This window comes from Linepithema humile, chromosome 8, assembly GCF_040581485.1.
Source record: "Linepithema humile isolate Giens D197 chromosome 8, Lhum_UNIL_v1.0, whole genome shotgun sequence".
Classification (NCBI taxonomy): domain Eukaryota; kingdom Metazoa; phylum Arthropoda; class Insecta; order Hymenoptera; family Formicidae; genus Linepithema; species Linepithema humile.
In genome coordinates, this window is record NC_090135.1 from 853204 (window position 1) to 925292 (window position 72089).

Genomic DNA, 72089 nt, shown 5'->3' on the forward strand with positions numbered 1-72089 from the left:
AAGCAGCACGCTCTCCTGTCCTTGGGTTCCGTGCATCTCTGAAAAGTATGGCCGACCGCAAGGCATCTAAAACACTGCAAGGGCCTAAGGTCGACCGGCTCCACTCTGACTGTAGTCCATCCGATGTGAATCTTCGCTGCCTCCAAGATACGTACCGAGGAGGAAATTGGGCACCTCGCATACGCCACACCCAACCCCCCACGAACAAATCGTATCGGACTGCAGGAGATATTGCTCGGTGAGCAGGCGCCTATTTCCGCAAGAATAGTACTTATTTCTAATAATGTAATAGAGTCGTCAAGACCCACTAGTTTAATCTGCGAGGTTTTAATTGGTTTACGAATTTTAACTTCACTCTTATCTTTAAATACATTTTGCAAACTATTGAGTAGAAGATTAGCCTTTAGATCTGAATCTTCTCCAGGAATTTCGATAATCAAACCGCCTGTAATAGATCTTTTAATTTTAGTCTCACTGATGTCTAAGTCGGCCAATGAGATCTTTTCTCGAGCGAATCTAATTATTTCCGCGTATGTAATATCTGAATCCTCAATTAGAATAGTAATTGCAGAAGTGCGCGGCACTTTTTTCTTCAAATTAGAAATCTTGTCTTTAAAATTAAGATTTTTACTGTAATTAACTTTAGAATTATTTCTTCTAGTGGGATTAATGTTACCAGAATCTTCATGAATTTGTTTATCATTAAAATAATAATCATTTTCGTTATTAGTATCAGACTGAGTGTAATCCCCAATAGGAGTAGATTTCAAGCTCGCTCTTTTTCTCTTACGAAGACTCTTTTTGCTGCGCGAGACAGACCAATCAGTTCCTTTATTGTTATTATCCACTATATTGTCAATTAAATCATCCTCACTTATACTGGTAGCATCGATTCCACTTATATTATTATTTTTATTCTTTGTATTATTAAATGTTTTGTTTTTTGTTACAGGTCTAGATCCGGTATCAGCCGGGCCCGTTACTGCACGAAAACTAATCTCCGGAGCAACCGGAGCTTTTTTAATTACCGATTTAGTTTTATTAAGATTTTTTGGCAATGGTTTAGATCCCAAAGCTTTAGCATAACTTTTCTCCTCGCCGGAGAAGTCAGCATTCCTGCTCTTACCTTTTTTATTTCCAGGTATCCGTGAGGAAGGACCCAGATCGGGATGCCGGAGCTCTTCAGCCCTAACTCCACCGGAATTCAAATCCTCTCTCAGGAATCTCGTCTCTCGAATGAGCTGTGACATCCCGTCTCCAAGTCTGTCCAGAGATCGGATAATCGCTAAATCGAGTTCAACTCGACTCTCAGGATCACCACCACATGTATCACTTTCATCGTAGAGAGATCTTCTTTTAGCCAAACTCACTTTCCTAACCGTATTTATTTTATCAGAACTACACAGCTTTCGGGCAGCAGAAGGAGACGCAGCCGTCTTATTGAATTCAGACCCACCGTCTATCTCCGCAGGTAAATCACCTTTATCCATATCCATATCAAAATTATATGCATCCTTAATAAGTTCTCTTTGTTTAAGATCTTTCAATTCTAATTCAAGTGAATCAAGTTTGCGTTTGTTATCGTTTGCAGTTTTCTCCAAAGCATAATAATGAGCCATCCAATACTCAGGGTCCTCTTGTGAAGTGGCCTTTTGTGATAACAAATCGCTTGTTTTGCGAATAACCTCGAGAAAGACCTTGATCTGGCCACTGAAGGAGCCCTTAATGCCCGAAGATCTTATTCTAATAGAATCTATCTGATGAGTCATTTCATGTATCTTTAGGTTTAGATTTGGAGCATGTTCCAGGACCAGACCGGCCATCTCCTCGTCGATCTTCCGTCTATTATCTACAGAAAAATGGACTGCATATCGATCTTCTTCTGACTCCTTATCATCCTTGGATGGAGAACCTCTCTTTTTTCTCTTCCTACCAATGGAGGTGGTTATAGATTTACCCTCCCTCCTCCGTTTTTGTTTTAGGGAGCTTGAAGATCCTCCCGAGACCATCATCTCATCATCAGACTGTTCTGTCCTGCACACGGAGGGCGGATTAAAATCCCCCTCATCATCTGACACCACAATAGGTTCCAGTAATCCAGAAGGTCCGGCTTCGTTGTCATCCCTAACATCAATGGATCTACGTTTCATCGGAAGAACAGTAATAGATGAGCCTAATTGTTCATTACTAGCGATAACCGGTCGACTCCCTGCGCTCGCCGTAGACACAGAGGTCAGCCCTTTGCTGGATGACGACCCGGAGGGGGCAGGGACGATACCCCCCTCGTGCCGGTTCTCGGTATCCGACGCCGAGACGTTTTTATCCGTTATTTTGTCCATTGTCATAAAGTAAGCCTGGTTTTTTGACAAGAGTAACCTTCTCTTGACGGGAGGTAATTTATTATTATATATATTACAATCGGAATGTCCCGTTCTATTTATGGAAATAGAGCCGAATTGTAATATAAGAAATCAGCTATCATTGTCTCAGTAAAACACAAAGTATCGTTTTATCAAACACAAAATGAACACAACTTTCAATGACTTAGCATTATAATATAATATAATGTTAAGTTCTAAGTTATTCTTTACTATAAGGTAAACTGTTATTTCTGTTTCAGGTTCCTGACAACAACTGGATTCTAATCCACTATCAAGAGTCAATTAAAGTATCTTTCATAAGTGTATAACACTCAATTATAACTATAATTTGCAATAGTGATACAGTAGAATTGCTCATATTACATTTGTATTACTTAATCACTTTAATAATTAGTCTTCTGGTCAAAAAGAAACCAGCACCAACAACCGAGAATCAGATCCACTTATTTATTATAGATAAAAACCTTTTCTCCATCAATACAGAAGTCTTTTGGTTCCACAATATAGTATATTACATAAGTCAAACAATATAAGGGATATAGGTCTTAATATTCAGACATTGTGATGTGATGTTTGCTAATACAAAACTTATTAACTACTAATCACTCTTACAAGCAGACAGTGTAAAACAAAACGTACATGTAAGGAATTCCTTCAGAGACAGTTTATCGAATTAAAGCGATAAAAGTACATAACAGGTAAGTACCATCTTTCTATTATTAACTTATCTTATCGTGTAAGATCTAAGTTTATGTCTCAAAATAGAGTATCCAATCCTTCACTTTAACTATAATAATCACTAAAGAATCTTATATACATATTACAGATCTTAAGTAATCAGCATATACTATACCGCAAGTTAAAGCGGAAAAAATCCAATATATAGTTCATATCTATTTATATTTATCGATAGATCAATAATTTCCATCGATTCATTACGCGACATACTAAAGCAAAAGTCCTTTCAATAGCTTATCTTTATCGATATAAGTTCTCAGATCTCATCTTTTATTTATATAAAATCAATCCTTAAATTATAACTCGATAACTCATTACACTACACTCCTAATAGAAACAGTGAGCGTCAATATTAGATTTACAATATTTCCACAGATTAACATGTAAACAATGTATGTTTATCCTAACATAATTTATTTCCTAGTTTCAATTCTTAAATATATATTCTACAGAGATATAATATAAATGCAGAATATTAAATTCATATTAAATTCTTTCAGTCCAAATTCATAATTTATTCTAGAAGAAAGTCCATAAAAGAAGGTCACTAGATCGTATGTCTTAATTATAATAATCTATAACCAAGTAATGTTTATAAAGATAACCTTATTCCATTATCTATTGTCTAAATGCAACTAAATATAACAGTAACTTCCCGTGAGAACACTAAATGTTAATTCTTATTAATTATTCTTCAAGATTAAAACTAAGATCTAAATTCCTATTTCATTAATACTTAATTTAATAATTAATTTAATGTATCTCGATCAACTTAACATAAATCAATATGTGTAGGATCACACATCCTTTTAGAGATACACATTTATACATCTATAAACTGCCACAGTTTCCCTTCCATTAAATCCATGGTATTGTCAAGCTATACAATCGATGAGGGTCCATATAGTTCTTCAAATCAAGAACAGTCCGTATTTACAGGAATTATCCCATCACCAGACATATCAGAGACCTGGAATGTATGAAATATCAGTATCTTATAAAGACAGATTCACTTATCATGAGTAAATATAATCGTTCCACAAAGCTGTCAATGTACATATAGACAGAATATAGCACTAGTCAGTACTATTAACCTCGGGAATCAGTACATTCATGATGCAAATAATAATAACGAATGTTCGCAAGACACATAGGAAGGAGCAATTTCATGATTCATATGTCTCGGGCACATATAACCATAGACGAGCCCCGACACTGCATCCCCCACGTCAAAGTGCACGAACATCGATCAATCGCATCAATAACCGCCGATATACCGATCAATCAAATCCACAATCAATATATTTTTGTTTATTTCACTGAATTGCATACTGCAATGACAGATCGCCCTGCCATAAACCTCTCGTAGATGCACCGCACGATGCACCCATGGAAACCATAAAGTGCATCACACTAGATGCGCGACCGAGAGGGTTCCTATAACAATGTCACTAGATTGCAAAGCAATAATAAACAGCAGAAATTATTATTAAAATCTTTCAGTTTCGTATTCTAAACACATGTGCAACCATAACCTAAAAGTTCTTACGTGCAGAATATAGATTTTTAGTCATTTTTATACCAGTTATGAAATAAATTCACTTGTAGTATATAGAAATTCTTTCTTCTTTAACAATCCCTTCGATATTGTTTAATAATATATTTAATATAATAACCACAAAGTCAATTGCAGTTATAGAGAGGCATTATTCACTCAGTGTAGTATATAGCAACCCTATTTAACAACAAATGCACAATTCGATACAATCTAAATAATCAGTTTATAAGACGATTATTATTATCTATCCCTGCAAAATAAAATTATAATCTTGCCACAATGAAAGGGTTAAATAAGTACATAGACTGCATGCTCTCATACGGTCATATAATGAGAACAGCATAGATAGGCTTATGCACTCATACCACATATGTCTCACGCTATATTTTATACATCGACTCTTGCACCAATAATTTATTTATTAAATGCAATGCAATCAGGCAAGCAATATTCCAACGATCTCCAAGGGCACTTATACGCATGCGCTGGGGATATACTTATCCAGAGCAATTATTGCATTTTATCTAATAATGTAACTGTGTGTGACTATAGATAATGTCATTGCCCACTAAATTTCACTATATCCAAACACTTTTCCAATAATTTAAAAGTCAAAATTAAAGTTTATTAAGTCACAGAGTCAAGAAGTATTGTAACCTCACTTTCCATGATACATACCTTCTCTTTGAGACTTTTCATCACAAAAAAGGTTTAAGATATAAAATTTATCATAAACCGGTAGCGGAAAACACGCACAATCCGTTTTTTACCACAAAATCGTTCAGAGTAAGACGTATACAGTCCAGATAAGTAATATAGACAGAGCTACATCTCTACACGTCCTCTCACGACGGTGGTCACTCGACAATTTTTTTTTTTTTTTTTTTTTTTTTTTTTTTTGTTCTGGGAGGGGCAAGCCCCTCCCCGGGGGTGGGGAATCTTCTAAAAGACACCCTCTGGCGTGCAATGGGAAATCCCTGCCAGAGGGTAGTGTTGGATTCGTCCGGAGGAGTGGTCTGCGACACCACTGCTCCCCCGGACGCCTACCAACTAAACCCCACCCCCGTTGATGTGCCGTCAGCAGTCATATGGGGGGAGGCTGGGAACCGCAAACGCATACATCCAGCCATCCCCCCTGACGAGCCGGTTTCCCGGCACAAAAAAATCATGGGGAGAACATAAGTTCTCCCCCCCCCTCTGCGCTGCTCCACTCCGGGCCGGGGCCCGGCGGTCCACACTGCGGGCGGCCCGCGTCCTTATGCCGCGCCATAACCGCCCGCCGGGGACCAGAATCTTCGGGTCGGTCGCAACGGCCGACCCGTTGGTCTCACTCCCAGGCCCGTGCGATGCCCGACCTAGATCGGGCCGGGCCTGGGGGGACCTAATAGTTAGTGGCTCTCACTTCCTCCGGGCTTTGTGGTGGGAGCGCTTAAGCGCATATTCCCACCGTCCGGAGGAGGGAGCCCACGCCGAAAATCGAGCGATGATGTGGGGCAAGGGCACGCCCCTACCCCTCTCTCGCTCAGCTCCTGTGTTGGGGGGCTCATTGCCCCCCCTAAAACCTTTGGTGGCTACCTATGTGAACTTGGCACCCGACTTTTAATAAATAAAGTTTTAAATAAGTAAAATGATAGTACTTCGTTTGTAGTTGTTTGTAGTAAAAATATTTTCGTTTGTAGTTCAACCCATTATCAAAAAAAAAATGTTTAAAAAATGACTGTCACCCGACTTTAAGATTTTTCAAATCCGCTTCTTGCACGTGATTCAGAATCGTTTGTAGTTGTTTGTAGTGATTTTCCTTTCGTTTGTAGTTGAATAGTTTAAAAGTTATAACATATTTGCAATAAACAAATAATGTAACTTTGTCAATTTTGAAGATTTTTCAAATCCGCTTTTTCCACGTGATTCAGAATCGTTTGTAGTTGTTTGTAGTGATTTTCCTTTCGTTTGTAGTTGAATAGTTTAAAAGTTACAAAATATTTGCAATAAACAAATAATGTAACTTTGACAATTTTAAAGATTTTTTAAATCCGCTTTTTCCACGTGATTCAGAATCGTTTGTAGTTGTTTGTAGTGATTTTCCTTTCGTTTGTAGTTGAATAGTTTAAAAGTTACAAAATATTTGCAATAAACAAATAATGTAACTTTGACAATTTTAAAGATTTTTTAAATCCGCTTTTTCCACGTGATTCAGAATCGTTTGTAGTTGTTTGTAGTGATTTTCCTTTCGTTTGTAGTTGCACCGTTTCAAAATTATGATTGTTTAAACAATTAGCCAAGAGTGAACTTTGTTAATTATAAAGATTTTTTAAATCCGCTTTTTCCACGTGATTCAGAATCGTTTGTAGTTGTTTGTAGTGATTTTCCTTTCGTTTGTAGTTGAATAATTTAAAAGTTACAAAATATTTGCAATAAACAAATAATGTAACTTTGACAATTTTGAAGATTTTTCAAATCCGCTTTTTCCACGTGATTCGGAATCGTTTGTAGTTGTTTGTAGTGATTTTCTTTTCGTTTGTAGTTGCACCGTTTCAAAATTATGATTGTTTAAACAATTAGCCAAGAGTGAACTTTGTTAATTATAAAGATTTTTCAAATCCGCTTTTTCCACGTGATTCAGAATCGTTTGTAGTTGTTTGTAGTAATTTTCCTTTCGTTTGTAGTTGCACTGTTGAGAAGTTACAGTAGTAAAACGGATAGAGAAAATACATATCTTCGCCACTTTTCAAGATATGTTAAATATACTTAAAGACCTTGCAATGAACCGGTTAACATGTTTCTGGATATGTCGGAGTTATTCGGTTTGTAATCGTTTCAAACCACTTTTATGTATAAACTTTTTCTCTGTGCATGCGTGCGTGCGTGCGTGCGTGCGTGCGTGCATGTGTGTGTGTGTGCAGTTAACAATTTTTTATTTTAAATTTTTTGTTTTTTTTTGTATTTTAAAGTTTATTGATATATTAATAGGTTTTTTAACTATTTTCAATACGCTTAATTTTTTAAGAACTTAAAATACGCTATACTATACTATATAAAAGGTTTTAAAACCAAAAATTAAAATTTTAATTTTATTAATAAGAAATCCGAAAGAATCATTTTCGGATAAAAACAGAAAGAACTTAAACATATAAAAACATAAGATAAAATACTCGAACATAAATGAAAATAAATGTTAATAACTTATATTAATTAATAAATCACATGTGAGTGTGCGTGCACGCGCACGCGCGCGTGTGCGTGTGTGTGTGTGTGTGTGTGTGTGTGTGTGTGTGTGTATGTGTGTGTGTGTGTGCAGCTAACATTTTTTTAATATTAAATTTTTTGTTTCTTTTTTTTGTATTTTTAAATTTTTTGATATATTAGTAGGTTTTTTAACTATTTTAAATACGCTTAATTTTTTAACTACTTAAAATACGCTATACTATACTATAAAAGGTTTTAAAACCAAAAATTAAAATTTTAATTTTATTAATAAGAAATCCGAAAGAATCTTTTTCGGATAAAAACAGAAAGAACTTAAACATATAAAAACATAAGATAAAATACTCGAACATAAATGAAAATAAATGTTAATAACTTATATTAATTAATAAACCACATGTGAGTGTGCGTGCGCGCGCACGCGCACGTGCGCGTGTGTGTATGTGTGGGTGTGTGTGTATGTGCAGTTAACATTTTTTTAATATTAAATTTTTTGTTTCTTTTTTTTGTATTTTTAAATTTTTATTTTCAATTAACGTTGGCTGAACTATCAATAACAAATATGTAGAGCAATCTTGTAATTCAATTTTAATATTGATTAGAAACATAAGCATGGGAGGAATTACATAGAAAGTATATCGTGAAAGAGCTGAAATAATGAATCGTATTGTCTCTTCGAAGGACAATGTTATAGATTGTGCCATGAATGTGTCCTCTTTGATATCTAAATTAATAGATAAAAACAAAAGATACTTAAACATATAAAAAACACATAAAAACATATTAAACACATAAAATAAAATAGTTAAACATAAATTAAAAAAATCAAAGTTAAAATAAATATGTTAATAACTAATATGGATCAATAAACCATGTGGATATTTTAATCTTAAATTTGGGTCTGGTTTTGGCTTTTAACATAATATAATATATGTATGCTCTTTTTTTGGAGAAGTTCACGATTGCTTATAAGACACGGTTTTCTATTCGTTGAGAGATCATCATACTTTTGCCATCTACCAGTTATTTTACGTACATATGTAAGATAATGGCCTATAATTTCACCTGGAATATATATTATAGCTGCGACAAGTTTATATTGCATTTCAAAAAAATACAATTCGGTGGATAGTTCAGCCAACGTTAATTGTTTAGACGAGTCTGGATATCCAAGTCGTGAGGCCAATAATTCATTTTCAAGGCATTCAGTATCTATGAATATATGCTCTCCGCCAATGTTAGTCGAATTGACTTTGGAGCCTTTGCAACGATTACAAATGGGATTTTTTATTTTATAGCATTGATGTACTGCTTCTTGCAATCCTCTTATACCCTGTTTGTACAATGGAATGGTATTTACATTTAACACAGGAATTATATTTTTTTTTTGGAATTCACAATCGTTGCAATCACATGTATTTTCTAATGATGGCACATCATGCATTAACTTAGATATCAAAGAGGACACATTCATGGCACAATCTACAACATTATCCTTCGAAGAGACAATACGATTCATTATTTCAGCTCTTTCACGATATACTTTTTGTGTAATTCCTCCCATGCTTATGTTTTTAATCAATGCTAAAATTGAATTACAAGATTGCTCTACATATTTATTGTATTTGGACCATTCGCTATAGCCGCCAATAATGCATTGTGCAATCGCATCAAAGGGACATGTGTTTTTAACCATCATGCGTTTATTATTTACTCTAACTGGAGGCAAAGCATTACCATTTATTAATAAAGGTGCAACGCTATTGCATTTGGGTCGTTTATGTAAATTTTCGACCTCTGGACATACGGTTAAATATTTTCCTCGCTTTTTTATTTTATTTAAGCCTCTCCATGATTCCATTTCATTTAGGAAATTTGCATTACTTGCCGTATCCTGCAGCGTATCGTTAACGTGTAAACTGCTATTTTTATTTAGTTCTGTAATCTCCATAAAAGTTTCTTCATTTTTAAGTTGTAGGCTGCAATCATCACTCGCATCGGCGATGTCACTCTGTTCGTTGTGAATATTGGGAATACAGGGATCGTTGAAAGCATTGCAATCATGAGATATCTTTTTTTCAACAGCTGCTAGGTTGTTACAATCTAAATAAGTTTTATGCTGCGATAGAAAATTATTAGGTGCATTTAAAAGTTTCATCGTCCCGGCCAATGATCTCAAATGCAAAATGACAAATTTGTCCACTCGGTTTGATGTAGCACCTTTAAATATCAAACTTTTTATTTCTCGAAAATATTCCTCGCTACGAGCAGAAGACGCAATCAAATTTTCAGCTGTTGTGGACATAACAGCAGTCCACAATAAGAAATGTCTGCTCAATTTGAGAAGACGAACTCCAAAATCAGGACAATAATATGGATTAGGACGAGTTCCACTGTCTTCTTTCCTACTATTTTTCTCAATATTTTGTAAAAATTCATAAATTTTACTACCGGGTGTCACATCTGTATCATCCTCAGAATCCGTGAACGTAACAAATATATCAGATTCTGTATCATTGTATACGTTCGTATCTATCTTGATGATTTGAATAAGTCTACGTTGCGCACTGTAACAGTGGTTGTTAATATTTTCTACGTCTTCTGAACTAGAAAAAGATACAGACAATACATCTGTACATATACGACTAAAATCATTAATTGTGGAACATTTCGATAAGATACCAACACATCGAACAAAAAAGTCCTTAACACTGGCTGGTTTATGAATAAAACAAGGCCATCGACACACTAATTTTATTATATGTGCAATATCGATGCGTATTATGCAGGCTATTAATGTTTTATGTGTTGGTAACGAGAGCATCCTCATGCAATTGTTAACATAACTTTGCAGATCGGTATTATTAAATGCGAGAGCAACAGCATTAAGAAGCGCCAATGAATAGTCCGTCACTACTTGTTTAGGACACGGCACACCTGAACGCAGCCACTCTCGCATCCAATATGTTAACATATTTGTGTCATGTTTTTCAGACAACATTTGAAATATAGGCAATATTTTGCCATTGAATGCTGTAACTGCTTGATACAAGAATATGGAAGCTTTCGAATTGTCCGGTTTCAGAAGCGACTTTACTAAAGATCCAGTTGCATCAATACTTATACTACCGGTTTTATCGTTTTTCATAAATTCTTTAAATAAAAATATTTGTTCCGGACTCCAGTAAATAATATAAAATTTATCAATTGCTATTTGCTGGATACAGCCAGCAAACTCTAAACTATATTTCACTTCTATTAGAGAAGAGATTGGATCTTTTATTTTCAAAACTCCTAATTCTTCATCGCGATACAATTGTTTTGCTTTGCGCAGAACACTTTCCGAGTATAGGTTCGCAGGCTCCATATCACCGAAATCCATCAATTCATTGGCCTTATTTCTACGCCATGTATATGTTGATTTTTCAAGCACTTCTTTTACAACATTCTTTCTGTTATTTCCTCGTAATTGTCGTTTTTTTACATGAATAACATCTCGGGTGTCATAAGTAGAGATATATAAATGTATGCCTTCAGCAGTCGGTTCATCGGTGCTATAAATATTAATCTCAGTACTGCATTCTGAGCATCTCCCTTTAATTTTCAAAAAAATATCACCGGGAATATGACTAATTTTGGCATTTTTGAAATGGAAAGCACATGGAATTTTTAACTCTTTCCATACATGCTCATAAATAATATCGGTCCACCCAGGCTTTAATACTTCGTACGTGCGATTTTTATAGGAAATAATGCACGGATCGATCTTATCCCACTCGCATTTTGACATGTGAATTTCTGCACGCAATGGTGGTAAAATGTGATTCGATTCATTCATGGACCAATTTGAATGAATACTTTGATCCGAATTGTTCTTCGAAGTATTAGAGTCAACAATATTCTTTCCATATAATTTATCCAAAATGCCATTTCTATTTTGTGTGATATACATATATATGTAACATTTCGTCATCGACCCATCTAATATGTCTGACGCAGTTTGCCAGACGGGATCATTATATGGTTTAAACTTATCTTCGTAAAGAAAGTGTAACTCTTTTAGAGCTTCATAAATCTCAGATACGCTCTTCCTCGGTTTGCGAGGCATTTTAATTTCCGCACACACAAAAAAATGATCTTGCAATAATAGCTAAAATTTTCTAGGTGTAAAAAATTAACTAAAACAGATAAATGATTAGCAACTGTTGTGATATTGCATATGTAATTACTTAATCAGTTTAGATGACAGAAACAGAATATATATCTGTATTGTTTGTGAACTTTAAAAAGAAAGTTTCTCTAAAGCGGCTATCTATATAAGATCAATCACGTGTTAGATCATGCAATGAATAACATTTAGCAATGGTACCTAAATTTTTCAGAAGCTATTGCTAGAACATTACTGCTATAAATTCTGTATGTGACAAACAATGTTTTCACAGATACGAAAAATAGCGATATATTCTTGTTGCGATATCTAGAAATCTAACTACATCAGCGAAATATTTTTTTGAGTGCAGAGACTGTCTCACGAGATGAATGCAGAAAGAAATGCTCTCGCAGGCCGAGCTTCCTATTTATACTCCTCCGTATCAGTTGGAGGGGCACGACTCATGCGCAGTGAAGAGAAAATGCAGTATAGGCATATATATATATAACGCTCCTATATTGTTAGCCCCGCTTACTTTCCATGGACGGTGTGTGTGCCGATGAAGTGAGACAGACGATTTGGCTGTTCTGCACATGCGCGATGTCTGTATCTTGCGTACACTCAAAAAAATGATCTTGCAATAATAGCTAAAATTTTCTAGGTGTAAAAAATTAACTAAAACAGATAAATGATTAGCAACTGTTGTGATATTGCATATGTAATTACTTAATCAGTTTAGATGACAGAAACAGAATATATATCTGTATTGTTTGTGAACTTTAAAAAGAAAGTTTCTCTAAAGCGCCTATCTATATAAGATCAATCACGTGTTAGATCATGCAATGAATAACATTTAGCAATAATACCTAAATTTTTCAGAAGCTATTGCTAGAACATTACTGCTATAAATTCCGTATGTGACAAACAATGTTTTCACAGATACGAAAAATAGCGATACATTCTTGTTGCGATATCTAGAAATCTAACTACATCAGCGAAATATTTTTTTGAGTGCAGGGAATATATGTACAGGTATGTACAATACGCACAACGCAGTCTGCTCCAGAGTGAAAAACGAATATCATCCGCACCGTAATGTTTTCCTAAACTCTCGAGCTCAATCAGCAATATAAGAGTATTACATATATATGAGTATAGAGAGAAGTGACTCTCTACTCTTCACTCTCCCGCGAAATTACGTCATTTGTTAATTATAATACGTTATAACTTTTAAACTATTTAACTACAAACGAAAAGAAAATCACTACAAACAACTACAAACGATTCCGAATCACGTGGAAAAAGCGGATTTGAAAAATCTTCAAAATTGACAAAGTTACATTATTTGTTTATTGCAAATATTTTGTAACTTTTAAACTATTCAACTACAAACGAAAGGAAAATCACTACAAACAACTACAAACGATTCTGAATCACGTGGAAAAAGCGGATTTGAAAAATCTTTATAATTAACAAAGTTCACTCTTGGCTAATTGTTTAAACAATCATAATTTTGAAACGGTGCAACTACAAACGAAAAGAAAATCACTACAAACAACTACAAACGATTCCGAATCACGTGGAAGAAGCGGATTTGAAAAATCTTTAAAATTGTCAAAGTTACATTATTTGTTTATTGCAAATATTTTGTAACTTTTAAACTATTCAACTACAAACGAAAGGAAAATCACTACAAACAACTACAAACGATTCTGAATCACGTGGAAAAAGCGGATTTGAAAAATCTTCAAAATTGACAAAGTTACATTATTTGTTTATTGCAAATATTTTGTAACTTTTAAACTATTCAACTACAAACGAAAGGAAAATCACTACAAACAACTACAAACGATTCTGAATCACGTGGAAGAAGCGGATTTGAAAAATCTTTAAAATTGTCAAAGTTACATTATTTGTTTATTGCAAATATTTTGTAACTTTTAAACTATTCAACTACAAACGAAAGGAAAATTACTACAAACAACTACAAACGATTCTGAATCACGTGGAAGAAGCGGATTTGAAAAATCTTTAAAATTGACAAAGTTACATTATTTGTTTATTGCAAATATTTTGTAACTTTTAAACTATTCAACTACAAACGAAAGGAAAATCACTACAAACAACTACAAACGATTCTGAATCACGTGGAAGAAGCGGATTTGAAAAATCTTTAAAATTGTCAAAGTTACATTATTTGTTTATTGCAAATATTTTGTAACTTTTAAACTATTCAACTACAAACGAAAGGAAAATTACTACAAACAACTACAAACGATTCTGAATCACGTGGAAGAAGCGGATTTGAAAAATCTTTAAAATTGACAAAGTTACATTATTTGTTTATTGCAAATATTTTGTAACTTTTAAACTATTCAACTACAAACGAAAGGAAAATTACTACAAACAACTACAAACGATTCTGAATCACGTGGAAGAAGCGGATTTGAAAAATCTTTAAAATTGACAAAGTTACATTATTTGTTTATTGCAAATATTTTGTAACTTTTAAACTATTCAACTACAAACGAAAGGAAAATCACTACAAACAACAACAAACGATTCTGAATCACGTGGAAAAAGCGGATTTAAAAAATCTTTAAAATTGTCAAAGTTACATTATTTGTTTATTGCAAATATTTTGTAACTTTTAAACTATTTAACTACAAACGAAAGGAAAATCACTACAAACAACTACAAACGATTCTGAATCACGTGGAAAAAGCGGATTTGAAAAATCTTCAAAATTGACAAAGTTACATTATTTGTTTATTGCAAATATGTTATAACTTTTAAACTATTCAACTACAAACGAAAGGAAAATCACTACAAACAACTACAAACGATTCTGAATCACGTGGAAAAAGCGGATTTGAAAAATCTTCAAAATTGACAAAGTTACATTATTTGTTTATTGCAAATATGTTATAACTTTTAAACTATTCAACTACAAACGAAAGGAAAATCACTACAAACAACTACAAACGATTCTGAATCACGTGCAAGAAGCGGATTTGAAAAATCTTAAAGTCGGGTGACAGTCATTTTTTAAACATTTTTTTTTTGATAATGGGTTGAACTACAAACGAAAATATTTTTACTACAAACAACTACAAACGAAGTACTATCATTTTACTTATTTAAAACTTTATTTATTAAAAGTCGGGTGCCAAGTTCACATAGGTTTGGTGGCTCACACTTCCTCCGGCGGGAGGCGTAAGGCGCCTCAACCCGCCATCCGGAGGAGGGAGCCCACTCCTCAAATGGAGCGGTGGTGAGGGGCAGGGGCTAGCCCCCACCCCCCACCCCTTCGCTCTTTTCCTAAATCGGGGGGCGGATCATGCCCCCCTTTAAACTCACCAATAGGGGTGAGAAGAGGGCAGGCCCTCATCCCCCCCAACTTCCTCAAAGCGGGCGGGGTTTTGTCCCCGTCCTATCGTCCATTACGTGGCAAGGGGGGGGCCGACCGCCCGCCAGCCACCCCGCCCCCCCAGGCCGGGCCCCCCATTCTAGCTCCAGCCCCGCCTCACCCCAGGGCCGCACGTGGGGCTCCACCGGATTCCCCGGAACCGTCGCATGTCTTCTAACGACGGTCCCCCGGCGAGCACATCCCATTTCCCGGGGGGCGGGAGCCCCTGCTGCGAGGAGCCGAGGATGGGGGGCCGGGGCAGCAGCACCGCAGCAGCCCCCCCCGCCACTCTCCACGAGAGGGGGGGTCATTGGTTGCCCCCCCCTCTTTACTCCTCTAAAGCGAACGCAAGAGGGGTGAGGTACCGGGAAAAGGGCATATCCCCTAATCCCCCCACCCCTCTGCATCCTTCCTCCCCTCACCACCCTTATTTTCCCCCACTATTGGGGGGGGTGCTGCCGTCGCCGGGGACTGTCCTAGAGTCGCCGGGCATTGTTCCCGCGACTCCACCTCCGTGAGAGGAGGGTTGGTGGGCGGGAGAAGGGGGGGGACCCCCCCTCCTCCTTAACTCTTGCCCCCCCCCCTCTCGATCCTCCCTCCCCCTCCACTTTCCCCCGATCCTGGGGAAGGAGAGCCACTTGCCGCTTTTGGAGGCGGCCGCAGGGGCACCGGTTCGTATCCCGGCGGCATTAACTCCGCCGTAAGTCCCCAGTGCGGAAATGCCTGGGCCGTCTCCGCGGCTCATCTCTTTAGCACACCGGTCCCCTCCCTATTGTTGGGACCGGAATACCAAACGTCCACTATGGGGTCCCCCCATCCCGGGTTTAGACGCCCCAAGTTGATATGGTCGGAGTCGAGGCCAGCCTCGATCCCCCACATCCGCCGCAACCTCTTTCGGAACTCCCGAAAGGATGGAGGAGGGCACTCCGCCCCCCCCCGGTCCGGAACTCCCCCTCCTTTTTCCCCTCCACCGGAAGATGACTACTCTGGGGACGGTACAGTCCTCGCAGTCACACCGCTCCCCATGTGCATCCTCCGGCGGTGGGCCACCTTCATCCTGGGGGGAGGCGACCCCTACATCCTTCGCCTCCACCCCCATTTTCCCTCCTCTGTTAGAGGGTGGGCAATTACCCTCCCTCCCGGCCTCTCCCTTCGGACCCTCACTCCTCCCCGCAGTCCCCTCCCTCCGGAGGGGTTGGGTGGGGCTGTTACCCCCCTCCTTCTCTCCCTTCTTGGGAAGGGTAGGGGTGGGAGGAGCGGCCCCAATATGTATCCTCCTCACCACCGGGACCAGCTCCATCCCCCCCCTCCTCAAGTCCTCTGCCCGAATTGGGGGGGGCCTCGAGCTCCCCCCATCAGGCTGATCCTTTCCCTCCTTCCCCGGGGTGGGGATGGGACCCAGGCCTCTCTTGGCCCCCCCACCCCCAGCCCCGGCTTCCACCTTCCGTGCAGGGGTGGGGCAGAGCGGAGGGCCCCCAGTGGCCCCCTTCTCCCCAACCCCTGTCTCCTCCCTTACCACCACCCCACCACCCTCCCCCCCCTGAGAGGGTTGAGGGGGTTGGGGGGGGCCAGTACGTCCGCCCCCCCTTCCCTTCTTGGGGAGGGGAGGGGTGGGAGGAGTAATCCCGTGAACTTGCTTCACAGGGACCTCCCCCCCCGGTCCTTCTGCCTGCATTTGGGGGGGCCCAGAGCTCTCCCCCACAGGCAGATCCCTTCCCTCTTTTCCCGGGGCGGAGATGGGGCCCAGGTCTTTCCTGACCCTCCCCCCCCCAGCCCCAGCTACCTCCATCCCCCTCACAGGGGTGGGGCAGAGTGGGAGGTTCTCAGTAACCCCCCTCCCCCCATCCCCCGCCACCTCCTTTACGGGTGAGAGAATCGGCCTCTCCCCGGCCTCCTTCGCCGGAGCGCCCCAGGGGACCGTCCCCCACCCGTCATCCGCCTCCATTGCCTGGGGTGGATCGGGAGAGAGGGCGACAACGGGGATAGGACCATCCCCCCCCCCTCCCCCCGCCCCCCAGGGCTTTATCCTCCTTATCTCCCCCCATTGGGGGCACCGCGGGGGGTACGACGGTTTTCCCCCCTTGGTTTCCTCCAATCAGGGGCACAGATGAGGGGGCTGGTCTCCCCCTCGCCCCTCTTCCTCCCCTTTTCCTTCGTCCCACTCTAGGTGGGACGACCGGGCAGCTGCGGCCACCTATTCGGTGGGCCGCACTCCTGCCCTCCTCCGCACAGGCCGGGCAGCTCGCCTTACGTTGCGAGCATGCCCGGGCCATGTGCTCGGCGCCCCCGCAGTGGAGGCAGCAACCGCTGCGCTCCACCGCTGAGGGGCACCTCCACCTTTCGTGCCCCCTACGGAGGCACTTGAAACATCGAGGGGGGAGGGTGGAGTCACCCTTCCCCCCTTTTTCCTCCTGACGGGCGGGCTGCGGCCCCCCCTTCCTCCATGTCTGTGTCCAGGCATCGATTTTGCCTGGCGCGGACACCCCCACCGTTTTGGAGGAGGGGGGCTTAGCACCCCTCCCTCCGGGATTTCCATCCCCTCCTTGCAGCACATCTGTGCGCCCTCCGCGGATCTCCTCGATCACCACGAGGAGAATCCGCAATATTCTGTAGGCCTCCGCCCACAGTTCTCCATCCGCGGTAGCCATGTTGTTCAGGGCGCCCGCGTGGCACGCCCTGAACAGCCCGTCGAGTGATGACGACAGGGGGGGCACCGGGACTGGATACCCCCCTCGCCGGCCTCTGGGGGTCCGACTCCCCTGAGGCGGTAAAAAAGTCCTCTCTGTCGTCATTATTTCCTTCATAAATTGTAATTTTTTAACAGAGTTTTCTTCTCCGGGTTTTTTATCGTGGTTTTCCTTCCACTAGGACGGTTGTCGACCAGAACTATCGAGCCCGTCCTGCCCGGGTCTTTTTATAGAGGTTGTTCCACCCTCGTAGCCCGTGTATGCAACAGTGCATACACCGGCCCCCGGCCCCAAATTTGGGGTTACGGTATACTGCGGCTTATGTACTGTGGGGTTGCGCAACTCACCCACAGGGATCGTTCAGACCACACATTTTTAATGTCTCTGTGGCCATTCAGCCTTCGGCACGATACCTTCCACCCTGGCTTGAGACACCGTCCCCGTCGTCCCGGACCCATGCACACAAATCGTCGCACACCCCTCGCGGGCCCCCGAAAAGCGACTGGCCCGCTCGGCGCGAGCAGCCGACCAGCCGGAGGGAGAACTCTCCCCACCCACCCGCCCGCATGGAGCCCAACATGCGGCGGCTCACGCGCGGCGACGCGACCCGAAAGCGCGTCCCCGGAAGGAGCTCCGATCCCGCCATGGAATACGGGTTCCCCGAGGAACGCGTCCCGACCCGGCCGCCGACACCCTCACCACCCCATGCCAGCCCACAAGTGGGCCAAAGGCCCCCACCCAGGCGGGCGCGAATGAGAGTGAATGAATGTGTATGTGTGCGTAAATGATGTATGCGTGTACGTGATTGATGAATGAATGTGTATGTGTATGCAGGACGGGAAACGGCATCCCACGCATCGCTGATGCTACAATGCGTGGGCGCCCCCCGCCGAATGCATGCGTGACCCCCGACTTCCGAGCAGCTTCGCATCAGCGAAGGCGCCCAGATAGTACGGGGGCCAAGTGTGTATGTGTAATGTATGTGTGTGTGTGCATGAATGTGAGACACGGGGAGAGACGACCCCCGGCCGAGTACGCAGAGTCCGGGAACGACTGGGGGAGAGAGCTTGCGCACCACCCCCCCATCCTCCTAAGGTTTGATATCGGAGTTTTCCTTCTCCTAGGCCGACTGCCCACACAGGGCTAACGAGCTCGGCCTGCCCGGGTCTTTTTATAGAGGTTTTACCACCCTCGCGGCCCGTCCTAGCAAAGCTAGCACCGGCCCCCGGCCCCATTAACTGGGGTTACGGTATGAGTCACCACGCCCCCCCACGTGCCATGGGGGGCTCGACCGTTATGCCGGAGCACCGGCGTGCTAACGAGGCTGGTCAGGCCCCGGATTTTTTCTCGAGGTTTACTCCTCTATCCCGGTGGAGTGAATAACACTCCTAACGGATCCAGGCATCCGGGCGATTGAAGTCAGGGCCGCCAACCCCTACCAGCGATTGGGACAAGTCCCTAAGGAGTCGCTGGGCTCCTCTTGTTCCCTCCAGCGAGGGAACTGTGCGCTCTTGGCACCACAAGACGACTCCAGCGAGCCGCCCCATGGTGAGCCCCTTCACCACGACAAGGTGGCGCACGACGAAGGGGATTCACTCGACAATCCAGACCAACCTAACCTAACCTAACCTTTTTTTTTTTTTTTTGATGAGGCAGGGGAAATCCTTTATGGATACCCACGAGATCCGGGGGGAGTCCCGTGGGATTCTCCTGGGAAGATGTCCCAGGCATACCCACTAAAACCCCTGCCGATAGCCTTCCTAGACCATAAGGAGGGAGGGTGAGGCATCGCCAGCGGCATTCATCTCACCCTCCCTCGGTCTTGACCGTTTATCGGTCTCATCTCGGGGGAAGGGGGGTCTCAAGTCCCCCTTCCCTTGTAGTTGCCATCCTTTACCGGGAAAGACCGGGCTATCTCGGCCTTTCCCCGCCCTCCCGTGATTGGTGGGGGGCTGAGGTCAACCGGGAGCCCCCGCTCCCAGCTGACCCCCCGCCAGAGAGAGGATGTGTGGTGCCGACAAACTCGGCATTCTCTCTCTGGCCATTCTCTGTGGGAGAGAAAGTCCTCCCACACGCCGGAGGAGAGGTATAATTCCAACAATTGCTGGTACTTTCCTCCCCCCGGCCACTGCCCTGTGTGAGCTCCGAGGGAGAGAGATTATCCTCCCTCCCTCGGCTGTTACTGCCCATTATTAATTCGGAGGAGAGGTACAATCCCAGAAATTCCAGGTTGTATTCTTCCTCTCCTCCGCTGGTTGCCCTATGTGAAAGGGCTAATGAGGCCCTTTCTAGCAAGAGTCCTCCCCGGATCGTCCAGGGAGGCTCTGCTTCTATCTGCCCCCCTTAGGGGGACAGGGAGGTTATAATGGTGGTTGAGGAGGAGGATCATCCTCCTCCCCCCACCGCCTCCCCTCTTCTTTCTCTCTCCGCCTCCTCTTTCTGCAGCATTACGCTGTCGCAGAAGAAGGAGACGGCCATCCATTTTTCCTCTCCCTCCAGCATGGCCTTAACCACTGCTGGCAGGGAGAGGTCTCCGCCGACCACTGCGGTCAGGACCCGACGCTCCTCGTCCCATGCGCTACACTCTTGGAGAGTGTGTTGCGCCGAGTCCCGACCGGCCGCACAGTGGTGGCATCTCGTCGTACGCTCCCTACCAATCCTGCACAGGTAGTCACCGAAGCAACCGTGCCCGGTGAGTACCTGTGTCAGGTGGAACTCAAGTCCTCGTCCTCGCCTGTCTACCCACTCCGGTAGACAGGGCTGGATGGCGTGGGTGGTCCATCTGCCCGTCGCAGAATCCGCCATGGCCTCCTGCCACTGGGATATAGCACTGCGACGGGCACTCTTCCTGATTTTGTCCACGGCCCCTGGTCTTAGACGGGCGCTCCCGGTGCGGTTAGGGTCCCTCGTACGCCGATACACTTCAGCGTACGAGTTCGCCATGAACTCGACCGGGAGGAGGCCCGCCAGGGCCGTGGCCGCCACGAACGACGTCGTGCAGTAGGACCGAATGATCCTTGAGGCCAGCCGACGCTGTTGGCGATGCACGATCGCTTTAATGCGCCGACTGGCCAGGACTTTATCGGCTCATACCGGTGCCCCGTAGAGGGACACCGACTGCACGACGTTGGCGTACAGACGCCGAACCCTTACGTTCGGCCCACCCACGTTGGGCAGGAGACGACCTAACGCTGCCGCCATCCTGTCCGCTTTGGGGACGATTTGCACAAAGTGCTGTTCGAATCCCCAAAGCCCATCCAGGATGAGGCCCAGATATTTCATCTGGGTCCCCACCAGGACTCGGACTTCCCCCACCCACATTTGGATGGGGGGAGGACGCCCCTTGGCCCTGTCGTAAAAGAACAGGGCCTCCGTCTTCTGCGGGGCGACCTCCAGTCCCATGGTACGTATGGAGCATACGACTGCTCGGGTTGCGGTGTTGGCCGCGTCCCGAGCTTCCACCCAGCTTCTCCCCCGGGCTACCACCAGTGTGTCGTCTGCGTAACATAACAGACGACAGCCCAGGGGGAGCGCCGTACGGAGCATTCTGTCATACGCGAGGTTCCACAGAAGGGGGCCTAAAACTGACCCCTGTGGAACCCCGCAGTGCACAGGCCTTCTGCTTATCCGCTCCAGTTGGTCTTTGTACTGGAGCGTCCTGCCGCGGAAGTAGTCCCAGACTACGTCCCTTAAGTATTGGGGGAGGCCATGATGCTCCATGGCCACCCCCACCCAGTCCCAGGGGAGGGAGTTAAACGCGTTGACAATGTCCAAGGACACTGCCAACGCCACCTCTCCCTCCCCTACAATTTGGTCCGAGAGGGCCCTCAGGTGCATAATTACATCTGTGGTCGAGCGACCCTTCCGGAATCCAAATTGTTCCTCACTCAAGTCGGGACCGGTCCGCGACAGGTGCTGGACGATTCGGTCAGCAATTATTCTTTCGAACAACTTGCTGACCTCGTCCAGCAGGCAAATCGGCCTATAAGCAGAAGGCTGCTCCGCCGGCTTCCCCTCTTTGTGGATTAAGGCCAGATTGGCCATCTTCCACGCCGAGGGGAAGGAGCCCGTCCTGAGGCAGGTGTTGAACAACCTCCTCAGGCGAGCCCCTACTCCGCCAAAAACCAAGGCTCAGATTCTACCAGGGATCCCATCAGGACCGGGGGCCTTACCAGCTGCCCCCAGTCTCTTTGCTACCTCGGAGAGCTCTCTTCCCGTAATGTCCAGGTCCTCGGACCAGGGGGGAGGGTCCCTCTTCGGGGGGATGTTAACATCCCGTTCGGGGAAAAGGGTCTCCACCACCTGACCGAGAAACTCCGGATCTAGCGTCTCCGAGATGGGGGGCGCCGCCGGTCTTAGCCTGTTTAAGACTATCCGATACGGACGCCCCCATGGGTCCCTGTCGAGTTCCGCAATTAACTCGTCCCAGGCCTTGGCCTTGGCCCTGCTAATGGCTGACCGCAGCGCGTACCTTGCGGCAAGGTACACACCGCGCGCCACTGCAGTCTCATCGTCGTCCCCACCCGCCCTTCGTCGGGCCCTGAGGAGATCGCGTCTGGCCGAGTTGGCCGCTCTGCGGAGTTCCGCGATCTCCTCGCACCACCAATACGCCGCCCGACGAGGAGCGGGTCTCGATCGGGGCATGGCCGCGTCGCAAGCACGCGTGACCATGCCCACGATCGCGGCGGCCTCCTCCTCGGCTTCGACGTGGTCGGGGGTATCCGACCACGTCTCCACTAAGACCGCCGCCTCCAACCGGTCCTGGTCCAGTTTGGCCAGGACCCATCTGCGTGGGAGCTTATCGCCCCTCCTCCTGCGACGGAGCAGCACGCTCCTGGGGGTGGCTGTCAGGACCACCTCTATGACAAGGTGGTCCGACAGGGACTCGGTGTCTGTCACCCTCCAGGATTCCACCAATTGCGCAGCCCGCGGGGAGGCCCACGTCAGGTCGACTATGGACTCCCCACGGGGGTGCACACACGTGCTTCTGGACCCCCTGTTTAATAGCAGGAGGTCCAGCTCCGCCGCCCAGTCCTTCACGCTCTCACCCCTTCTTCCATTGCACCGGGAACCCCAATCCTTATGCCAGGCATTGAAGTCCCCGGCCACCAGAACTGGATGGGGGAGGCATCGGCGTATGCCCCCACCCATCTCCCACAGTAGGTGTAGGAAGTCGGGGTGAGACATGCTGGGAGGGGCGTATACTCCCACCACCCGAAAGGAACCCCACCGCGCGATGACATATCCCCTCCCCTTTTCCAATATGGATAAGGGGGGGGAGCACGGGGAGTTCCTTCTTACAATGGCAGCGGAGCCGTCAGCGGCCGCGACCCAATTGGGATTTGAGTCGGGCACGCTGTGCGGCTCCGCCACCACACCTAGCCCTGCGTCACGCCCGTCTAGGTCCTGAACGAAAAGATCTTGGGCCTGACGGGCGTGATTCAAATTTGCCTGCAAGAGTTTTGTGGACATTTCCGGGTCCACGAAACCCTTCACTCCTGCAGGCTGATCATCCTCGTGTCCTCAACTGCGGGACACTGCGAGGTTGTTGGTTCGCACTCCATTGCTTCAGGGGGGCAGGGCCCCTCTAGGGCAGGCAGATTCGCCGCTGCCTGCTCCTTCTTCTTCCCCTCATTTTGGGGTGGGGGCGCCTGAGTAGCCCCCCCCTTCTTCCTTTTGCCCCCGTTTTTCGGGGCCTTGCATGCCGGGCCCAGCATTCGGTGGGAGGCCTGGCGACCAGCCTCGTGGCACAGGGTGCAGCGCGCCGGTGCTGTGCACGTTCGCGCCTCGTGCCCCTCAGTGCCGCAGCGGTAGCAGCACTTGCTACGGTCCACACTGCCTGAGGGGCATTTGGCCTGCACGTGCCCCTTCTCCAGGCATTTGTAACACTGGAGGGGGCGCGCACTGAGCAGTTCCACCCTGTGTGTGAACCACCTTATTTTAAGGTGGCCCACTTGTGCCACCTTAGTGGCCGCCTCCAGGGGGCATTGGACCCAGGCGGTCCTTTGGCCCCTGCCCATTTCCCGGATGTCCCCTACCTTGATGTCAATGAGGGAACATCCACCCTGTTCCACCACAGCCCGGGCGATGTCGTCGGGTGTGATGGAAGGGTCCTTCCCGTTGATCCGGATCTCCCCCATTTTTTGGGGCCGGGCGATCCGGATCTCTGGCCTGTCAGCGAACAGGTCAGCCATTTTACTGGCCAACCTGTCCGCTTTTTCCCTCTTGTCTAGGCCTAAGAGCTCTATGAGCATGGCTCCTGTCTGGGCCGTATTGGGTTTTAGTGGCCCAGTGATCCCCAATTCCTTGAGGGGGATCTTTTCCTGCACGTGCCTCATTGTGGCGGCGTACTCGCCCCCCGGACAGGTCAGCATAATTGCCGCTGTGCGGGGGGCCCTCCTCTTCTTCTTTCCCCCTTTCTTCCCCGCCTCTTGAGAGGAGGGAGTGGGGGAGGGTTTGGAAGCTGTTTTGCTCCCTTCTCCTTTAGAAGGGGGGGGCTTCTTCTTCCCCTTCTTTACCACTGTGGTCCACGACTCCGCTTCTCGAGGCGCGACGGCGGTGCTGGCAGCAGTGGTGTTTTTCACCTCTCCAGGGGGAGTTGGGGGACCCGGCTTCTTGCTCGGGTCCCTCTTTTTCTCCTTTGGGGGTGGGGGAGGGCCGACGGTGGGCTGTTGCAGGGCAACGGACCGCTGCTTCGGCACCTTCTTCCCCTTCTTCCCTCCCTCCTTCCTTGAGTCCCCAGTGGGGGGAGCCACCGCCTTAACGAAGGGTGGACCCGAGCCACTAGGGGATTCGGAAGGGGTGGGGTTAGGCAAGGAGGGGGGAGGGAGCCTCATCTCAATGAGCTCCCTCATCTCCCGCATTTCCTTCCTCCATTCTTCCCTCATTTGCCCCATCCATATTTGCCCCAGAGTGGTAACAGCTTCATCACCTTGCAAGATCTTATTGCTCGTGATGGCTGGGTACTGGGGATCCTCCAGCCTCTTACTGACCCCTTGGATCGGGGGCCTATTGGCGGGGTATGCCGCCAATTCCTCTCTGGAGGGACGGGGAATATCGGGAGAGGGTATCAGGGAGGGGAAAATCCCCCCCAGTTCCTCCCCATTCTCATCCTCCTCCATCTTCTCCTCCTTCTCAGCTCTAGCCCTTGTAATAACAGGGGAGGGAGGAGGAGAGGTTCTATTCCTCTCCTCAATTTCCCTGCGGGCATTTTGGAGTTCTTCCAGGAGGCGACGATTAGCCTCCCTTAACTCCTCCACCTCCACGTTGATAGGGGAGGGGGCTCTACCAGCCCGGGGGTCGTAGTGCCCCTTTCCTGTACGGGACGCCAGCGCCTTGGCTCCCGCTTCCAGAGTGGAGGCAGCAGTGTACAGGACTTTCTGTAGACCGCCCTGCAAACCTGCTCCCTTGCTTGCCGCACACATTATAGCATGCACCTGTCCCTCTAGGGTGTTTAGGACATCCTGGACAGGTGCAGTAGCAAACTCATCCGAACATTCCTTCATCTTCCTCTCGTGCAGGCGGAACCTCCTGGTCGTTTTGTCAACGGTTTCGGTTCCGCTCGCTATTGAGAGGGCCAGGTCTATATTACAGTTTTTCTTATAAAGCTGTTTCCTCTCCCGTCGTTTTTGAGCGGTGTGTTGCCCAACTTGGTCAATCGACTTGGCTGGGCGACCCGGTCTCTTCCTGCTCGGGGGGTGTGAGCTCGGCGAGTCCGTGTCCTCGTCCTCGGAGGAGGACTGGATGATCGCCGGTCTCTTCTTCCTTGTCTGCCTCACAGAGGAGGAAGCTTTCTCCCCCTGATCGGAGTCCGATTGTGAACAGATCACAATGGCCGAGCCATCCGTCTTGTCGGACATCCTCTCCGTCTTGTCGGACATCCTCTCATCACCGTCGGAGCCTTGACCGCTCTTGGGTCCTCGTACGGTGCCCTCCTTTTCCAGGGGGGGGTTACCTCCCTCTTCCCGTCCCTCCCTGTTGTCATCACCCCCTCTTCTCACCCTTAAAGGAAGAGAGGCGGTGTCCTCCAACCCATCCGTACGCCGATGACTGGCGTCTTCCACCTGCGTCATGACGCAAGTGAGTTGCGATTGCTCGCATTCCTCCCCCATCTTCGTAAAATTGTAATGCTCCATTCTTGTTTTCAAACCCACCACCCATCACGGCTTCGCCGACCGGGCATGCCCAGTTACCCCCGAGTTCCCCCGGGGAGTCGGCATATGGCTCTGGCACCGGGAAAATACATCCGGTGCACGGGCCTCCAGCCCCCTACACACCCCTGGTTTAACCCAGGAGTTTTCAGGGGTCCCACATCTCCGACCTGTGGGCACTAACCTTTTTTTTTTTTTTTTTTTTTTTGTTTACGGAGATGAGAAAAATCTTCTAAAAGACACCCTGGAGCCCGTACCCCAGGGTAGTGCTGGATTCGACCGAGACTCACATCCGAAATGTTCCCCGCAAGAACCATAGGACCACAAATCCACATCCAAACCAGAATCCAGCATCCATGCGGGAAGGATAAAAGCCGAGATTCGGGATGGAATCGGACACCATGACCATGGCTTCCGGATCTCGGATGATCATCTCGACCGCCTACCAGCTAAAAAACTCACCTCTCGCCCCTCTCTAGCCACGAATAGAAAGGAAGTGGGATTACTTCAAGAGCATGACTCCACTTCCTCCCTGACCTTGCCCTCAGGCCCTTACTTATTTTTTAAACGGGACCTCTATAAGAATAACTAACTAAATATATAGTATATAACTAACTAAAGCTAACTAGATATAATAATACTGACAATTCAAACTCATATTTACATTTCTTACATAAAATATATATATCCTAAAAGTCGTATTAGTCTGATGCCTCAGGATCAAGAAAGCCAACCGCCTGACTCCGATCCAGGGCCTGTCTTTCACGCTCAGCTATTTCTTTCTTTCGCATAATTATTCCGCAGAATCTGGAAAACGCTCTCCATTTCCCATCATCTTCCAAGATGGAAGCAACCACAGAGGGTAAGTCTAACCGATCGCCGATCAAGGCTATTAACGCCTCCCTTTCCACATTCCAGGCCTGACAAAATTCCAGCGTATGCTGGGCAGTATCAACCTCCTGGAGACAGTGGGAGCACAAGGGTGAAGGTGCTCTATTTATCTTATACAGGAAACTGTTCAAACATCCATGATCGGTAAGGATTTGTGCCATATGGAACGTAATCCATCCAAATTTCCTATTTACCCATTCCGTTAGAATTGGACAAACCGCTTTTCGAACCCTGAAACCCGGCTGGTTATCACCCATTGCCTCCAGTTCCCCAGTCCAGGCCTGAAGTGCGTCGAGTTTAGCCCTCGAACTAAAAATCTCCCTAGATCTAGGGGAAAATTCTTCCCCTTGTGATTTGGCTATTCTAAGTCGCTCAAACATAATCGCCAGTCTCCTCGCTGAGTATTCGATTGGCAGTGTACCGGACAGAACCATCGAGGCCGTGTAGGAGACCGTGCGATAGGTGCAACAAACCCTCTGTGTTATTTTCCTCATAACTCTTTCCATTAATAACCTAGCCTCTTTATTCTGGTTAAACGATTCATACCAGACAGGCGCCCCATACAGAATAACCGAGAGCACCATATTGAGGTACAACTTCCTTTTCCTCTCGCTCGGTCCACCACAGTTAGGCATGATTCTTCCAAGAGTACCAATAACCTTTCCCACCTTAACAAACACCTGTTTAAAGTGAAAGGAGAAATTCCAATCACCATCCAAGAATATCCCCAAATACTTCATGTTACCCGAAATCCTTATGTCCCTGTCTTTTATAAAAATACTCTTGGAAGAGCCACCCCTGAGTACAGTGGCCGGAAAAACCATAGCCTCCGTTTTATGTGGTGATATTTCCAAATTCATACTCTCTATAGACCTGACAACTATGTTGGCGGAAAACATAGTCTTCTCTCGAACCACGTCATAATCTTCTCCCGACACTAACAAAATAGTATCATCCGCATAACAAATTACCCAGCAGTTCTCAGGCAGAGATAAATTCAGTACTGCGTTGTAACCAATATTCCACAGAGTCGGTCCCAGGACCGAACCCTGTGGAACACCACATGACATCTTCGAAATACAGGTGCCACCATTCGCGTCGATATATGTTAGGCTTCTATCCGACAAATAACTGGATATTATCCTTCTCAAATACCCCGGAAATTCCATGGAGGTCATGGCGTCCCGGATAACCCGCCAAGGTATAGAATTAAAGGCGTTCTTAATATCGAAGCTGACTCCAATAACCAGCCTTCCCGCATTTAATTCTCCAGAAACTATTTCGCGTAATCTAATCGCATCAATAGTAGACTTCCCCTTACGAAAACCAAATTGATTATCAGACATACAACCGGTTGATAACAGGTGTTCGTGTATTCTATTAACAAGAATTCTCTCAAAGAGTTTAGATGATTCATCTAAGAGACAAATAGGTCTATACGTACCAGGATCCAACATTGGACCATCCTTTTTCTTAAGCAAGACCAATCTAGCTTTTTTCCAAGCTTTAGGGAATTTCCCCTCCCTAAGACATGTATTAAAACAAGAAGTCCATACCTCCATGAAATCTCCGGCGCATCCCGAGATTATACCCCCCAAAATCCCATCCGGTCCCGGTGCCTTCTTGCACCCTCGTAATTTCTTAATCGCATCCTTTATCTCTACCTCTCTAACATTAATATCATTATTCCAAACCGGAAGGAATTCGACCTGTTCTTCAATATCGTCTCCCCCATCCGGAAACAAAGCGCGAACAATTGTAATAACATTCTCAGGTGGAAGCGATTCACTAACCGTATGCGACGCAGGTCTAAGCTTTTTAAATACTAGTTTATAGGGAAGACCCCATGGATCCTCGTTCAGATCTCTAAGGAGTTCATCCCACGCCTTAGCTTTAGCCCTTTTTATGCCAATTCTATAGTTCCATAGGGTGGTACGATATTCCCTATATCTAACTAGAGAATCTCCATTCGCTTTTTTCCTAGATCTAGAAAGAACCCTCCTTGCCCCGACTACAGCCCTCCTAAGGGCATCGAGTTCGCTACTCCACCAATATGCAGAGTTGCGAAAACGTCCACTATTCCTAGGCATGCTCAAGTCACTAATTTCATGAAGTGCTTTATTCACCCATTCAACGATGCGCTCAGATGTAACCAGGGTCAACTCGTTATAGTCCCAGGCTTTCCCCACCGCTGCCATTTTTAAAGATTCTACATCCAATTTCTTAAAATTCCACTTAGGAAAACTGCAGCCAACGGCTAGTGACTTTTCTCTAGCTAGCTTTGACTTTATCTCTATACTAATTAGTCTATGGTCCGAGAGAGTAACCGTATCCTTTTCAACCATGCATTTCAATATTAAATTTCTTGCTTTAGAATTACAAATAACTAAATCAATAACCGATTCCCCGCGATACCGAACACAAGTCGTTGCAAAGGTATCGTTAACAACAATTAGATTTAAACTGTCCAGCCAGTCATTCAAAAGAACACCCTTCTTATTTTTACCTCTCTTATCCCACTTATTATGGCGTGCATTAAAATCCCCCATCAGCAAAAGTGGGGAATTTTTGTACTTCAAAATAACTAGCTGAACATTCTCCAAAAATTCATTATACATAGGTAACGGTGTGTTGGGTGATATATAACAGCTGACAAGAACAATATTATTCCATCTGACAGCGCAAAACCCGCGACCTGTCTCCAAACGCATCATCGGAGAAAATCTATTTTCTTTCCTACGCCACCAGATGGCGGCCTTAGGAGGTACGGAATCATCCTTCACCCACCTGTCATCTTCGGGCACAGAATTCGGCTCACTCACAACAGCGAGTCCAGCATTCCTTTCTTCCAGCAAGTGACCCAGATTATCTTGTGCCTGTCGTGATAAATTGACATTACACTGTAATATTAACATTACGGAACAAATTCACCGCAATCCATCGTCTCCACAGGAGACTTCGACGAGCTCCGAGGCCTCCGAACCTCAGAATCCTTACTAGTAGAGGGAAGGTGAGTAAAATTTCCAGCATTATCTTTATTTACAGAACTTAAAGTGTCAATTCTTTTAGGAGGCACTGGTTTACACACTGCGCTACCAACCATATGGTCCGCATTAAGGCCTCTTTCCAAACACACAGGACACACAATTTTGTTTTTACAAACCTGCGCTTTGTGGTCTACCTGGCCGCATTTGTAGCAGTCAAATCTTCTCACCACAACGCTGGGACATCTCTGTATCGTATGGCCAACAGCAAGGCACCGGAAGCATTGCATAGGCCTTGATTTCAAGGCCTCAACTCCAATAGTTGACCAACCAATGGATATCTTTCCTTTTTCCAGAACTCTGACAGCAGCCGCGATCGGACACTGAAGAAAAATTACTCCAAGGCCCCCACGCATATGTCGGAGAGCACTACAGGTAATGTTAACAACATCGCACGAGCCTATCTTCGATATAGCCTCCTTAACCTCACCTATTGTGACAGAGTCATCGATACCTGACAGCCGGAGCTGCGACCTTTTGACAGGCCTACGTAAACTAACGCCTCTCACATTGAAAAATAATTCCCTTAACTTTTTATATAATAAGTCTGCTTTCAGGTCCGCATCTGCTCCCGGTATCTCGATGAGAACACCTCCGTTCGCAGATCGCTTAATTCTTGTACCTGCAATGTTCATTTCTGCCAGAGAAATCTTTTCTCGCGCTCGGCTCAATACATCCGAATAAGTAAGTTCGCACTCATCCAGCAGTATGGATACGGCAGCCGTATCAGGAATTTTCTTCTTAAGGTTAGATAATAGTTCTATATTTAAATTACCACTCTTACGATTCTTTCTTATTTTTTCAGATTTAGATCCCGTATCATCCGCAGAAGGCAGACTTTTAAGAGGAGTTGAACCCCTTCCAGAAACTCTATCCGCACCTCTCCTATTCCTACGTACCGTCGTCCACGCGTTTTCATTCTGTTCCGTCAGAGTTTGTATAAATTCATTTTCACTAAAGTCAATAACCTTGTTAAGAAAGTCAATCGATTCTGAGTCTTCACCGCAAATATTATTCGTGGTTTCATTTAACTTCCTTCTTTTATTATTTTTAACTTCATTATTAACTTCGTTGTCTTGTGAGGATAGAGTATCCTCACTACGTTCCGAATTTAATGTTTTTGTGACTTTATTTTTATTTTTATTTTTCTTTTTCTTAATGTTCTTTTTACCACTCGGGTCATTAGAAACCTGGCGGTCCGTAGGTTTTAGAAAGGTGCCTTCCTTCCAAGAAACCTTATCGCTATTACTGACCTTATTAATTCTTTTATTTTTTTGCAGCGAAGACGAAGCAGGACGATCCCCCAAGGCGACAGCAGATTCCCGGACAGCTGATCCAAAGAACGCCTCCTTCATCTGCCTCATCTCATAGATCATCCGGTTCATCCCATCTCCCAATCTGTCCAGGGTATTAATGATGGCGAGATCCAGACCCACTCTGCTCTGAAAATCACCAGTCACTCCACCCCCACACTCATCAGGTAACTTTACACTAATTGGAGTTTCACCAAGAGTTTTTTTATTTCTTAAGTCTCTATGCCCACCAGGAGAAGCAGAAGCCGACACCAACTGATCCACGTTCCTCACACCAGCATCATCAAGCATTACAGGTGAATCCCTTCCATCATTATCATACTCAGCCTTAATGCGCTCCCTCCTTTTAACTTCCTGAAGTTCTACTTCTAAGGAGTCAGCCTTGCATTTATTTTCTAGTGAAGTTTTCTCCAACTCATAAAATCGTGACTTCCAGTACTCTGGATCTTCCTTTGACGACGCCTTTATTGATAACAAGGTACTGGCTCTTCGTATAACCTCCAGATAAACCTTCATTTGACCACTAAAAGATCCTTTAATATTGGTGGATTTTCTTCTAATATTCTCAATTTCGTTTACCATATCCTTTATTTTATAGTTAATATTTGCCGCATGATCCAGTTCCAGACCGGCCATTTCTTCATCAACCTTTTTCTTACTATTCACCGAGAATCGAGAGCCATATCTCTCTTCCTCATTTTCTTCACTCGGAGGTGAACCCTTCTTTTTTCTCTTCCTTCCACCTGTGTGTTGCACCTTACTAAAGTTAGTCTTTGTTTTAGATGTATTGGAATCACAGGAAATAATTTCCTCAGAATCCGAATAATCAGCCGTACAAAACATGGTAGTAGATAGAGGAGGACTCGCAGAAGCACGAGACATCTCAACCTCATCGGCCACCGGAATACGCACACCCCTCACGGAGCCCGGACTAGAGTTTCTTCTAGGCAATATCGTAATGGCAGTGTCTAGCCTTTCGATGCTAGCGATAGCCACTCGGTTCTCCACGCTCGCCGCAGACGTGGAGGCCAGCCCTTCGCATGATGCCGACCCGTGGGGGACAGGGACAATACCCCCCACGTGCCGTTTCTCGGTATCCGACGCCGAGACGTTTATATCCATTTCCTTACTCATTTCCATTTTGTATGCTTGGTTTTATTAACAAGAGTATCCTTCTCTTGGTGAGACCTTGATAATATTAAATTAAATTAAATACTGCAGTCGAAAGTCGTCTCACTCTATTTGTCTTAATAGAATCGCAAAGCAGTATATACAATCACTTTCATTTATAAAGCAGTATCACTTTTCATTAAGAAAACGAAGTTATCCAGTCTATACCACACACACACACACACACATACACACGTGCCAACATGTGCACACGGGATCAGATTTCTGCCACGTCCACGCCGTTGATCCTGGGTAACGCCAAGAGCAGAATTGACCCTTATAACCGTAAGGAAAGTTTGGAGTTTTAAAATACCGCGGAGCTGATAACCACAGAATTCTTATTCTTGCAATTCGGTCTGGTTCAAAATTGAATATCTCGGCACGTAATACAGCTAGCAGGATTTTTTAAAAACCATTTTAAAAGTTTGGATGTCTAGTATTCGAAAATTCATAACGCAATAATGTGTGATAACTTTCTCCAAAATGGCGGATGACAAAGCAAAAGCATGCGAAATTGAAAAATAATGGTTCGAGTTTGCGACGGTGCACGGTATAAACAAAAAATTGTAGCTTATTGGGATCAAAAGCGTACGAAAGTACAGAGTCTCCTCTTTAAAATGCTTTTTTATGCATCTCGATACGATGATTTTTCGCTGAGAGATTCGCATTTGAAGTAAGAATCTGCCTTTTTCTTCAAATGCGAATCTCTCGGCGAAAAATCATCGTATCGAGATGCATAAAAAAGCATTTTAAAGAGGAGACTCTGTACTTTCGTACGCTTTTGATCCCAATAAGCTACAATTTTTTGTTTATACCGTGCATCGTCGCAAACTCGAACCATTATTTTTCAATTTTGCATGCTCGCGCTTTGTCATCCGCCATTTTCAATAAATTTATTTTGCAACATTGAAATAAATTGATTCTTAAAGTAGAGATTTTTAGCTTCATTTCCATATTTTATAGAACTTTCTATCTTTATTATTTACGAAGTTATCGTCAGTTGAAATTTGATGAATTTTTCCCACATTTTCAGTGTACCGCTTTTTTTTCGGGTGAGTGTAGTAAACAACTTAAGCTAAATTGATTCATCTAATTATGACTAAATAACGCTTATCCGTTTACTTAATATATTCCTAATTAATTATTTATTACTATTTCAGAATTCACCATTTTAAGTAATGATTAACCAATATAAAAAACATTCATTTTCATCAAAAACAAGAAGAACATCATCCTAATCTCATTCTGATTCAACTTTTCCATATATAGTAAGTATAGATTAAGTATAGATAAAACTAATCTAAACCATCCACACTAATCTTATTAACGCGTATTTCTTATATTTAAATATAGTCTAATTATTTATGTATTCCTATTTTAAGAGTTCATTATATTAAGGTAATGTATAATCACATATAACTAAATACTATCTCTCACGCGTACATTTATCATTCATCCAGAATAAAATTCATTACACATAGAATCATAGTATCATAGTCTCATTTCTGGTTGACGTGTCTACATGATATCCGAAATCCATATCACTATCAATCACTGTCATGATTTCCTCCAATAACAATCAATAATACTTCCAATTCAAATACCACACTTAATACAATTAGTGTGAAAGAACTTCCTGACAAATCCAATAATTAGTTATTTCAGATCTAACTTCAAAATTCAGAATTTAAATCAGTATATTGCTCATATCTGATCTAGTATATTGATTTTGTTCCTTATCAATTATTCAATCCTTATATATATTCTTCTTATAATATAGAATTTAATTAAAAATTTAATTAAAAATGTCTAAAACTATCAAAGTCATAACAGTTCTTAATTCACCTTATATAACAAATCAGCACATTAACAAGAACATTTATCATACTATATATATGTGTCACACAGACACTACGCATATATTCCAACGATGATCAAATCCAGTATCTCATACAACAAGCAATCCATATGGTACCATTTGTCATCAATTAATCCTTACGAGTACAGTCTCAACACCATATAATTATATAACAGCCAATCTGCAAAATATAATAATCAGTATCTGCATACAAAACATAAACAATAGTGTTCAAAGTCATCAAATCAATTAAATGATAAATAATCCATTCATTGCCTCATACGAGGAACATTAACAATCGTCTAATATATATACACCTTACATGTGTCAAACTCATATAACCATATGCAACTTTTAATACTGCACATAGATATTCCAAGCAGGATTTACAACTGCACCACTCAACTCATTCATTTCGACTCACTGAGAAAAAGTAGAGTCTAACTTAATTAAACTCCAGATAATCAGATCTCGCCACAAAAATAATGCACTCATAGCTGTCAATAAATCAATATGTCATAAAATGCAGCTGCATAGATAGGCAACTCCAGTGACCGTTGCACTAAAAGTCACTAGACTATGCAGTAATATACTGATAATAGAAAGATATCAAAAATAATAATCAAACTTTATCAGATGCACCTTAGATGTACATAACCTCACATCTATATATATATAACATTAAATCTAAAAGTAATAAGTCTACAAACAGCTCATATATCAAAATCATTAACAGATCAATAATCATTCATAGTAGTAATAGTGATAATCTAACTTGAATAATCATTGTCAATAAAGATTCATTTAAAGATAACAAACAATTTATAAATCACTCATGGATATAAGTATGATGCAAAATAACATCTCCAGTTCTTTTATCACTGACAGAAGCCAATTCACTTCCAAGAGCTCACTCCAATTGTTAATTAATTTAACTTTAATATGTATAACAAGCAGCTGGCATGAAAGGGTTAAGCACAGTACACCATACTTTACCTCCCAAAGACAACCAAAGTTCACCAACTCACTAGATGGGCGTCTATGGCGTCCCATGAACCTTCATATACATCCTTTTCCTATTAATTCTCGGTAGATATTTAATAATAACTATATCCAATTTACATTCCATCTGCCTAAACTCGGGCGTATATGCGCATGCGCTGGAGTTATCCTTGTGCAGTCTATTATCGCATTATATGTCAATTAATGCACATATATGCAACAAAAAGGACATGAAACCAGACACAATTAACTCTAATAAATTATTATTATAAAAGAAAACCGTCATAAAGAGAATAATAGTCATTGAGTTCATAAGGCACAAGGTCTCATAACCTCACTTTGCCTAGCAAGATATCCGTAATAAGATAGTCAATCAAAAAACAGTAATAAATCATAAAATTTCACCAAAACTGATAATAAGCAATACTTTAAGCACTAGTATTACTATTTTCCCGTTCTTAGGAGCCTCAGACAATCCAAAAGAAGCCACACAAGACAGAGCTGCACAGAACACATCCTTCCCGCTCGGCGGCCACGAGAGACTTTTTTTTTTTTTTTTTTTTTTTTTTTTTTTTTGTTGTTCTGGGAGGGGCAAGCCCCTCCCCGGGGGTGGGGAATCTTCCAAAGACACCCTCTGGCGTGCAATGGGAATATCCCTGCCAGAGGGTAGTGTTGGATTCGTCCGGAGGAGTGGTCTGCTACACCACCAGTTCCTCCGGACGCCTACCAACTAAACCCCACCCCCGTTGATTTGCCGTCAGCGGCCGTTATGGGGGGGAGGCTGGGAACCGCAAACGCATACATCCAGCCATCCCCCCCCGGCATGCCGGTTTACCGGCTACTCAGTATTTGTGGGGAGAACTAAGTTCTCCCCCCACCCTCTAACGCATCACCGGGTCGGAGGCATAAGCCCCCTCTATCCACCAAATATGGGCGGGACGAAGCGAACATAGCCATGTTAGTGGGTGTCGCTAGACGACCCGCCCATAGAGGATCTACTCCCTCCCTTTTTGCTCCTTGGCCCCGGTTTACCCGGTGGTAACAGCCTCGGAGCATCAAGGGCACGAACCTTGGGGGGTTTTCGGAGGGGAGGGCTCACCTCATCCCCCTTACCCCCCCTTGGTCGCTTCTCTGCCGGGGTACGGGAGGGCCCAACGGACCCATCCGACCCCTCCGACCTCAGGACTCTCCTAGAGCTGTTCCCGCTGGGATCATGCTCGGGAGATCTCCTCACCACAGTTTCCCCTTCTCCAGAGGAGGCGGGGCCCAAGCCAGCAGGCGTGGTCACCCCACCCCCAGAAGGGGGAATCAAATTGCTCCTTTTTAAAGGAACTCTAGGCGCAGGGGGGATCGGAGGACATTTCTCCGACCCCGTCCTGTGATCCGCCTTCTTTCCTGCTGTGGCACAAAGGGGGCAGTGGGCCGGACGTCCACAAGTTGCCCCCTTGTGCCCCTCCTCCCCGCACTGGAAACAGCGGGGGGTCTTGACCAATTTGGCCGGGCATCCCCGCTGTGTGTGTCCACGTGCGAGGCAGCGGAAGCAGCGGGTCGGTCTGTTCGCCAACAGCTCCGCCCGTGCGGAGAACCACAGTCCAACTGTGATCCTCCCTGCTTCCGCCACCTTTACAGCAGCCCTAGCCGGGCACTGCACCCACACCATGCGCAGCCTGCGTATTGCAGGGCGCAATGGACCCACTCGAATCTCCGATTCAGAGCATCCACCACTGGCAGCAACCGCCTGGCGGATCTCCTCCTCGGAGACCGATTCCTCGACCCCCTTTAACCGGAGGTCGAGACGCTTAGTGGGTCGAGTGACCCTAATGCCCTCAAATTTATCTTTGAGGGCCATTTGGAGGACGGTGGTCAGGCGATCCGCCTTAGCCTCCGCCTCCGGACCGCCTCCTGGTATTTCCAGGAGGAGGCCCCCTCCACCAAAAACTCCCTTGGCATTGATAACGTCAATGCCGAGTTCATTGACGTTTATCTCCCGCCTCGCGGCGGTCAATGCCTCGGACAAATTATCCTGTCCAACTAGCATCACCGCCGCCGAGCGCGGGAGACGCCTACGCATTGCCCCAACTGGGTTCGCCTTAGGCGCCGCCCCTTTAGGGGCTGTCCTCGGTGTGGCCAGGCCCCGCCGTGTCTGGGTTACTGGAGTGGGGGGATTAGGTCCCACCCCATCCCTGACAGCCTTCTTTTTATTGCGCCGGCCTACAACGACGGCCCATGTCTCAGGGCCATCCGCCGGCGTGACACCTCCAGAAGGGGGAGGACATACAGGATCGGCGGGGGACCCCGGTGTGGGTTGTGAAATTCTTCCATCTACCCGAGGGGCCGCCGCAACGGTCCTCCTTTTCCTCTTCTTCCTCCCCCCACTACCCCGAGCAACTCCCCCAACGGAGGGCGCCCGGGGGCGGAAAGAGGAAGGGGCCGGAGAAGGGGGAGGCATCGCCACCCTCTCCTCCAGGCCCTTTAGTCTATCGCCAAACCCGGCAAGCGTTCTGGCGATCACCGTCAGAGTCGCAGATAGACCCCCTGACAAGGGGTGAGGGGCTCTCCCCTCGCCCTCTTCCACATTCATGCCAGCCTCCCCAGCATTATCTAAGCCGGGAGGGGCACTGTCATCCCCAGGGGAGGCTGGTCTCTCCCCAGCCAATAAATTGGCCCGAACCGCCTCCAACTTCCTAACTCGACGCTGGAGGCGGCCATTCTCTGCCTTGAGGGACTCCACCGCCCCCTCCAGCGTCTTGATCTGTGTCTTCATATATCCGGGGTCTCCGCCCTCAGAGGCCCGCCCGGCCAATGTCCGGACTACCTCCCTGAGGACGTAGACCCCGAACTTGAGCTTCCCATTAAGCTCCCCCTTCAGGTTGCCCGCCCTCTGGCGGACAGCCTCGATCGAGAGGAGCTCCCGATCGATGTCTTTCTGCATCTCATCGGTTGAGCCCCTCTCGATCTTTCTGATGACTTCTTCCGCCTTCCTTTTCTGGAGACCAGTAAAGTTGGGCGGAACTATTTCCGCAGTGGGATTTCCCCTCGCGGAACCCCCTGCACCCGCCCGAGTAGCAGCGCCCTCAGACGCGCTACCGGCCGTGGAGGTGCCCGCATTCACCTCCGATCCCCCGTCGGAATCAGAGTCCGACACAATCAGGGGAGGCGCGGGTTTGAACGGACCAGTTCCGTCCTTCCGCGGCCTCCCCTGTCCCCTACGCAGGGATCGGAATCGCTCATCGCCAAGCGTCCTAAGAATAGGGCGCGGCGAGCCGGGATCAATTTCGGGGGAGGGGCTGCGGGCCCCCAAATTAATGGAATCCCCCAACCCCTCCTCCAACACCTCCCGGAGAGGACCCTCCGCAATAGGGGAGGAAGAACTCCCCCCTCCCAGCTCCATTCCTTCTCCCGGGGAGACGGAAACCATGGACCCGGGTGAATCACCCGCTCCGCCCCTCAACGGTAGGGGAGTGTAAAGCTCCCTCCCCTCGGTGGAGGGAGCGCACGAGTCTCTGAAACTCGATACGAATCCCCCCACCCACGGCCTGTTGACCCTCTCCAGGTCCTCCATCGCGAACGCCTGGTCCTGCCCGTTTTCACCCGGGCCCCCGCAAAGCTCGAAGACCGCCAACATTGCCCGGCAAGATTCCAGGTAAATGGGGTCCTCAGGCCCGTACAACCTGGTCCACGCGTAGAGCGAGCTCGCCTCATCGACGATCCCCATCCCCGGCACGTCGTACTGGTAGGAATCGTCCCACCTCGCGTCATTCTGGAGGATCCGCATAGCAGTAGCGCTGCGCTCCCTGCTATCCTCACCTCCCCCGCCAATTTGTTTCTCGAGAAACACAGTCATCCAGCTACTGGCCCACATATAGTCGACCAGGGGGATACGTCCCACCTGTTGACTATGGGTCAGCACTGCGTCCGCCAAAACGGTGCTCATCCCACCGATAATAGATTCTGCTACGAGACTCGGGGACAATCTCGCAGCAGGCCCATCGCTAGATAACGACGCGGCAGGGGCAGGGACTACACCCCCCTCCGCGCCGGCAACTGGGCTTCCGAGACCCTGTTGCAGTACGTTTGCATCTCTTTCTGTCATGGCAGTATCATCAAATGTAATTTGTTAACAGAGTTTTCTTCTCCGGGTTTTTTATCGTGGTTTTCCTTCCACTAGGACGGTTGTCTACCACAACTGACGAGCCCGTCCTGCCCGGATCTTTTTATAGAGGTTGAATCACCCTCGCGGCCCGTGCAAGCACAATGCTTGCACCGGCCCCCGGCCCCAAACTTGGGGTTACGGTATGAAACGCCACGCCCCCCTCGTGCAATGGGGGGCCAACCGTTATGCCGGAGCACCGGCGTGCTAACGAGGCTGGTCAGGCCCCGGGTTTATTATCGTGGGTTTCCTTCCACTAGGACGGTAGCCATCAGAGCTAACGAGCCCGTCCCGCCCGGGTTTATGTTCGGAGTGTCCTTCTCCTAGATGTGCTCTTAGCCCCAAGAGCCTCCATCCCATCCATGCAGGAGAGACATCTCCTACATGAATAAGGAGATCTGCGGCTTTGGGGAGCCCTGGCACCACGTCAAGGTGGCACATCGTCGCCAGGGGCCACGAGAGACTCTCCCTGTGGGCACTAACCTAACCTAACCTTTTTTTTTTTTTTTTTTTTCAGAGATGAGAAAATCTTCTAAAAGACACCCTGGCCCGGTCCAGGGTAGTGCTGGATTCGACCGAGACTTGCATCTGGGTATATTTCTCATCACGACCAATAAGGATTCCCACTCCTCTGCCTAACCCCCCATCCAACTTCCATTAGAAGTATGGAATGTTCGATGTACGGGAAAACAACAGGACAGGACGACGAATCCATCAATCATGATAAGACCCGTCCGCGCATCTCGACCGCCTACCAGCTAAAAACTCACCTCATGCCAAAACAGGCCCTAACATGAGAGAGAGGCAGGCTTACTAACTAGAGCATATCTCTACCTCTCTCTCAGGAATGCCTTACGAAGGCTCTACAAATATCGGGAATTGACAAAAATAGTAACTATAAGTCTAATCGGATTAACAGTAAAACATCATAAAATAAACATTCTAAAATACGCGACACCAATAATTTTAATGAAATGTATTCGCAAAATTATCCGAGTCGCCCGTATCGAAAATAATTATATTATATAATTCATAACAAATAATATCCTCATATGTATATATATTACTATATACCTAATCGGACATTTCGGAATCAAAATGACCAGTTGTATCTATTCTATGCGAGGCCTGCCTTGCTCTCTCCGCCGCTTCCTTAGAGGTCAAAACCTTGGTACAAAAGAGAGAGAAGGCCTTCCACTTGTCATTACTATCCAATATAGCATCGATAACAGATGGGAGATCCAAACGGTCCCCAATGATCCTTGTCATTTCGGTTCTCTCAAAGCTCCAAGCACTGCAGAACTGGAGGGTGTGTTGAGCCGTATCAACAGCATCAAAACAATGCCAACATATCGCAGAATCTGCTTTCCGTATCCTGTATAAAAATTCGCCAAAGCAACCATGACCTGTCAGGAATTGAGTTATATGGTAAGTGACCCATCCATGTTTTCTGTTTACCCATTCTTTAAGTTTGTCAACTAATGCATCACGGAGCCGAAAACTAGGGTAAGTATGATCCAGAGTCAACAAACTCTCCCTCCAGTCCGACAGTGCCTGATCCTTTGCCTCCAAATACAATTTAGCTCTAACATCGGGAGAGATCGCCTCTTCCTCATCGATCGCAAATCTGGTTCTAAAATATACCGCAGCCAGTCGATGTGCCTGAATCTCCACGGGTGGAGTACCGGATATTAATGACGCCGCTACCGAGGAAACAGTGCGGTACGCGCAACAGACTCTTTGTGTAATTCTGCGCAGCAATCTAGTCATTAGAGTCTTCGCCCTACGATTACCTCCCAGTGATACCGACCACACCGGGGCACCGTAAAGTATCATTGAAAGAACAACATTCAAATACAGTCTTCTCACCCTCTCGTTAGGTCCCCTGCAGTTGGGCATGATCCCCCTGAGGTAACCTATCGTTTTACTCACCTTGGTGTATACTCTTTCAAAGTGTTGTGTAAACAACCAATCACCATCTATCAAGACACCCAAGTATTTTATGGTAGGAGTAACAAGTACCTCTCTATTCTTAATAATTAATTTATAAGGATCACTCCCAACTGCAGAGGCCGGAAAAGCCATAACCTCTGTCTTGTGTGGGGAAATTTCAAGACCAAGTCTTTCTATTTCCCGCACAACTATTCCAGACGCAACCATCGCGAGATGAGCCGCCTCATCAAGGTCATCCCCGGAGACTACAAGAATTGTGTCATCCGCGTACCCCAGTATATGACAACCGAGCGGGAGAGTCAAATTCAAGACGCTATTATACCCAATGTTCCACAGGGCTGGTCCAAGGACCGAACCCTGCGGAACACCGCGGTATACCCCCCGTCTCCGCGTGACACCATCAGAGTCAGTATAGACCAGCCATCTGTCCGACAGATAATCAGAAACGACCCCACGGAGGTAGGCAGGGAACTCCATGGAGGCCATGGCCGAGCGAATAATACCCCACGGCAACGAATTAAACGCGTTCCTAATATCAAAAGATATCGCGATAACCAATCTGCCTGCTTCCGTCTCTTCAAGAACAATACGTCTTAATTTTAAAATAGCGTCCATGGTCGACCGCCCCTCCCTAAAACCAAATTGGTTATCGGAGAGAAAACCGGTAGACCCTAGGTGATCCGCCAATCTGGAGGCGATAACTCTTTCGTACAGCTTGGAAGACTCATCTATGAGACATATAGGTCTGTATATACCAGGATCTGTTGGATTTCCATCCTTTTTCCGAAGAAGTACTAATTTAGCAGTCTTCCAAGCTGTAGGAAAGACACCCTCCCTGAGACACGCGTTAAAACATGCCCGCCATACCTCCATGAAGCACCCCGCGCCACCCGCGATAATGCCCCCGAGCACTCCATCCGGACCAGGAGCCTTACGATTGCCGTGCAACCTTTTAAAGGCCCGCAATAATTCCGCCGAGCTAACGTTGTAATCTTCCAGCCAAACATTACGCAGAGGAGAATGAGAAGCCATATGCTCTACAGGGTCATCCGGGAAGAGAACATTGACGATATCCTCCACCGCGGAATAAGAGAGCGTCTCGCATATCGGATGAGCTATAGGTCTTAATTTTTTTAAAACAATCTTGTAGGGGAGACTCCACGGATTATTATTTATATCGTTGATGAGTTCGCCCCACGCTCTATTTTTAGCTCTAATGATACTTAACCTATATTCTCGCAAACTTAATCTATAATTTCTATATGCCTTATTTGTTAAAGCAGGGTTATCTCTCTTTTTGGTTCGAGAGAGAGCTCTTCGCGCTCTCACAACGGTACGCCGAGAGGTCGCTACCTCCTCGTTCCACCAATAGGCGGACTCTCTATGTGATCCTTTGCTACGCGGCATAGAAAGATCGGAAATAATCTTAAGTGAGTCACCCAGCCATTGGACCCATGAATTTGCGGAAACCATTTTTGCAGTATCTAGTGACCATGTCATACCGAGATATCCAGCCATCAATAGGTCTTCATCTAATTTGCGATAATTCCACTTAACAAACTTTTTATTTATAGATTTGAATGCCGTTCTGGCAGTTCGAGTTCCAATCTCTAAACGAATAAGTCTATGGTCAGACAAGGTGACCAACTTAGATTCTGTAGTACAATTTAAAATCAGCTGTTTAGCCCACTGGTTGGCAAAGACTAAATCAACAACAGATTTGCCTTGCCATCTGTCACAAGTGTAAGTATAATTTTTATTGATTAAAAATAAGTTTACCTCCTCCATCCAACTCCTCAGGCAAGCACCCCGCGTATCCGATCGTCCCGGGTCCCAATCAGAATGCCGAGCATTAAAATCTCCGACAATTAGTATCGGAGAAGTTTTATATTTGTTAATTATGAACGATAAATTATCCAAATAACCGTTAAAAGCGTAAATAGATATATTTCGAGAGGAGTAACAACTAAAAATTGTTAATTTATTCCATCTCGCCACGCAGAAACCGAAACCACTCTCCAGCGGTCTAATTGGGAGGAACAAACCGGGGACACTACGCCACAGGATAGCAGACAGAGGAGTATCTTCGCGAGACTGCACCCACCTGCCATCATCCTCAGGAATCGAATGTGGTTCCGATATGATGGCCACACCAGCATTGAGTTCATGCATTAGGTGGCACAGATTATCTTGCGCCGGCTTTGAATGGTTCACATTGAGGATAAGTACATTAACCATTGTTAAATTTCAGTGTCCATTTCAGAGGCGGGGGGCTCCGCCGTATCCAGAGGCCTCCGTTCCTCAATAGGCATTACAGGTAAGGAATTATTATATAAATCAACATTAACATTGTCTTTATTTACATAAGTTTTATGAATCAATGTCTTTCCAGGGGGTACGGGCTTACACGCCGAGGTACCAGCCATATGATCGGCTCTGAGACCCCTGTCGAGGCAGACTGGGCAGCTAACCGCATTTCTGCACTCAGATGATCTATGACCTATTTCCCCGCAGCGATAACAACACGCTCTCCTGTCCTTGGATTCCGGACATCTATGCAGCGTGTGACCGATCGCAAGACATTTGTAACACTGAAGAGGTCTCGAATCAACCGGCTCCACCCTTACAGTCGTCCAACCGATATTAATTTTACCAGCTTCCAGAATGTTCACCGCCGCCGCAATCGGACATCTCGCCATTGCCACACCCAGGCCACCGCGAACAAATCTTATCGGACTACAATATATGCTTTCGGACGAGCATTTACCTATTTCTGCGAGAATGTTATTTATCTCCGTTTTTGTTATCGAATCGTCTAATCCTACTAACTTTATTTGCGAATTCCTCGTAGGTTTTCTAATTCTAACACCGGTCATATCTTTAAAAACGTGATGTAGACTAGTTAAGAGGAGATCTGCTTTTATGTCAGAATCTTCCCCGGGGATTTCAATGAGAATACCTCCAGCAATCGATCTTTTAATTTTTGGATCAAAGATATTTAAATCCGATAGAGAAATTTTGTCCCGTGCCAAGCGAATAATTTCCGCGTATGTAAGGTCAGCATCTTCAATTAATATTGAAATCGCGGAAGTACGCGGCACTTTCTTTTTTAAATTCATAACCTTATCTTTAAGACTGTTATTTATAGATTTCTTCCTATTGATATTGGGTACTAAATTATTATGTCTATCATTATTATTAACATTTCGTTGTAAATTTCCAGCAGTGTGTTTAACATTATGATCGTATTCCGGATTCGTGTCAGATTGTGTACTGTCCTTGACCGGTGTAGATTTCATACTTGTTTTTCTCCTTTTACGATTACTTTTCCTATTTCGCGGGATAGACCATTCAATTTCCTTGTTATTCATTTCCACAAAGTTCTCGAGGATATCCTCGTCGCTCATACTGGTAATATCCGTTCTATTAATTATATTGTCACTAATCAAAGGTTTCTTATGTTTACTTACAGATTTATTTCCAGCAGCAGCCGGAATCACTTCACTTTGCCTAATAAATTTATCGGTATGAGCGTTTTTGACTGTAAGAGGAGCCTCAGTATTTAGAGCTCCAGTTGGCATTTTTAAGCCCAGAGATTGCGCGTAAGTTTTTTCTCCACTAAAATACTGAGCTATTTTATTTAACTTACTCTTACCTTTCTTTTTCTTTCCAGTGGCATCCATGGAGGGTCCAGGGTAGCGGGACTCATCCATCCTGACACCACCCGGATTTAAGTCCTCGCGAAGAAGCCTAGTCTCCCGGATCATCTGTGACATACCGTCCCCCAATCTATCCAGGGAGCGGATCATTGCCAGGTCTATCGCAATCCGTTCTTCCGAAACACCTCGTATTTCACTTTCACTAATTAATGATTTTCTTGCAGGTATAGCTACGTCTCTTTTTATGTCTTTATTCAAGGAACTTCGCAAATTATCGGAGACAGAAGGAACCGCGGCCAGGCCTCTGACGCAAGGATCTGTTTCACCAACCACATTGCCAGGTAAGTCACTAGCATTTAGGTCAAAGTCATATGCATCTTTTATTTGTTCTCTTCTCTTAAGTTCTTTAATTTCTATTTCCAAGAGGTCTAATTTACGTCTATTATCGTTAGAAGATTTTTCCATTTCGTAGAACTTAGCCCTCCAGTATTCCGGATCTTCCTTTGAGGTGGCCCTTCTGGATAAAAGGTCACCTGTTCTACGGATGGTTTCTAAAAATACTTTAATCTGACCACTGAAGCTGCCTTTGATACCCGGTGATTTTACTCTAATAGTATCTATTTTATCAGCCATTTCTTTAATTTTATTATATAACTGAGGTGCGTGCTCAAGAGCCAAGCCCGCCATCTCCTCGTCTATCCTCTTTTTATTATCGACAGAAAAATGGACCGCGTATCTGTCCTCATCCGTCTCATCCTCTTTTAAAGGGGAGCTTCTCTTTTTCCTTTTCCTGTTATTGACGGCAGAAGATATACTTTTAATGCTACCTCTTCTACTATTTTTTCTAGAAGATCCAGAGGAACCACCAGATACCGCCATCTCCTCTGTATCAGAGAAATTAACCGCACACATAGAGGCCGGATCAACTCCCTCTTCATCAGAGTCTATCAGGATGGATTCCAAGACCCCAGAGGGACCAGCCTCATCACCACCTCCAGGGTAAGTTCCAGGTTTACTCCTCATCGGCAAAATGGTAATAGCAGACCCAAGCCGCTCCACACTGGCGATAATAGGTCGGTTCTCTGCGCTCGCCACCGACGCAGAGACCAGCCCTTGGCATGATGACGACCCGTGGGGGACAGGGACGATATCCCCCACGTGCCGGTTCTCGGTATCCGACGCCGAGACGTTTTGATCCCTTTCCGTGTTCATTTCATGTAGAGAAGCGTGGTTTTATTTGCAAGAGTTTCCCTCTCTTGTTGGGACTCAATAGTTTATTTTACACCGCACTCGTTAATAGTCCCTCCCTATTTATGTTAATAGGAAAACGAGAACGATGGTTGATAACAGTTTCATACAAATTAGAGTAAATTATTATTTTCTATTAGTTGAAATATCCAAACAGAGTAATTAGAAACCGACAGGATCAGAACGTAAGTAGATCACTATATATATAAATATATATATGTATATTGCCGTCTATCAAACACTAAACTTCCAAACTTTAAATTATTTAGACTCTAACCGTCCTCATGATCAATTGTTCAATATAATTCCTTAATTAAAACTTACTTGTTTCAGGTACAGGCCCCTCGACAGTATATCAAACATAAGTATAAAATATAAGTCAATGTTCTTATTATAATTATATTTCCAATTATTTTCTTTTATTTAGATCCATCCACAACTACTTCAGAAGGAGGAGGAAAAACACAACTTCATTCACAACATTTCTGGTAGAAACTTCTGACATAATGTATTATATAATCACTTATCAAAATTGTTGATCACAATAAATAAACCCAATTATATTTATTTCCAATGATACTAGACCGACAAATCACTCATAGACATGTTCATTTATAATCCATTACATAAACATTAACAACACAATATAACAATCAGCAAACAGGAATATCTCTTATTACTATCCAGGCATGAATAATAATCTTAAGTTTAAATATCAATACCCTAAACTACTTATTATATATATATAAAGGATAGTTTGTATCCACTCAGCTAAGTGATCTATTGTATTAAAGATCCTGATACCATATACCATATAGATATATCACATCTTTTAATTTAATTCTTATTAATCTAAATTCTAACTTAATATAATTTAGTTCTTCCTTTAAATTGTCAATGGAGATACAAAATCGTTCTCATATAAACACTTCACGATCAGAGCTGTATAAATAATTATTATTAAATCTCCACCATAAAGTTTCACAATCAATCACATTATCATCTATTTCCATTTAAAAATTGAGAACTATTTCCTATATGTTCCCACAGAAATCTAAGTCTTTTTATAATTTTCCTTCGTTTAAATCAGCACGGAAATCTTAATAATCATGCCTTAACAGTATTTATAGTCTAAATAACTAATTATAAACCAATCATATGATTTAATAACTACTCTCAGTTCGTTAACTGTTACAATATAACAATAATATTTAAATCTAATCCTATTATAAGTTTCTTATGAGTATAATTACGAAAAGAATTCACACTAAATCGACTACGATTTGCACAAAATTAAACAAAGTTCCACACAATATTAATCAATCAAAATCCGAGACTTGAAGTATGTCTTCCCTGATTCAAGAAATTATACTATCATAAAGAATTTATATCAATCCAAATATGTACGAAAATTCTATTTCGATACAAATTCATTATCCGAGAATATTCCAATTTAGATCACCGACTCCACATTATATCAGAACCGATGCACACACATCTTTACAATTACTTATTTGTTTGTTTGTCCTCTCTATCTTGCACACTCAATACAATTTTAATTTCTACGCATTCCACACAAATATAATTATGACAAATCAGTCTTAATCTTTAACGAAAGTCAATTACATCACATTGAACATTATGATATAAACGGTTCAATTTAGCCCTAAATATTTAGCACACAAATACCACATAATTCGTGCCGATGTAACTCGATTAATGACAAATCCGTTGATAATAATCCAGGGTTCCTGTATTAAATTTCCAGATATCCATTTCCATTTCATTGAATCCATCAAATCAAATTCCACAACCATTACAGGGTGTTGATTAACATCAATCAGTCTGAAAGAATATACCAATCAGTATCTTAAATACAGAACATATGCAATATACATATATCAGAGCAACCATCATAAATATTAGTTTGCACAGTATATATCGATATCAAAGATAAAAATGCAGTCAACATATATATTCATTTAATTGTCTCACTGTATCTACTGCCAAATCAAGCAGCAAAATAAAATACTGATATTAGAACCAACGACAGAATTCACTGCAAATGTCAAAGCGATGCACTCATCTGAGCCATAAACAAAAAACTGCATAGTTAGGCATGTCCATTAGTGTAACACATATATCACTAGATTGTATATGGCAATGATAAAATAACAAAAATCTTATATTCATTAATATAAAACTGTGTCATATGCACAAGTGAGACATAACCTCCAAAAACAAAACATATAAACCATAACAGTTTTAAGATAGTAACAACTTAAATAATACTCCAAAGGACCATCAATAATAGCAATAGGCCGTATTTTCCCGTATAAACAATACAGCAATTGATAATATATAGTCTCAATTGCATTCAAGAAATGTAATATGAATGAGTATATAGCACAATAGACAGATGTCAAAACTAATTTATCACTCACTATAGAGCAGCTACTCAATGATAGTTAGATTCTTAACATTGTTTAATTAGTTTAATTCAAAAGTTAAGTAGTTTATAATATAACTGTCGTGAAAGGGTTAAAAGAACCCAAGCCTCACTCCTATTATACAAACATGGTTCATTCAATATTGTAGATGGGTCAGTATGGTGTCCCATAGGCCTCCACTCAGCACACATTATATAAAACACCAATTTAATATGTATAATAATAATTAAACCCAAAATTACATATCGCCTGCTCACTTTCACCACTTATGCGCATGCGCTGGGGCTACACATGCACAAAGTTTTATTGCATTATATCTTAATAAATAAGAATATATGCAAGTAGCAAGGCATGTAAACGGGTAGAATCATATCCACAAAATTAAATTATCAATAAATTTCAATGCAAAGTACATATATATCTTGTTATAGAAGGCATCAGGTAACTTAACCTTACTTCCTTCACAGTGTTACTTGGTAGTAAGATAACTAATTAAAATTTTGTAAAATACAAGAAAATTTCACCAAATTCAGTATAAGGCAACTCGCGGATCACAATAATGCCTTTTTCCATACACAGGAGCCACTCAGCAGTCCAGATAAGATGTATAAGACCAGAGCTGTATAGAGACACGTCTTACTTGCTCGATGGTCACGAGAGACTCCCAACCTAACCTAACCTAACCTAACCTAACCTAACCTTGCAACCGACTACGGGTCTCGTACTAACGGCGGGACCATCATCCGGTCGCGAGCCGGAAAGCTACAGCGGAACCAGGGACAACCGGAGCGGAACCCAGGAACACCGCTGAGACGAGGGAGACCCGGGAACCACCGGCTAAAACTTAAGTACCTCGTCTAATTAATTAATTAACTGGCGTGAGTAATAATACTCAAAATTCTTTTATTTCAACTATTTTCATGTATCCGTAAATTTGGAAAAGTCTATTTTTAGTTTAAAGTAAAAGCCAGTTGCGAAAAGTTATCGCTACGCCCGGGATTATTTTAAAGGCGTAGACGTAGATTTTAAGATTACATTTACATTTAGCTATAGGATATAAGTGTAAATATAATAGTGTTTTGCGTAGAAAATAAGTAATTACAATTTTCATTAAAAATTAGTTTTTCATCTCTTTTAATAAGTACGTGATAAGCGTCTCGAAGTACGAGACGCAAAGTTTAAGTTTAACAATCATTACGCTCGGAAATGACTCGCGAAATAAGTTGGTTAAAGTAAATAAAGATTAAAAGCGGGTCAAAAGATTATTATGTTATTATTAAGTTAATTTCATTTTATATATCCGAGGCTACAGGCAAAATTTATTATTTTATTTTGACACGGGTAAAAATACCTATAAGCGGCCTGTAGCATATTATATTCCTTATTAGGAATCAAAAGGGCGATAGCGCAGACAGCGGTAAAAGCTATCAAAGAGAATAAAAACAGTCGGTCAATAAATAACCGAGCACCGCAAAACTTTTACCGCTAAGATTGAATGGGCTATTGTGCTTTTGACGGCTCGATGCCGCCGCCGGCGCAAACAACTCGCGTCTTTGTCGGGTGACCTTTACACCGATTGGCGGAGATCTTACTACCAAATATCTGGAACCGGATTGGCGAGCGCCGTCAAGGAAGGGGAAAGCGGTAGTCGGTCGAGTATAAGAAGACAGGCTCGAGCCGAGGAGAGTTAGTGGCAGTTAGTTGAGGATAGAGAGTTAGTCGAAACTCCGTCGGGCCGACCGACGTAAAATCGAAAGTAAAATGTATCCGTTACTAAAATCAAGGTGTCTCGGCAAGTAGTGTGCCGGACATCTTTCGAAGACCGATTTATCGGCCTTGCGCGGCGCGAAGCGACCGCGTAGTGCGTAACACACAATGTATTGCGTGCGTGATCGTCACTTCGGTGACAGTGAATAAATATTTTACTTTGTTAAAATATTTAAACCTGTGTCGAATCAATTACATCCATACCTACCTTAGCGCGAGTCATCCGACGATCCATGTGGCAGCCTGGCAGTCCTGGGAGTCCTGTCATCCTGGGGAACCTGTAACAGAAAAACCACGATTAGTAAATGGATGCGCGAGTGTAGTGTAGGCCGTAAGTCTTGTGGATGGGATAACTTCGAATCCAGATCGACCGAGGAGGCCGACATCCATCGAGGAGGCAGTGGAGAAATCGACGCAGCGTTCAACCTTGCTGTTAGCAGAGGATAAAACAGCTGGCGACCGTTGACAGAAGCGAAAGCGCTGAAACCTGGCGGCTGGTAAGTCCACGTTTGGTTCCTTCCACCCTACGTGTCCGGTCACAGTAAAATGCTCGGCGTTAGTATGCTAGTTTTTGGGTCCGGGGAATCTAGATTTATCGAGGAACCGGGAAAGCCGAAAGGCGAACCCCAAAAAACCCTGGCGACCGTGACAGGATCGCTCGTCGCGGTAAAACAAAACAAAAATTCAGGGTGCGGCGCGGCGGTGAAAAACCTGTAAACGGAAGTGAAAATCCTATCACCCATGCACCAATACACCTTGGCGAAAGTGAGTAGGATCGCTCGTCGCGAGAAATAAAATAAAATTAAAAACAATGCGCGGCGCGGCAAGAAAAATAAGTACTCGGATACGGAAAATTTTTTTACAAAATCCGAAACCTGTTACTAAACAAATCGTATATAAATAACGATAGTGATTAGGATCGCTCGTCGCGATACAAAACAAAATAAAAACTTGCGGCGTGGCAAATAAAATCGAAACTGATCCCAACAAGAAATTGTGGCGATTAAGACGATACCGCTAAGTGCGGGATATAAATAAAAAATTATAATTAACTATGCGACATGGATCAGACGGTCCAAAACAAAATGCCGTACGTTTTTTATAAAATATAATATCTAAAGTAGTGTGAAGTAGGTCAAATCCAATAATTCGTCAACGGAATAAACCGAGTAAGGCTAAAAATAGCGAAATTTTTTCGTTTAACATCGTGACGAGTCACGAAAACAAATCAAGAGATAATTAGCGTAACAACGAATGCGAAAAAGGTAATCCTCAATCGTAGATTCAAGTACCGTGTTTAGTAACTCTAAAACAAAACGCATACCTCTGCGTTAGAGCGAAAGATCTCGCGAAACGGGTCAATAATCGAGAACAGGAACACAAAAAACCGAAGTAACATCGTTTTAGATTCAAAAAACGGGTCAAGTAGTTTCAAAACAAAACGCGTACCTCCGCGTGAAACGAAATAACGTCTCGAAAAAAGAATCTAGGTTCGGAAACGGGTCAAGTAGTTTTAAACAAAACACGTACCTCCGTGTAAAACGAAATAACGTCTCGCGAAAGAATCAAAATAACACGATCAAATTCATTAATCGGGTCAAGTAGTTTTAAACAAAACACGTACCTCCGTGTAAAACGAAATAACGTCTCGAGAAAACGATCGAATGCGCGACAATATTATTCTCAAAAATTAAGCCTGATCCAAAAGGAAGCTCGTACCGTAACATACGATAGGAAACAGTCGTTTTTGCTCGCATAAATCCGAATACCTCTTTAAAAAATTTTGCAAAATGGACGAGGACAAAACAGGTAGCGACAAAAGGCCAAAAGTAGTTCATACGCCAGTAAGCGTATTGCGTTCGGGAAAGGAAATTCCAAAACCAACGTCAAAAATGGACGAAGGCAGCGACAAGGCTCAACCGAGTCCGACCGAAACATATCCGCACGAAAATAGATTCCGGAAGCTAGAGGAGTCAATAGACACAATATTGGGCGCAATAAAAACTTTAACGGTTTCGCATAAAAGGAAAGCCGCGAATGACGAATTAAATTCGAGTAGCGACGACGAACAATACAAAGCGAATCGCGTTATCGCGCGACCCATAGATGGGATACGACTACCTCGCGGCGGATGGTTAAAAAGCCCGTTCGAAGACATTAAATTCAACGGCAAACAGGATTCGATGAATCCGATGCGTTTCCTCAAACGTTTTGAAGGAATAGCGCGATACGAACAAATAGACGAACCCGATCAATTGTATTTTTTCGGAAAATGTCTTAAAGAACAAGCATCTACGTGGTGGGAATTAAACGATTTCACAAATATCCACGAAGCCAAAGCAGAATTCGCAGCATTCTACTGGAATGACGACAAGCAAGCTAAATTGCGCGAAAAGCTCTACACGGGCAAATACAAGTCGGCGAAAAATGCGAGAATGTCGGACTACGCGTTAGACTTAGTCAAGCAAGCGCGGGTGCTCGAACCACCGATGTCTGACAGAGAGCTAATTAGATGTTTAAAGCGGCATTTCGATAGAGAAATCGCGCGCGAAATTAGAGCAACGACCGCTAAATCGATTTCAGATCTGTTGGAAATATTGGAGGAAATCCAAGACGAGAGGGAACTCTCAAACAAAACGCGTACGGAACCGGAAAAAAGCGCTCTTAAACCAGCTTCCTCCGAGAAGAAAAAGAGTAGCCCGCAGTACGATAAACCGCGCGAATACAGCAGGAAACCGGGTCAAACGCTCAAAGCCCTACCGTGGCACACAAATAAATTCCAAGGCCAACGACGCGAGAGTAATCCGCAACCCGTGGTGGAAATGCCGTCGAGTGATAGCGAGGATGACCATAAAAAAGGTCGCCAAAAATCGAAAGCGGAGCCGAGACGTGTAAACGTGGACGGTAAGAAAAACGCTGCCGAGAAAAAGACCGGTCAGACCAAAAAGGCGGTGACATCGATAACGAAAGGAGAGGAGGAGAAATCCGTCGATACTCCGGACGAGAAGGGGGAGGACGAAATCAAATCCGAGACCGGAAGTGCGAAAAATCTAACGATAATACGCACACGCGAAATTCTCGATGATCTTGAGGAAGACACGAGTAGTAGCGTAACAAACAAGAAAAACGAGCCTCTAGTTAGCGCAAAAATAGGCGGAACAAAATTCGCAGCGTTAATAGACACTGGAGCGCAAGTTTCGGCGATATCCAAAGAGACGTTCGAACAAATAGCGAAAGCTAAAGAAAATTTTGACAGGATCCCGACAAAAAGGTGTAACCTAAGGGGCGCATTCGGCGAAAAAGGACAAGTCATCGCGTGCAAAATCCAAGCAGATGTAATTCTCAACGGAATAGCTTTGACGCAAGAATTCTACATCGTCGAGAAACTATCATATCCCATGATCCTGGGCAGCGACATGCTGATGAAGTACAACGCGCAAATAACCTATTCACCGAGGGAGTTCGAGGTAAAATTCGGACGAGCCAACGTAAAACCTCCGAGGACAATCAACACGATTACGTCCGAAGTAGAAGGGGGTAAACGGCTAGAAAAAATCCTGCAAAAACATAAGAGCGTTTTCGACGACGGAATCGGCCGTGTGAACCATTATCGGCATAAAATAGAAATGCTAAACGATGATGGATTCAAGAAACGAACTTATCCGATACCCGACAAACACAAGGATAAAGTCCAAGAGAGCATAAGCGAGTGGGAAGCGAAAGGAATAATCGCAAAGGCAAGCACGCCATACGTGAGTCCCCTCGTAACGGTGGTAAAAAAGTCAGGCGAGATACGCGTATGTCTAGACGCGCGCGAGTTAAACAAGCGTATGCGCAACGACTACGCCCAGCCGCCGACTATAGACGAGGTTTTCTCAAGAATGGGAAACCGCAAATTCTTTTCCACGCTGGACGTCACAAAAGCCTTCTGGCAGATTCCACTGGAAAGAGAAAGCAGGAAGTACACAGGCTTCATCTTCAACAACAAGACATACGTCTTCAAGAGGTTGCCTTTCGGCATAAAAACAGCTGGCGCTTCGTTCACGAGAGCAATGAATCAGGCACTCCGAGACGAGTCGCTCAACTTTGTGATCGTTTATTTGGACGACATTCTGATAGCGTCAAATTCCCGCGAAGAACACCTTCAACACATCGACATTGTGCTGGGAAAGCTGGAAAAAGTAGGCTTCAAGCTGAATAAAGAAAAATGCCAATTTATGAAAAACAAAATTACTTTCCTGGGCCACACGTTTAACGAGATCACAGCGGACATAAATAATGAAACAAGATACGCGATCCGAAGCTCTCCCAGACCTCTCAACAAGAAGGGGGTACAATCGTTTCTCGGACTAGTTAACTGGGATCGAAGGTTCATAAAAAACCTAGCCAAAATGACAAAGCCTCTCGAAAGATTGCTAAAGAAAGACGTCAAATTCTCCTGGGGGGAAGACGAGCAAAAAGCTTTCAACGAGATTAAATCCGCGTTCGAAGAAGCCCCGACGTTGTATCTGATACGGCCAAAGATGAATTTCGGTCTGTACGTAGACGCGTCAAAAACAGGGTTAGGCGCGAGATTATACCAATATACGGACAATAGCGACGAAAAATATACGGTCGGATACGCGAGTCGAAGTTTAAAGGCCGCGGAAAAAAATTACACGATTACCGAACTCGAGTGTCTCGCGTTAGTATTCGCGCTCAAGAAATGGCACGTAATTCTGTTAGGAAGAAAAATACGGGTTCACACCGATCACAGAGCGTTGCAGTTCGTGAGCTCATGCGTAAACTCTAGTGAGCGCATAGCTCGATGGCTTTCGTTCATACAGGAATTCGACCTAGAGATCGAACATATTCCAGGCAGGGAAAATAACATCGCAGATGCATTATCGCGTCAAGGCGACACGTTTAACGACAAAAATGATCCGAAAATCTGTCACATCCTGAATCACGAGGACGGAAACGACACGACAAACTGGATCGAATTTCTCAGAAATTCTCAAACGGAGGATCCCGAAACGCAAAACATTTTGCAAAATGGGGGTAACAAATACCATTTGAGAGAAGGCCTAGTTCGCACAGGTGAGAATCACCGAGAGCGCATAACTGTCCCGAAAAACGCAGCATGGGAATTAGTGCTCAAAATACACAAATATCTCGTCCATTTTGGTACAGATAAGGTCAGGGAATTCGCGACGCGATTCTTTAAGATTCACAACCTCGACAGAATTGTCAGGGACGTGGTTGCGTCTTGTGAGGTGTGTATCGCGACTAAATACTACACTCGTCCTACTCAAGGCGAGCAGTACTACGAGCTTCCCAGCAACAAGGGCAAAATAGTTTCGCTCGATATATTCGGTCCACTACCGGCGACAAGATTAGGTTACAAGTATATCCTCGTTCTTTTAGATCAATTTTCTAAATTAACAAAAATGTATCCGCTAAAAAACCAATCGCTCGACGCGATAACCAGCGCGTTACAAGGGGAATACTTTCGTGAAGTAGGGCTACCCGAAACAATACTCACTGACAACGGTGGGCAATTCATCACGGAAAGGTGGAAGGAATTCGCGGGGCAAACCGGTTTCGCGATAAGGCGCACATCGCCGTACAACCCACAATCAAATCCGGTTGAAAGGGTCATGCGGGAACTCGGCAGAGTTATCCGAGCTTACTTTCACAACAAGCAAACTCAATGGGACAAAATCCTCGTAAGATTTGAAAACGTCGTAAACAATACCGAGCATTTCAGTACGGGATGCAGACCGATGGATTTCTACCCGGAAATACCGTCGAACTTCAACATTGACCCAAGAATATTTCCAGAAGAAACACAGGAAACAGACCTGGAAGAAAAACGGGCACAAGTAGAGGAATATCTACGAAAGAAAGCAGCGTGCAGAAAGAAACAATCCGAGAAGCACGAAGCTGCAAAAGACTTCGTACCAGGAGACAAGGTTTGGTGTCGACTCCATCGAAGATCCGACGCGAGCAGACGACTAACGAGAAAGATCCACCTAGTTTTCGAAGGACCATACGTAATACGAGAGGTCATACGCAAAAACGCGTATCTAGTAGAAACTACGGACGGACAAGCGATCGGCGTTTACAACGCTAGGCAATTGAGGCCACATCGCGAACCTACCTTGAGAAATTCCGACGAAGCAGACATCAACGCGATAACCATCGCAATGTTGAAACTAATACCTGAGTGGAAGCTGAAGCCATTCACAAAAATTCCACCAGAAGCAATTTTAATGGAGAAACAATGCCATACTGGAACCGTATTCGGTAACGCCAAAGACTGGATAGAGGTCAACGCGCGAAGATCCACGAGGGCTGAAGTATCCATGGCCGTGAAGAAACAAGCTGAAGCGAGAGGAAACGACGAGATCCGAAAGGTGTTGACAACTCCGAAATCCTCAGACGCAAAGCTGAAATCGAACGGCGTTCCAACAGACCAGATCGTAGCGAACGAGAGGAAAGCGGAAACAAAGGGACGCAAGGAGATCCGTAAGGTGTCTAACACTCTGGAATCCCGGGGAACGCAGCTCGAATCCAACAGCATCATCGACGAGGTCAGGAACAAATTCGGAACTGAAACTGAAAGGGGGAGAGAAGTCCACGGCGACGCATCAACTCGTAGATCCCTGGAAGCAGCATCTGAAAAAGAAAAAAGAATTAGTAAGGTCAAAGCAGAAGGGGGGAGGAAGAGCCAAAACAACGCATCAATTCAAAGATCCCTGGAAGCAGCACCTGAAAAAGACAGCGAAATCATTAGTAAGGAGAAACCGGGAAGGGGGAGAGAAGTCCACGGCGACGCATCAACTCGAAGATCCCTGGAAGCGGCACCTGAAAATGAAAAAAGAGTCAAAATTAATAAGTCTCACGAAGAAAAAGAAACTGTCACTTGCATCTTCAAAAAATCTGGAAACCTAGAAATAAAAAGGGAAAAACCAGACGAAGAAACAAATCGCATAATTTCGTGGTCCTACGGTAATCCGCAACCATTACGGAGAGCCAATGAACAATTGTGCATGTTTAACGGTGTACCGGCGATAGCCAATAAAAAGGATCGAACGATACGCAAGTGGTGGGGAGCTAACCCACTCAACGCGGCGCGAGACTCGCTCAGTCGCGACCGAGCAACCGCAGCGAGCGCAATGGCAGCGAACGAAACGATCGGTGAGCAATTGAAATCTCTGGCGCAGGAAGAGGAGAGCCTGAAAAGGCAAATCAAACAACTCCTCGAGACGCGAACAAGAAGCATCCACGCGCTACAAAGGAGACAAAGACGAGTCGAAAGACTCAAGAAAATCGCTAAGGAACTTGAAGAAACTCCTGTGATCGAAGACAACAGTGACGGCGAGGAGGAAACAATCAAGATTCTACACAGCGTAAACACGACTAAGAGAAATCCTGAGACGGTGCTGGACAGATTCACTCTGCAGAACGACGACGAAGGCGTTCAAGTATCGCTCATGGCAAGCATCACTGTACGCAGCACGAGCCAAAATCCAACGCAAGTGGAGAGGCCATTCACGCTCGTATATGATATGACAAACGGCAAAGCAACGCGGAAAGTATACGCGGACTGGGCGACAAGAATTACCGCACATCCAGTCGAGGAAGCCGATAACTACGAGGCAGTTCAAATCATTAATTATGAAGAAAGAGCAAGGGAAACCGAGACGCCTCAAAAAGAAAATATTGATCCAGAAAGTGCCGAACCAATAACGACACAACCGATGGAACGGAATGTCCCAATAATCACGGACATAACCAATATTCCTAGTACATCAAAGGAAATGAAAATAATCCTGGACAATATCAAAACCAACGCGATCTTGAGCAGCAAACGCAAGCGTAGCACTCAAGTTTCGTACAAAGAAGCTTCATCCGAAGACTCGGACGAAGAGAGACTTCGCTTTAAAAGCGAAAAGAACCGCATTTATTGGCGGAAAGAGGAGATGAAGAAACGCAAACACACTGCGAAGAAGCTTTCCACCTCCGAGGAATCGCTAGATCCTGACAACGTCAAGTCTACCGAAGAAGGGGGAATGCAACCGACTACGGGTCTCGTACTAACGGCGGGACCATCATCCGGTCGCGAGCCGGAAAGCTACAGCGGAACCAGGGACAACCGGAGCGGAACCCAGGAACACCGCTGAGACGAGGGAGACCCGGGAACCACCGGCTAAAACTTAAGTACCTCGTCTAATTAATTAATTAACTGGCGTGAGTAATAATACTCAAAATTCTTTTATTTCAACTATTTTCATGTATCCGTAAATTCGGAAAAGTCTATTTTTAGTTTAAAGTAAAAGCCAGTTGCGAAAAGTTATCGCTACGCCCGGGATTATTTTAAAGGCGTAGACGTAGATTTTAAGATTACATTTACATTTAGCTATAGGATATAAGTGTAAATATAATAGTGTTTTGCGTAGAAAATAAGTAATTACAATTTTCATTAAAAATTAGTTTTTCATCTCTTTTAATAAGTACGTGATAAGCGTCTCGAAGTACGAGACGCAAAGTTTAAGTTTAACAATCATTACGCTCGGAAATGACTCGCGAAATAAGTTGGTTAAAGTAAATAAAGATTAAAAGCGGGTCAAAAGATTATTATGTTATTATTAAGTTAATTTCATTTTATATATCCGAGGCTACAGGCAAAATTTATTATTTTATTTTGACACGGGTAAAAATACCTATAAGCGGCCTGTAGCATATTATATTCCTTATTAGGAATCAAAAGGGCGATAGCGCAGACAGCGGTAAAAGCTATCAAAGAGAATAAAAACAGTCGGTCAATAAATAACCGAGCACCGCAAAACTTTTACCGCTAAGATTGAATGGGCTATTGTGCTTTTGACGGCTCGATGCCGCCGCCGGCGCAAACAACTCGCGTCTTTGTCGGGTGACCTTTACACCGATTGGCGGAGATCTTACTACCAAATATCTGGAACCGGATTGGCGAGCGCCGTCAAGGAAGGGGAAAGCGGTAGTCGGTCGAGTATAAGAAGACAGGCTCGAGCCGAGGAGAGTTAGTGGCAGTTAGTTGAGGATAGAGAGTTAGTCGAAACTCCGTCGGGCCGACCGACGTAAAATCGAAAGTAAAATGTATCCGTTACTAAAATCAAGGTGTCTCGGCAAGTAGTGTGCCGGACATCTTTCGAAGACCGATTTATCGGCCTTGCGCGGCGCGAAGCGACCGCGTAGTGCGTAACACACAATGTATTGCGTGCGTGATCGTCACTTCGGTGACAGTGAATAAATATTTTACTTTGTTAAAATATTTAAACCTGTGTCGAATCAATTACATCCATACCTACCTTAGCGCGAGTCATCCGACGATCCATGTGGCAGCCTGGCAGTCCTGGGAGTCCTGTCATCCTGGGGAACCTGTAACAGAAAAACCACGATTAGTAAATGGATGCGCGAGTGTAGTGTAGGCCGTAAGTCTTGTGGATGGGATAACTTCGAATCCAGATCGGCCGAGGAGGCCGACATCCATCGAGGAGGCAGTGGAGAAATCGACGCAGCGTTCAACCTTGCTGTTAGCAGAGGATAAAACAGCTGGCGACCGTTGACAGAAGCGAAAGCGCTGAAACCTGGCGACTGGTAAGTCCACGTTTGGTTCCTTCCACCCTACGTGTCCGGTCACAACCTAACCTAGCCTGTGAGGGTGAGATGGGAAACCGGGGGGTATACGTCACCCCACCCTCAGCTGTTCCGTTAAGATCATTCATTGCGGGCTTCCTTTGGCTTGTAGCCATAATTTCCCTCACTAAGTAAATAAGAAGGGAAGAATACCTTGTTTCATTCAGAGTTGATGCTCCCGAATGTGTTGTCCATGTTAACTGACTGATATTTCCAGGAAGAAAAAACAGCGGGAGGGGGGAATTCACAGGAAGGGGAGGGTTTTACACCCCCTAAACCACTTCCCCCCCTCTATCCGCCCTCTCTCTCTCCCTTTCAGCTTCCTCTTTGGCCCTCATTACGTTTGAGCAAAACTTGTTGAAGGCTCTCCATTTACGTATGTCCTCTAGTATCCTCCTGACCACCTCAGTCAGGTCTAGGTCCTCGTCACATTCCAACTCACCCCGGAGTTCCGCCCTCTCCTGTTCCCAGGCCGGACAGAACTCCAGGGTGTGCTGTGCCGTGTCTTGCTCTTCCGAGCAATGCTCACAGTTTGGTGAATCAGCTCTCCTTATTTTAAATAGGTAAGCTTTAAAACACCCGTGTTCCAATAGTATTTGGGTACAGTGGCACGTTGTGTGTCCCTCCCTCCTGCTGTACCAATCCGCAAAGTGGGGAAGGACCGCTAAACTTGTTCTTGTTCCACTTGTCCCTCTTCTATCCATGATGGCGGTTGTTAGCTTTTCTCTCCACCTGTCTCTTGCCTCCCTCTTAGCTTGAATACACAGCCGTACCTTTGATGTGTGCTCCATGCCGGCTCCCACCCGGTCTAGATTCTTGACTTGCACATACATCTGTTGCAATGCAAACGCCATCAGGTCCAAGGGAATGCCTCTAGCCAACAATAATGCAGCTACGAAAGAAACTGTTCTGTATCCGCAACAGATTCTTAGGCAGATTTTCTTCTGCAGTCTATAGATGTCCCTTTTAATATGGGCGTTTTTTGTTACTTCACCTGCCCATATAGGTGCACCATACAACAACACAGAATGTATTACATTTGAGTACAGAATTTTGACTTTTTCTTCCGGGCCCTTTAGATTTGGGAGTATATTTGATAATGCTCCGAATACTTTTTCCGCTTTCGGAATAATGTACTTAAAGTGTGGTACGAACGACCATCCTCCGTTTATCATTAGTCCTAAATATTTCATAGTAGTTTTAGTCTGTATCCGTTCTCCTTTTATTGTAATAAATACATTTTGATTTTTTATTACCCCGGAGGGGAAAATCATGACTTCAGTTTTAGCACTTGAGATTTGCAGCTCCAATTTTTCTATTTCTTGGATTAATGTGGCAGCTGCCATCTCAGCTCGACATCTCACTTCTGGCATACTGTATCCAGTTGTCAGTAATACTGTATCATCAGCATAACATATTATTTGGCACTCTTTTGGCAGTTTAGCAGTTGTTAGCACCTTATCATATCCTATGTTCTAGAGTGTGGGGCCCAGGACAGACCCCTGAGGAACTCCTCTAGTGATTCTCCTCTTACTGACCCCACCACTCCGGTTAACATATGTTATCCAACCTATTATCAAGATAGGTTCCTATAATATTCCTCAGGTATATGGGAAATTGCTTATTCTTCATTGCTTTGAGTATAATATGCCATGGTAAGGTATTAAATGCGTTTGAGATGTCAAGTCCAATTGCCATGATAATACATCCTGCGTTTACTTTTTTTTGTACATAGTTTTTTAGTTGTAATATAGCGTCTATTGTAGATCTACCTCGTCGGAAGCTGTATTGATCTGCCGAGAGTCCATTATTGTCTTCAAGGTGAGTATGAACTCTATCCACTATTACGCGTTCGAATAATTTACCTGTTTCATCAAGGAGGCATATAGGCTTAAAGCATTCAGGATCATTACTAATGCCTATTTTCTTTTTTAGCAATACTAGGTTAGCCACCTTCCAAGGATCCGGAAATTCTCCCTTTTTCAGGCAGGATGTAAAACAGTGTACCCATCTCTCAAGCAACTGTCCACATGTACCTGTTATAATCTTTCCAAGAATCCCTCCTGATCCAGGAGCTTTGTAACAGCACGCGCTGTTACTAAGCGTCACGCGAGCTCCACGTGAGCACCCCCGTTTCGGGCCGCATTCCGATCCCCCAACTCGAGGGTAAGAACTCGAGAAGGGGTAGCTGCCGGGTAGGGTAGCACCCCAAGTGGGGGTAGCGCGACCGGTATAAAAGCCGGCTCGCGGAACCGTTCAAGACCCATTCCCCGAGTACGACTCGGACAAGCCTCAGGGCGCACTCTGAAGCTCCGGTCGTACTCGCTCCCATCCCGATAGTCGTTCTAGGGGCAGGGCGTTCTCTGCCTCGGCCGGGTGTCTCGGCGTTCGACTTTCTGTACTCCGTCGTTCTAGGGGCAGGGCGTTCTCTGTCTCGGCCGGGTGTCTCGGCGTTCGACTTCCGACTCTCCGTCGTTCTAGGGGCAGGGCGTTCTCTGCCTCGGCCGGGTGTCTCGGCGTTCGACTTCCGACTCTCCGTCGTTCTAGGGGCAGGGCGTTCTCTGCCTCGGCCGGGTGTCTCGGCGTTCGACTTCCGACTCTCCGTCGTTCTAGGGGCAGGGCGTTCTCTGCCTCGGCCGGGTGTCTCGGCGTTCGACTTCCAACTCTCCGTCGTTCTAGGGGCAGGGTGTTCTCTACCTCGGTCGGGTGTTCCCGGCGTTCGACTTTCGACTCTCCGTCGTTCTAGGGGCAGGGCGTTCTCTGCCTCGGCCGGGTGTCTCGGCGTTCGACTTCCGACTCTCCGTCGTTCTAGGGGCAGGGTGTTCTCTGCCTCGGCCGGGTGTCTCGGCGTTCGACTTCCGATACCCCTTGCACGAGAGAAGTCTCTCACTGTCTTAGGACACAGCGTACCGGCAACCGTCGTCGACTCAGCAAGGCTCGGATATACGCGGTATCACTTATTTTTTATTACTTTGCTCCGTACCGTACAAAACCGACCGATTAAATAATTTAGTTTGTTTAGATTTACGCCGTTTATTTTCCGTTCACAATTAGAATTATACACATGTACCGTCGAAACATTAACTCATCTAACCGATAAGGAATTATATTATTTACTGCCGATATTTATAACCGTTAGACCGAAACCAAAATACTCATGTACTCGTTGTTACTATTTTTCTTTTATATTATTGATCCAAATGCTCTCATAAAATAAATATTTATTTTCTTTAAGTCATTTTTGTTAATTTGGAATCTCCCGATAAATCACACGAACGAACTCTGGCAAACCGACGAGTTATTCCGCGTCGTAAGAATCCGCTTCGCTAACTACGCACCGTCGTAATTCCGCATCGAAAAATTCGCATCATTACGCACCGCCCGTGAGACGTAAAAAAAATACGCACCGTTACATGGCGCCCGAACAGGGACCGGTTTAAAGTTAAAACAAGACTCCAAATTTAAAGACAAATGAGTACATGGGTAAATTATTTACTTAAAAAACAAGTTGTCGAAATATTAGAAACCCATAACGTTGATAGTACCGGGACCTTAGATAATTTAAGAAAAAGACTTTGGTTATTTATTTCGCGAAGGCCTGATCTATTTCAAACCACCGCGGGTAACCTGGACAATATGTCAAAGAGCAATTATTTGGCCAAAACCGACGACGAACCAGTGGAGGAACTGGTTGTCCCACCGGCATTAAGCATAATGGAGCGGGCAAAGTTCCTAAACCAAATGAGGAAATGGGGCCTCCATTTCGATGGCAAAGATCCATTTTCCTTCTTGGAACGGGTAGAGGAGCTCGGCCAGGAATATGGCTTCACAAACGAGCAGCTACTCCTCGGCCTATCGGAAGCATTAAAAGGCAATGCCTTATTATGGTTCAGAAATCATAGGGCCTCGTGGAACACATGGAACGACTTTCGCCAAGACTTTAAAGCATTCTACCTGCCACCAGGATACCCGCGACAGCTCAGACGAGAGATTCAAGGCAGGCAGCAGCAACCAAGCGAGCCATTTGACGCTTTTGCAATAGCATTGCAAACGCTGATGCGACGAGCTGGAGGGTACTCGGAGCAAGAAAAACTGGAACAGATCTATGAAAACATGAATCCGGATCTCCAGTTGTATATTCCACTAGAGAACATACACACGCTGAGCGAATTACACGCAAAGGTCGCAAATCTGGAAAAGATTCAACAACGCCAAAAAGAGCAGCGACCAAGGTTCCTCGAGAGGAACAACCGAAATCCAGTCGCCATAGCTACGTACAACAAAGATGAATGCTGCTGGCGGTGTAAGCAGCGAGGGCATACCCGCTGGAACTGCAAGCACACACCAAAGAAATTTTGCTCCCAATGCGGGAAAGATTGAGTAATAACTAAAGATTGTCACCCTCCAAAGGGAAACGAAAAGCGGGTCGGGGGAAGAGCGGCGTACGCCCGGCCCGAATCAAAATAAAGTACACTCCGAGACCGCACGTCCTTCTGAAGATCGAAGGAAAATCCGTTTGGGCTTTGCTTGACTCCGGATCTGAAGCCTCACTGCTCAATAGCGAGACCGCTCAATTAATAAAAAGAAAACCGATCAAAACGAGCGAAATAATTCACTTAGCAGATGGTTCAGAAGTAACCATCAATCAGACTGTCCAACTGTCACTGACAATACCAGGAAAGACAGTTCGTCATGAATTTGCGGTATTACCGTCGCTAAGCACGCCCATTCTTATTGGGACAGATTTTTGGACTAAATTACAGATTAATTTACCGCCCCCTCCGGCTCAACCACAAGATAAACATTCGACTATTGGCTTCGTTACTGCCGCTCCGGTTCTTGACACAGCAAAAGAACCATACAGGCTAAAAGAATTTCTGAGTAAAGAATTACCGAAATTCGAAAGGATTAAGGGCCCCACAGATCTAATCAAACATATGATTCGACTAAAGCCAGGGCCTCCAATAAAGCAGCGATATCGGCCACGAAATCCGGCCATGCAGAAAATTATTGACGACGAAGTCCAGAAAATGGAAAACGAAGGCGTTATTGAGGCATCAACCAGTGCCTGGAGTTCTCCGGTAGTCATAGTCAGAAAAAAAGACGGAACTCACCGATTCTGTATAGATTACAGAAAATTAAATGATGTTTCAGAAAAGGACGCCTATCCATTGCCGCATATAACTGCTACCCTCGAGAAATTAAGAGGAGCCCGCTATCTCTCAACTTTGGATCTGAAAAATGGGTATTGGCAGGTACCTTTATCTAAAGAAAGCCGACCAGTTACCGCATTTACCATACCTGGCCGAGGACTCAAGCAATTTCGGGTAATGCCTTTTGGGTTACACTCGGCACCCGCAACTTTCCAGAGGCTACTCGATACCGTTATAGGACCAGAGCTCGAACCGCACGTGCTAGTCTACCTGGACGACATTGTCGTCGCTAGCCGAACTTTTGAGGAGCATCTGGGTCACTTAGCCGAAGTATTCCGCCGATTACGAAAAGCTAAATTACGGCTCAATCCAGAGAAATGCCAATTCTGCCGTGAAAGCCTAAGATACCTTGGACATATACCAGAAGTGTAAGTTGAAGTTTGCCGGTTTTTACAGTAGGTGTTGCTAGCAGGATGTAGGCATTTCTATGATTTGTTATATACACGATTGTTTTCTATTGACATTAACCTCCAAAAACACCTAAGTCTCATTCTGTCAAAATAATAGCGTCATAGTCGTTTAAATCAATGAATATGTCGAGTTTCGTTCCAAATAAAGAGCATTTGCGGCATTCGTTGCTTTTCTTATTTCATCCAAAGAAAAAAGCAGCTGAAGCACATCGTTTGCTAGTAGAAACTTATGGTGAACATGCTCCAGTGATTAGAACATGTGAGACATGGTTTCGTCAATTTAAAAGTGGAGATTTCGATTTGAAAGACAATGAACATCCTGGTGCAGTAAAAAGGTTTGAAGACGAGGATTTGCAGGTGTTGTTGGATGAAGACCCAACCCAATCACAACAAATATTGGCAGAAAAACTTAATGTGTCCCGAGTAGCAATTTGCCAACGTTTAAAAGCCATGGGAAAAATCCAGAAGTATGGAAAATGGGTGCCACACGCATTGAACGACAGGCAAATGGAACATCGAAAAACCATTTGTGAAATGCTGCTTCAACGGTTCGAAAGGAAGTCTTTTTTGCATCGGATTGTCACGGGTGACGAGAAGTGGATTTTTTTTGAGAACCCGAAGCGAAAAAGATCATGGCTTTCATCTGGTGAAGCCGCTCCATCCACTGCAAAGCCCAATCGCTTTGGCCGTAAGACAATGCTCTGTGTTTGGTGGGACCAGGATGGTGTGGTGTACCACGAACTATTAAAACCTGGTGAAACGGTAAATACGGATCGCTACCGACAACAAATGATCAATTTGAATCATGCGTTGATCGTTAAACGACCGGAATGGGCCCGAAGACATGGCAAAGTTATTTTGCAACATGACAACGCACCGTCTTATACCGCTAGATCCGTGAAGGACACATTAAAAGCACTTAATTGGGAAATATTATCGCACCCGCCGTACTCTCCAGACCTCGCCCCGTCCGACTTCCACCTTTTCGCATCGATGGGGCACTCACTTGCAGAGCAGCACTTCGTCAATTTTGAAGAAGTTGAAAACTGGCTCGTCGAATGGTTTTCCTCGAAAAAGAAAAAGTTTTTTTGGAATGGTATCCATAATTTGTCTGAAAGATGGACGAAATGTGTAGAATCAAATGGTCAATACTTTGAATAAAAATATTTTGAGATTCCCTTGAAAATTATGTGTTTTTTTTAACGAAAAAACCGGCAAACTTCAACTTACACTCCTGGTAGTTGACAAGGAAGGCATCCGCACCGATCCAGAAAAAGTGAGCGCAATTACGAATTGGCCAGCTCCAACAACCGTAAGAAAGATACGGCAATTCATCGGAATGGCTTCCTGGTACCGACGTTTTATCGCAGACTTTTCGACTGTCGCTGCGCCTCTTACGCAATTAACACGCAAAAATGCACGATGGAAATGGACAGAGAAAGAAGAAGCCGCTTTTCAACATCTTAAAAAGGCTTTGACGACAGCACCGGTGCTTACCTGTCCAGACTTCGCAAAACCTTTCGTGCTGCAAACCGATGCCAGCACTCAAGGCTTAGGGGCAGTACTCACGCAAAACCATGAAAAAGGCGAACGAGTTATAGCGTATGCAAGCCGAACACTTAATCCGGCTGAAAAGAATTACAGCGCTACCGAGCTGGAATGCCTTGCTGTTGTATGGGAAATTCGTAAAATGCGTGATTACCTCGAAGGGTATCACTTTACCGTATTGACTGACCATCAATCATTACGATGGTTACAATGATTAGAATCTCCTACCGGACGACTCGGCAGATGGACTTTTGAATTGCAGCAATACGATTACGATATTCAATATCATAAAGGCGCACTAAATCGCGTTGCCGATGCTCTTTCCAGAGAACCAATAATAAATGCCGTCAGTCGAACCACCACTTGCCGATGGTACAATAGAATCAAGGCCGCAGTAAAAAATAAACCTGAAGAACTACCCGACTATAAAATAATAAACAGGCAATTATTTCGGCACATAATTCACGATTTAAACTTCCATGAAACACCAAGTACCGAGCAATGGAAGCAGTGTGTACCCAAGAATCAGCGCCTGTCCGTTCTAAGACGTCTTCATGACGATCCTACGGCAGGACACCTTAGCATCACCAAGACTATAGCCCGAATTGCGCAAATCTACTACTGGCCGGGTATGTTTCGGGAGATCGCGAAATATGTACGCTGCTGCGAGAATTGTTTGGCATTTAAAATAACACAGGAAAAACCAGCCGGAAATCTACACACCGCTCCAGTAATCGCACCCTGGCAACAAGCTTTCGTCGATTTGATAGGCCCTTTACCGCGTTCCAAGCAAAATCACACATGGCTATTAACCATGCTAGATAGATTTAGTAAATGGATTGAAATGGTTCCATTACGCCGAGCTACCGCAACGAATCTTGCCCGTGAGGTCACAAACCGTTTAATATACCGACACGGCTGTCCTGAGCAAATTATCTCCGATAACGGAACTCAATTTGCGTCCCGTCAATTTCAGGATCTTTTAAAAAATTTCGGCATCGAGCACCGAACGACTCCAGTCTACGCACCGCATTGTAACCCCGTCGAACGAGCAAACCGAACCGCTAAGACAATGATTGCTCAATACGTTGGACGGGATCACCGAAATTGGGATAAGCGAATACCTGCATGCAATTTGCAATGAATACCGCGAAACACGAAGCCACAGGCTTCACACCGGCTTATCTCAATCACGGCCGAAAATTATCTCGACCGCATCCAGAAGACCGGAGTAATAGATGCGAAATAAGAGATCCTGAAAATAGTCGCCGTCAATTAGAAGACGCTTTCGAACTAGTTAAGATACAACTAGCACGCTCTTTTCAAAGACAAGAGCGTCATTATAATTTGAGACGACAAAATTGGCGACCGAACATAGGAGAACACGTGTGGAAACGTGAACGGCCACTATCCGACAAAGCCGAAGCATTCAATGCTAAATTAGCCCCTAAATACATTGGGCCGCTCGAAATCCGAAAGATAATTTCGCCAGTAATTGTCGACCTGCGAGACTCCGAAGGCAGATGGTACCGACAAGTACATGTCCAGGACCTCAAACGAGCACCGAGAGAAATAGAAGCAGGCGCGAAAATAACCGAGTAAAATTTAAGAGCCGACGCCACTGTACCGCGGCTCTCCAGAGCCTACACCGTTGTATTGAAAAAAAAATATAATATATTAGAAATAAAATTTTTTCACCTGATAAGAAAGGGCCCCCTTGAGGCGACACCCGTGGATTTTTAGGTCCCTGAGATGCTACGCCGTTGTAAACAACCCGTTGCTACGCGGCGTACTCAGCGCGGTAACTACCCCCCCGAGCGCGCCCCCTCGCGGTACCCGCGAACTTTTAGTATAAATAGCGCGACGTTATACGAAATTTTTAATTCAAATCTTCGCGTTGCAGCCTAAACATACGCCGCAATATATACGCGCTTAGAAAAATGACAGGATATCAAGAAAAGGTATCCAAATTATTTGGTACCGTAATGACAAATTATCAAGAAAAGGTCACCGAGCTCTTCGGAGAATTCTCCGACAGCTCGGAGGAGGAAACGGAAGCGGCCAACTGGAAGAGGCTTCCAAGCCGGGAACCTCTATCCAGCGGTCCGATGCAGACCAGCGCCGCAAGGCGGTTTGGTTGACCTCGCCCCCGCCTATCAAGCCAAAGCAACGGAACACCGCCACGGTCTCTCGGCACTACCGGCCAACTCCAGGAGCTGTACCGTCGGAGAAAACTCCGACAAAAGTCCCGTCGCTGCGCCGGGAAATCCTACAGCGGGCCATGGAGGCAAAGGCCGTCGTAACCAGACCACCCGAAGCCCTAACCGCCACTGATAGGCGAGCCCATGCCACCCGGACGGAAACCATGGTCAGGAGGCCAACGACGATGGCAGAGAAGACCATCGCCGCCACTCACCGCGAGCGTCGGACACCGCCGACAAACGCTACCGCCCGGACAGAGACCGTGGTAAGAAGGCCACCGACAAGCACGGCCGCCGCCATCGCTCCTACCGGGAGTCCGGCACCGCCACCACCGATACGGGTGCGCCTGGACGACGGGACAGTGGTGAGCGTCCCGTATCACGCCGCTCATCACTCCCGGAAATACCGGGCTTCTACGCCGTCGGGCCGGTGGCTGATCCGGTTCGACCACGCCGGCTGCCCTGGTCCACGCGCCGGCTGGAAGAGACCACCGCAAAGACAGTCGAGGAGTAATTATTAATTACTATTTACATTCAAAGTTTTTTTAGTATTTAAGCGTTCATAGAATTAATCGTTTATTGTTCAAAGTTTTTTTAGTATTTAAGCGTTTGTTAAATTTAAAATTGAGAATAAATTACCGCGCCGTTCCACCGAAAATAAGTTTTGTTACCGTTTTAAAAATTTTAAAATAAACGCATCATAAACCGCATAATTTTTATTTTTTTTCAAAGCGTTTCCGACTGATAATTACTATTTACGGAATAGTATGTTTACTTTACGCTTAGCAGAAAAATATGTTTATTTTCTTTTCGAAGGGGGGGGGGAAAGTAGTGTAACAGCACGCGCTGTTACTAAGCGTCACGCGAGCTCCACGTGAGCACCCTCGTTTTGGGCCGCATTCCGATCCCCCAACTCGAGGGTAAGAACTCGAGAAGGGGTAGCTGCCGGGTAGGGTAGCACCCCAAGTGGGGGTAGCGCGACCGGTATAAAAGCCGGCTCGCGGAACCGTTCGAGACCCATTCCCCGAGTACGACTCGGACAAGCCTCAGGGCGCACTCTGAAGCTCCGGTCGTACTCGCTCCCATCCCGATAGTCGTTCTAGGGGCAGGGCGTTCTCTGCCTCGGCCGGGTGTCTCGGCGTTCGACTTCCTGTACTCCGTCGTTCTAGGGGCAGGGCGTTCTCTGTCTCGGCCGGGTGTCTCGGCGTTCGACTTCCGACTCTCCGTCGTTCTAGGGGCAGGGCGTTCTCTGCCTCGGCCGGGTGTCTCGGCGTTCGACTTCCGACTCTCCGTCGTTCTAGGGGCAGGGCGTTCTCTGCCTCGGTCGGGTGTCTCGGCGTTCGACTTCCGACTCTCCGTCGTTCTAGGGGCAGGGTGTTCTTTGCCTCGATCGGGTGTTCCCGGCGTTCGTCTTCCGATACCCCTTGCACGAGAGAAGTCTCTCACTGTCTTAGGACACAGCGTACCGGCAACCGTCGTCGACTCAGCAAGGCTCGGATATACGCGGTATCACTTATTTTTTATTACTTTGCTCCGTACCGTACAAAACCGACCGATTAAATAATTTAGTTTGTTTAGATTTACGCCGTTTATTTTCCGTTCACAATTAGAATTATACACATGTACCGTCGAAACATTAACTCATCTAACCGATAAGGAATTATATTATTTACTGCCGATATTTATAACCGTTAGACCGAAACCAAAATACTCATGTACTCGTTGTTACTATTTTTCTTTTATATTATTGATCCAAGTTCTCTCATAAAATAAATATTTTCTTTAAGTCATTTTTGTTAATTTGGAGTCTCCCGATAAACCACACGAACGAACTCTGGTAAACCGACGAGTTATTCCGCGTCGTAAGAATCCGCTTCGCTAACTACGCACCGTCGTAATTCCGCATCGAAAAATCCGCATCATTACGCACCGCTCGTGAGACGTAAAAAAAATACGCACCGTTACAGCTTTATTTCCTGGTATCTTTTTTATAGCTGATTTAACTTTAGTTTCTGTGATGTCCCATTCTGAGCACCATTCCATCTGTCTTATCCTATGTCTTCCTTCATATCTCCTCTCCTTGTGGGAAAAGGATTGAAAGAATTTCGTGTATAGTTTCGGGTGTCAAAGATGACACTGTTGGCATAGTTTGTGGGTTCATTTTTCTAAGAACCACACGGAATGGCCTACCCCAGGGATCGCTATCAATAGCATTCTGGAGATCTTCCCAGGCCCTACTTTTTGCTACTTTTATTGCTATGCAAAAGTTTTTTTGCGC

General features: G+C 44.9%; 3 protein-coding genes and 1 long non-coding RNA gene across 4 annotated transcripts; all 4 read right to left on the bottom strand.

Annotated features, from left to right (window-relative positions):
- Positions 1–20509: 20509 nt before the first annotated feature.
- Positions 20510–21067, bottom strand: LOC105669007 (uncharacterized). The gene has a single exon (XM_012361752.2). It carries the CDS (start codon positions 21065–21067, stop codon positions 20510–20512), a length of 558 nt encoding a protein of 185 aa, XP_012217175.2.
- Positions 21068–23616: 2549 nt separating this feature from the next.
- Positions 23617–26235, bottom strand: LOC137001523 (uncharacterized). Its single transcript, XM_067360550.1, has one exon. The coding sequence runs from the start codon at positions 26233–26235 to the stop codon at positions 23617–23619; it is 2619 nt and encodes an 872-aa protein (XP_067216651.1).
- Positions 26236–33923: 7688 nt separating this feature from the next.
- On the bottom strand, positions 33924–36504 carry LOC137001358 (uncharacterized). The gene is made up of 2 exons (XR_010891399.1): positions 34873–36504; positions 33924–34731 (listed from the first exon to the last, which is right to left on the bottom strand). It is a non-coding gene; the product is annotated as an uncharacterized lncRNA (long non-coding RNA).
- A 7391-nt stretch (positions 36505–43895) lies between these two features.
- On the bottom strand, positions 43896–49705 carry LOC105676836 (uncharacterized). Its single transcript, XM_012375030.2, has 2 exons — positions 48558–49705; positions 43896–48407 (listed from the first exon to the last, which is right to left on the bottom strand). Exon 2 carries the CDS (start codon positions 46524–46526, stop codon positions 43896–43898), a length of 2631 nt encoding a protein of 876 aa, XP_012230453.2. The 5' UTR covers positions 46527–48407; positions 48558–49705.
- Positions 49706–72089: the final 22384 nt, after the last annotated feature.

What these genes read in the sequence shown, in the direction of transcription:
- LOC137001523 (XM_067360550.1), bottom strand. Translation starts at nt 26,235, where the DNA reads ATGGGGGAGGAATGCGAGCAATCGCAACTCACTTGCGTCATGACGCAG.
- LOC105676836 (XM_012375030.2), bottom strand. Translation starts at nt 46,526, where the DNA reads ATGAACACGGAAAGGGATCAAAACGTCTCGGCGTCGGATACCGAGAAC.
- LOC105669007 (XM_012361752.2), bottom strand. Translation starts at nt 21,067, where the DNA reads ATGGCGAACTCGTACGCTGAAGTGTATCGGCGTACGAGGGACCCTAAC.